Consider the following 72089-nt stretch of genomic DNA (forward strand, 5'->3'; position numbering starts at 1 on the left):
GGCCCATAGTGCGGGATGTTAGGTGCCTCAGGAAGGAGACTTGTTTCCTGAAATGTGTCTGCAGGAACCAGGTCTGGCAGGGGGAGGAAAGAAACAGGTAAGAGCTTGGCCTGGGCAGATGTAGCCTAGAGGTATGGAAGGTCCCTTTGTTGTCAAGGAATGCATTCCTGTTGCCATGGAAGGCTGAGATGTGGGGCACCCAGCAGAAAAGAGGCATCCTGCTTGCCCCTGACCCCTCCTTTTCTCTGTCTCTTGCCTCTGAGATGGTGCCTAGGAGAAGTCCCAGACCAGGCTTGGGAGGGGGTTCCTCAGTTTCCAGAGGCAGGGCAGAGCCCTCAAACTGGCAGACAGCTTCTCCTCACCATTGCAGCCTCCTAACTGTCTCTCTCTGCTATCCCTGCTCTCACATTGTGGTCATGTGTGACCCTTTGGAAAGACCCTTTCCCCAGTCTCTTTCTCTTTGCTCACACACGCATTTCCCCTAAACACCATTCCACTGTCCTCTCTTCCCACCTCACCTCTGTACCCCTCACCACTGCACATCTTTCCTCTCCGTCACCTCCCTCTTTCCTCCCTGCATTACCTTTCGGTTTGTCCTTCTGTTCCTCTTCACTTTCTCATTCTTGCTTTCCATTTCCACTTGGGTCCCTCCTCTTTCTCACCGTGACTTTTCTTCTCATCAACCTCCATTCCCTTTCCCTCCCCTGTTATGTATGGCGTGACTAATATCCCAGTCACTTGGTTATGATGGGCCTGATTTGGTCCAGGTTGTGTTCAGCCTACGAGGGTAGTGCATCATGAAATGAATCACAAGCATAACTCTCAGACTGCACATTACCATGAGACATAAGGGACTAAGTAACCGGAAGCTATGGGAGTAAGTAATGGGAGAACTAATTTTCATGTTGGGCCCAGTGAAGACAATGCCCCATGCTTTGGTTTTTCTCACACCCAGCATCCTCCCACGGCCACTGGGTAACCACCGCCCTCGTAAGTTGGGGCAAGGGTGTTCTTTCATCTTGGAAGAACGATGGACTCACTCAGGGCCGAGAAGGGGTGTGCTGCCCTCTGTTAGTCCAAGTGTGGACATAAAGTCCAACTGGGTGCCGACTTCATGCAATCTGACTAACTAACTGACCAAAATGGGCTGAGGAGCAGTTTCAAATTGTCAGTGAGCACCTTTGTGCTCTCCTCATTCATCTATTCTCATTCTCAACGCATTTTGTCTCTCCATTGCTCTCCATTGTCTCCACCCAGTCTTTTCTTAAAGGGCTGGCCCCACAAAGACAAGGAGGTTGAGACAGGCGACCCTAGAAATACTGTAGCGGGAGTCAAAAAGGTCACAGATGAGTGCTATCTGATTAGCTGGTGTAAAAGAGCCATATGTCAAGGCAGCAACAAGGAAACCTGACCAGCATCCATCTTGATGCTCGCTTCACTAGGCACCAGGCACCAGGCACAGCTGGCTCATACTCCTGCACGTTGGCGTTTGTGTTGTAAATCGCACAAATGTGCTATGAATCGCCCAGGCCCCTGGAACCCTTCTCAGCTCCCTGTAGCCTGGCAAATTGCTGTTTCGCAGCTCTGGGTGTTTGGGGACAGACTCACCCTCTGCAGAGCATGACACAGCAGATTCATGGACTCTGGAACCTGAGGCTCTGTTGAAGGCATAGCCACATATCTTCACCCTGCACAGGCCATCTAAGTCTCTGTCTGCACAGATTTTCGCTGTCTAGCCTCACTGGAAACTCTGAGTCCAGATTGCAGTTCCCATGTGTGATTTTTCATGAAGCCAATGGTTACATAGCAGTAGCTTTATGAATTTAAAACTTAAGGGAGGTCCTCTAATGATCTTTGCTGCTATTTTCTGGATTCCTGGCTCTGTGGTCAGAAAAGATACAATTTACCAAAGAATCAATTTTTATGATTCTATTTGTGTAAAAATCTTTTTTTGTAAGGTTGAACCCAATAAAAGACAGCCATGTTGTCATGGCAAACACATGAATCTCAGTACTCTGGAAGGCTGAGTTAAGAGGTTCACGAGTGTGAGCCCAGGCTATGCAATTTAGTGACTAAGCAAGACCCTGACTCAAAACGAAAAATAGAAAAGAGCTGATGATATAGTTTGGTGTGCAAGCCCTGCTTCAATCCCCAGTACTTCAAAGACAAAACACAAAACAAAACAAAACACGCATTTGTAGTAACCATGAATGCACCCCCGAGTAAAATGTTGCACCAGAGACATCTCGATAACTTCAGTCCAGCTTATGAAACCCAGTATTGCTGTCAATTTGAAAAGCAAGCTCATGCCTTTCTTTGGTATCACACCCACCGGTCCAGCAAATCTGGTCACCAATTTGACTTTTAACTCCTTAATTTCGCCTCTTGTGAACCTCAGTACACATAATCAGTAGGATCGTTACAGTACATATTCATACCATTTGGCTTTCTTTTAAGCAGTATCATGTTCCAATTTATTTCTATTCCTATTTGTTGTCCTGTGCAGCTGTAGTTCAATCCTCTTCATTACCGAAGAGAAGTCAGTCACAGAAACACGTGGCAATGTTTCAAAAGTTTCCATGTCCACCAGGCAGGGCATTTCAGTAGTTCCCAGAGTTCGGCCTTGCTGTTACTACTGTGTGAGTATTCAGACACATGCCCTTCGGTGAGTAGAATTATGCTTTTACGGCTGTACTCCCTGGACCTCTTTCATTAGTTTTCTTCCCTTATTTCACCTTAAGCTGCAAGCGGTGACAGCAGATATACCTAAGTCTTTTTCCTTGCTCTCACAAAGAAGGCTTTCCACATTTCAGCATTAACTGCCATGGACTCTGTTGGGTTTTGGGATAGTCAGATTGGATGAAGAGAGTTCCCTCTTAGTCCTAGTTTACGCAGAGGTTTCCTCATAAGCAAACCTTCGCTTTTCAAAGTGAAGACTCTGCTTCCATAGGGAATATTATGTTTTTCTCCTTAGTGTATTACTTTTGTGACAAGATGGATTCTTTTAAAGGCTGAGAGGCTTCACTCATAGAGTGTTTTCGACTTGTCTGTGATATAATTTGCCTTAAGATGTATAACTGGCTTGCTGTGGTAACACTTAATTCAAGACTCTTCTCTGTGTTTATGTGAAAGACGGGCAGGCCTCTGCCTTTCACTTCTCACCATGCTCTTGTAACAGTTTTGATCTCATAACACCAGCTGGGAACTGCTTTAATATTGTGTGACACAACATGAGATTGACATCGTTTCTCCCTGAAATGTTTGCTGGGATTAAATTTTGGAGCTCTCGGGAAGTGGAAGCTGTTTCAGGTGGTGGTTGTACCTGCTGACTGCCCTGAAACTTCACTCATCCAGTATATAGAGCACTTTTGAAGTTCAGATTATCATCTTTGTTGTTTTCGTGGCATGTGCATATTGTATCTGGGTTTTAAAATTGGTTAGCGTAAAGTTTTTCATGATTAGGACTAATGATCATTTTAGTGTCTCATTGTTGATGGCCATGTCTCATCAAACCTTGCAGATGTTTCTGTTTTCTATTTTTAATTTTTTTCTATTTTGTTGGGGCCAGCACACGATGAATGTGATTTATACTGCTGTCTTTTTGAAGAGCCCATTTTTGCGATCTTGTTTTACTGTTAACTGGTTTAAACTTTTATATCATAGTTAATAAAATCAAATGAACAAGGACAAAATTGCTCTAGTTTCTTTAGGTTTCACCTGATTTTTCTTTTTTATTTATTTATTTATTTATTTTTACCGGTACCAGGGATCGAACTCACGACTGCCTGCTTGCAAGGCAGGTGCTTATGCTGCTGAACTAAATCCCCAGCCCCTCACCTGATTTTTCTACTTGATTTTGATTTAGGTCGCTAAATGTCTGTCTTTCTTTCCTACGTAGTATAGCAATTTAAAGTTGCCCTCTATGTTTTTATGATGATTCAGTTGAAAACATTTTGTAATCTACTCGATGAGTTGTTGTTAGAGCTGTGGGATATTTAGAAGGACATTTCTCAACTTAGGTAGACATAGAGTATTTTCTTTTTTATTTTAAAGAGATTTTAAAGAGATTAAGACTAAACAGGACATAACAAAGCAGATCAGAACAGTACAATGTAAGCAACACAGAATTCACTAGAAGACAGCCTGCAATTGACAGTAACTACCACTATGTCGCTTTCTTTGAAATAGCTGAGTATAACTTCATATACAAGAGTATCAAACGTAACAAAATAGTATAAAAATATTCAAGAGAATGAGGGTATCACAGGGCATTCAGAACCAAATAACAGAAAACAAACAATGGCTACTATATTATCTCATTTACTGTAGAAAATTTGTGTATACTTTCACACGTAATACAATCCAATGAGGTACAATGTGACAGAGCCAATAGAAACAGAAGAGTAAGAGGATGGTAGAGCTTCAGAGTAAGATGATATTATACCAGTACTGGCTATTATAATGACTTGTTTCCCTCAGAGTAGTTGTTCAGACCATCATAGTTAATAAAATCAAACGAACAAGGACAAACCCATTACAACTAACCAATGCAATCATCATAAGGTTTCAGAACAATAATGGGGAATCATGATTACCATAAACTCTTATGTACTCCTACTATTTCTTACACTAGGGAGACTATACGGTATTTATACATGTGAGTTTGATTTATTTCGCTTATGAGTATGGTCTCAAGTTGTGCACATTTATTAGTAATTATCTCAGTGTGATCATTCTTTATAACTGAGTAGTACTCCATTGTATAAAAACACCACAACCTTTTTATCCATCTCTCTCTCTCTCTCTCTCTCTCTCTCTCTCTCTCTCTCTCCTCTTTCTTCTGCAATTGCTTTGGTTGGAACTTTTAGGACAATGCAGAGGAGAAATGGGAAGTGCACATGTCCGTCCTTTGTCCTGATGGAGGAAAAGAGTCCAGCCCTTCACCTTTGAATGCGATTATTCACGGTGCATTTTTCATGAAAAACTGACCTTTTGTATTTTGAGATTGCTTCCTTGGCTTTCTAGTTTGTTGACTTTTTGGGGTTTTTTTCCTCTATTTTTTTAAACTTTATTTAAAAGTAAAAAGAGAAAAAACAAAACAAAACAAAGTGGTGTAAGGGTACAAGTAATACAGCATTACAGAAAAAAAAAACCAGTAAGAAATCACCAGTTAATAGATTACACATTATCATCTTAGAGATAGTTGCTCAAGTCACAGTGTCAAAGCATACAAAGTGGACATTCAAACAGTGAGACTGTAAACAGTTGTGTTCAATGATCCAACCAAAAACATTAATATGGTCAGCTATTTAACACCCCTAAACACACTTGCAGTTGCATCCTTTAGAGCACTCCTTTTCCTCTCTTTTTTACAACAAAATTTACACATTTTGGGTTTTATTATTCCTTAGTTCTTATTACTTTTTTTGGGAAGAGAATAAAGTCAAATATGGAAAACACAGCTGTCAGTCAAAACCAAGGATAGACATAGCACATGATGTAAAAACTGAGTACAAGGGTATCACAATGGTTACCATAATGCCTCTTGCTTCCTTAAAAAGAATGGTCTATCTCATTGGGCATTATAATATTGAATAAAACAGCACAGAACATGACCAATTAAAACCTAAACCTTGTAAACATTACAGGACTTCCAAAGGAGATAATAGTCAAACCAGAATGGGCATCATAGTGAATCTTCTTGCCTTCAAAGTAGTTGCCTATACCCTCAAACTTGATACTATCATACAGAACAGAACAACTTTTTGAATTTACATACAAAGTTGTTGAATTATTATTGACTGCAACATTGAGGGAGCCTTGTGGTTGTTTTCCTGCCTTTCGTTGATTTGTTGCATGGCATTTGATTGATTTTCAGTGGTTAATCTTCCTTATGTTCTCCAGGTAAATCTGAATTCGTCAAAGGCGTCTAATGTGCTACTGAACTCAGCTTGGTAGTGTTTTCTTGAGTACTTTTGGATCACGTTCTGCCAGCATTTTAGTTTGTGAGTGTTTTGTCTTGTTTGTTTGTTTGTTTGTTTCTTGTGAGCTGTCTGTCTGACTTTGGTGGTGGGGTGATACCGGTCTCTTAAAATGAATTAGAAGTATTTTCTCCTTTTTAGTTTTGGAAGCGACTGAGGAGGATCAGTGATCATTTGTTACATGCTTTGTAGCATTCTCCAGTGAAAACATCTGGCCCTGGGTGTCCTTATACGGAAGGTTGTGTTTACAACTTCAGTGACCTAACTAGTTATATGTTGGTTCAGATTTTTAATTTCTTCATGAATCAGTATGCACAGGTTATACGCTTCTCAAAATTTATCCATCTCACCCACTTTAAGTTGTTGATGTATAATTATTCTTAGTGCAGTATTCTCTTAAATCCCTACTTTTTTTTTTCTTAGAAATATCAGTGGGCAAGTCCCTTCTTTCATTCCTCATGCAATTATTTGTATCTTCTCCGGTACCTCCCCCCCCCACACACACACTGGTCTACTGGAGAGTTTGCCAGCATTGATTTTTCACAAAAAAACACGGATCTTTGTTTTTGCTGTTTCTATCATCTCTCATTCTCTCTTTCTTCTCTGTCTCTGTCTCTGTCTGTCTCTGTCTCTGTCTCTGTTGCTGTCTCTGTCTCTCTCTCTCTCTTTTTCCTCCACTCATTACTACTGCCTTCTTTGGCGTTGCCTAACTTTGGCTTAATTGCTTTTCCTTTTCTGCTGCTTGTAAGATAAAATTAATTTGTAGAATTGAGACCATTTTTCTTTTTAATGTGAATATTTATAGTTCTAAACACAACCCTTAACTGGACTTCCCTTGTATCTAATAAACTGAGGCAAGTTGTGTAGTGGCTTTCATTTGTCTCCAGATATTTTGGGTGTTTTTTTTTCTGTGATTTCTTTTTTCTTTTTCTTTTTATTGGTACTAAGAACTGTTTTTATTCTTTGATACCAGAGATTGAACTCATAACCTTGCACTTGTCAGGTAGGTGCTTGTTCTGCTGACCTTAATCCCTGGCCTTTATTTTTTATTTTAAAGAGGATAAAACAAAGGAAAACAAAACAGAGTAACACCAATCAAAAGTAAGCAGTGTAAGCGATACAGGACTTCAAAACAATAGGAAATCAACAATAGTTACCACAATGCCTCTTGTCTTCAAAATAGCTACAGATACCTTCAGACTTAGTAAAAGTCAAACAGAACAGAATAGATTAGAACCAATAAAGACAATATAATGAATGCAATAAAGGACTTCAAAGCAAGACAATAGGATCTGGGGATTTAGTTTAGTGGCATGAGCACCTGCCTCACAGTCATGAGATCGTGAGTTTGGTCCCCCGCACAGAAAAATGTAGGGAGCGGTGCGACCATCCCGCTGCTGTCTCCTGGCCTCTCCCTCATATGGGCACATAATGCGCCTACATTAACCATAATCTTCTCCTACTTATGTCACATACATGGACTGATGATGACCCATCAGAGATCACCCCGTTAGCCTCTTCCTATCCGGCCTGCCCCTGCCCTATAAAAGCAGCAACCACTTTATCAATAAGTGAGGCTTGATCAGATTCTCTCGACTTGTCTCCATCTCTCTGTCTCTGGCCCTGTCTGTGTTAATCCCCGTTCCTTCTCCAGGAAACTGCCCCACGGGTCCGGATTGACCCGCGGGCCGGGTCAAGGGGTGCCCGTCATGGGGCTCCTGGCACGAAGGTCTCAACGAGGGAGCTGTCCTGAGACACGCATGTAAAAGTGAAACTAAATTTTTGTGACCAACGCTACGTGGGAGCCTGCCGCGCCGCTAGAGTCATGGTAAATGGACGCGATCCGTTTCCTTTTCTGCGGCATGGGTCGGGCATTAAGTGACACTTGTGTCAGGTTTAAATAAAGTTTTAAAGACAAGAGGGATAAAGGCTAATAAAAAAGATTTATTGCAGTACTTTCAATTTATTCATAAGGTTTGCCCTTGGTTTCCGTTAGAGGGCTCTATTGATACAAAACAATGGGAAAGAGTAGGAGATGCATTGAAGGATTACTATCAGGGCTTTGGACCTGAAAAGGTCCTGGTTACGGCCTTTGCCTACTGGAACCTAATCTTGGAGCTACTTACACAGCACTGCTGAGACCTTCAAATTGATAAAACAATCACCCAAGGTGAAGCCACCCTGCACACTTCTGCCGCGCCAACACCACTTCCCTCAGGAGACAAATCTGAAGTCTCTTGCCCCTCAGACAAGGAGGAAAATGATATATTAAAAAAGCTCCAAGATGGCGGCTCACCACCACCTGAGCCCCTAACACCAGGTCCAATTAGAACAAGAAAAACCAAGATTCATTCTGCAACTCAAAACTTTATGGACGAGCCATTTAGAGGACACCCTATGATGGTGCCAGCTTCTAAAATGGCACCTGTGCCACATCAGGGTGGGTCCCTCCCCAAAATGACGTTTCCGGTGATGGAAACCAATGTACCTCCCCAAGATGGCGCCACAGAGCTGCAAGATGGAGCCATGCCACTAGCTCCACAGGTCATTAGGACCCATATGCCATTCACAGTGGCAGCTTTAAAAAAATTAAAGATAGCAGTTGCCAAATATGGCCCTACAGCTGCTTTCACTCTTGCTGTTTTAAATTCTTTGGCTGATGGCTGGCTCACACCTACAGATTGGCAAGGATTGGCTGGAGCAATTTTATAGGGTGAGGATGATTTTTGGTAAAAATCAAAATATACAAAAAATTGCAAAGAAACCACCAGGGGAAATACGCAAGCCTTCAATGGGTGGGACCTTGATATGTTAATAGGGGAGAATGCCTCTATGCTGACAGAGAGGCCCAAAAGCAATTTAAGGTGATATGAGTTCCTCTCTCAGGAGCATTAAGCAGGGGCTGGTGTTTTAGCTCAGTGATATAAGTGCCTGCCAGCCAGGCACAAGGTTGTGAGTTCAGTCCCCAGGGCTAGAGATTTAATTCAGTGGCACAGGTGCCTGCCTGACAAATAAAAAGCTGTGAGTTGCATCCCTGGTACCACTGACATTGAAACTGCTTGTCAGCAAGGCCATGCTATGCCTGCCACCTTGCAAGGGTTTACAGTTAAACAGTTCTTATCTCAAAAAAATAAACAAAACTTTTACCTGTGGAGAGACTGGTCGTTTTGCAAAAAACTGTAAAAAAGCCTCCAGAGATACAGATTCCAATGTCATTTACTTTGACTCATTTAACCGATCGGAGTGATATTGGTCTAATCTCTTAAGTTTCATTTCAGCATATGTAAGGATGGGAACAGCTGCTGAGAAGAAAATAAGAGACACTATGGTAGTTATTATTGTCTTCTCCATTGTCAGAACTTAAAGACCTGAGGAGCCTTCATCATCCTGTAATGATCTGATTAGTTCTATAATATGCAGTGTGTATTTAATGTGCGTGAAGATGGGGACAACTGTTTGGAGGAAATTAGAGACAATTAGATGAACAGTAAAGATCTCCAGGGGACTTGCTTTGAAATCTGTCTTTCTTGAAATTGTTTTTTTTAACTGTTTTGTTCTGTTTTGATATGTTTGGTCTTGCCCTCTTTGAGATAAAAAACAAGTGTGTAGGACTGATAAGCATATTACTAAGTTTTTGATGGATCATTGAGCAGAACTGTTGGCAGTGTCACTCTTTGAATGTCACTTTACATACTTTAATTTTACAACCTGAACAACTATTTCTAAGATGTCAATATGTAACTTATCAACTGGTGATTTCTTACCATGTATTTTTTTGTAATTCTATATTAAGATCACTAGAGAGCAAGTCAGACAGATTGTAAAAGACTGCCCATCCTGTGCTATCCACCTACCCGTGCAACACTTAGGGGTTAATCCAAGGGGCCTTGTTCCCAATGCCCTGTGGCAAATGGATGTCACCCATATCCCAGAGTTTGGCAACCTAAAATATGTCCATGTGAGCGTTAATACATGCAGTGGCTTTATCCTCACCACCCTCCAAACCGGAGAGGCTACTAAACATATCATTGCTCACATGCTGTCAGCTTTATCGGTGCTTGGAAACCCCCATCAACTTAAGACCGGCAATGGTCCTGGATATACTAGCACTTCCTTTGCCCACCTCTGCAAGTGCCTCAACATCCTCCATACAACAGGAATACATTACAATCCACAAGGCCAAGGCATTGTTGAACGTGCTCATCATTCTCTCAAACTCACTATTGATAAAGTCAAAGGGGGATCATGGTACCCTATCCAAGGATACCCCAGAAATATTCTATCTCATGCCTTATATATCCTTAATTTTTTAAATTTGGATGCTTCTGGACAGTCATCAGCCATGCGTTTTTGGCATACTGAAACACAAAAGCAATTTGCTTCTGTACTATGGAGAGACCTCCTGACTAACTCATGGCATGGCCCTGACCCCGTTCTCATATGGTCACATGGTTCAGTGTGCATATACTCCTGCCAAGACAAAGAGGCTAGATGGCTCCCCAAACGCCTCGTTAGGCAAATTAATGAGCCAAATAATAATAACCCCAAAAAGGCCCAGGAGTAAACACATACCCTGAGGCAACTTCTTGTGCTTCCTTACAGAAAATGCCAAACCGATGGATTACGTGGTGCCTTCTCGAGATCCTCCTTGGACCACCCTTGACCAATAGTGGATTTGGACCTCCTGTCACAAATGGCCTCTAACCCCTTCTCCATGCTCTGAGGAGGGCTCTTCCCCTACCTAGTGACCCTCCTGGAGCCCCTAGCTGCCTTGTTGCTTCTCCCCTCTGTGGGTCCTTGTATTTTTCAGAGGATTATTACGCTCATTAATAACTGGATAGACGCATTTATGGCAAAGCCCATTCAGGTACACTATCACCAGCTGGAGATGGCAGATCAACAAACCTACCAGGAAAGAATTCCCAGGAATGGCCCATATGACGATGTGGCCTAACCTCCCTGAGGCAATGGACAGGCAGGCAGAGACAGGCAACTAGGACATACATGCCACAACACCAACCAACTAAGACAGGCACAGGTCCGACTGCTGTCCTGCAAGGCCATGACGCATAAGCCCTGGTTGGGTTCATGTAATGAGGTCCTTGACCTAAGACAGGCGCTGTCCTCACAGGGCCTGCCATACTCCTGATTAAAAAATATAGAAAGGGAGGAGATGTAGGGAGCGGTGCCACCGCCCCACTGCTGTCTCCCGGCCTCTCCCTCATATGGGCACATAATGCGCCTGCCTACATTAACCATAATCCTCTCCTGCTTACATCATGTACACGGACGTGAAGATGACCCAGCAGAGATCACCCTGTAGCCTCTTCCTGTCCCACCGGCCCGCCCCTGCCCTATAAAAGCAGCAACCACTTTATCAATGAATGAGGCTTGATCGGATTCTCTCGACTTGTTTCCATCTCTCTGTCTCCAGCCCTGTCTGTGTTGATCCCCGTTCCTTCTCCAGGACACTGCTCCGTGGATCCAGACTGACCCGTGGGCCGGGTCAGAAAAATAAAGAAAAAAAGAACCAAAACAAGACAACAGTAAATCCAAAATGGCTACCATAATATATCTTGCTGTCTTTGAAACAGCTACTCATGCCACGGGACAGAACAAAGCAAAAGAGAGTAGAATCCAACCCAACAAAACAAAGAAAATGATACAGGACTTCAAAGCAAGACAATAGGAATTAACAATGGCTCCCACCTTCAGAAAGAGATCCCCCTTAGATGCCACACTGTGTACTGCTATCCTCTGAACAGTTGATCAGGCCACTGGCCCTATACCTGCAAGGTCAGTGAAGCACCAAAACATCACAAGTATCCAATTGCATTTCACTTCAGGGGCTATCATATTTCTCTGGATCAGCTGGTCGCTTACCTGGGGTTGGGGAGCAGGGTAGGTACTTCTTGTTTCCCAGCCTGGGCCCTGGGAGGGGCTAGGGTCTGGATGCCTCCTGTGGGCCGCAGCCCTCACATGGTGCTGCTTGGCAGGGAGGGCCTGCTCCCTGGTGAATCCTTGTTCTCTCCCCCTGCAGTCTGAAAATGGTGCTGACTCACAGGGAAAGGCTTGGGTCTGGCTATCTCCCAACCTGTGGCAGCCCACGCATGGCACTGGTTCTCTCCAGATATTTTCTAAGTTCCCTTGTGGTTTTGTTTTCTTTGACCCATTGGCTATTAGAAGGATATGGCTTAATTTCCACATTTTTGCTAATTTTCTGCTTACTCTTCTGGGATTGGTATCTCCAGCTTAATGCTATGGTGATCAGAAGTGATAACTTGCTATAATTTCTAACATCTTCAATTTATTCAGATCCTCAGTGTAAAGTACAAAAGCTAAAATTAAAACCTTCTGGTAATGAACGTGGGATTTATGTGCTGATGTACAAGTTGGAGTCAAAGGACTCACTTGTCTTACACCAAAAGCAATAGCCACACGCAAAGGAATGCTATCTGGATTTCATCAAGTTCAGCAATCCTACACTTCATCACAAGGAAAATGAAGTGGCAAATCATAGATGACGAGACTATCTCTCCAATACACATACTCAACTAATAAGAGACAAGGATGCAAGATGTAGAAACAACACTCCCTTCATTATCAGAAAGACAACCCAGTAGTCAGTGGGGGAAGTAGTACATTTGAATATACCTTTCTTTGCAAGAAAACTAGATATTCAAAAGGCCGAAAGAAGACGCTGGTCCAAGGTCACAAACTGAGGCATTGGCAGAGGTGGGTCAGAGGCCTCAGGAAAGTCACTTTCTTCTGGGAGTCTGTTTACTCATGTGGTTAATGAGGGTTGACAGGAACCCAAAGCATCATTGTGAGCGGAGTAGTGGGATGTGGTGTGCTCAGGATGGTGGGTGGGACAGTGGATATCAGGGGAGGGTGGGGGTGGGAGGAGGTGTTGTCCCAAAGATGCTGTGAGCTCCTCCGTAGGAGCCGCAATACACAGCAAGAGGCTGAGCAAACATCCTGCTCTCAGAGGGTCCTGGGTTTGAGTTCGCACACTGTCACTGTGGTCATGAGACTTCAGGCCAGTCCCTTCCCTTTGGGGACCTCAGGTCCCGCCTCCAGGCAGTGGACTCAGTCACCTACTCCTCTCAGGGCTGCCCAAAAGGGAAGCCACACTCAGAAAGAAGTGCATGAATATTCAGAACAGCTTTCTACATAATCATCAAAAACTGCAAATTAGGAGAATCAGCCATGTTCCAGCTTGTTGGAGGAGCCGACCAACAAGACAACTAGCTGGCCTTTCTGGTAAGCCAAGCAAGCTGTGCCTGGTCCAGGAAGTGAAAAGTCAGATAGAGCCTCCCATGGGCCTACCTGCGAACAGGCTGAGAATCACCGACTCCCACCCCCCAGCCCCCATAAACGACCAGCTGGTTTGGAGGACAGGCTGAGTTGACAGCAACTGAGGTACAAAAAGCAACAGAATGCTTGCATTGTTTGGTTGAATTTGAAGGCATGGGGCCAGTGGCCTGAGTAGCTGTTGAGAGGAGGATGGCAGTATGGAGTATAGCAAATATGGGGGATTTGCTTCTATCACGTTTTTGAGGTCCAATATTGTTCCCACTGTTTCATTTTGTTGGGATTACTTGCTTTGCTTTATTCAGTGTTCTGTTTTGATTGGTTTTATTCTGTTTTGTTTTGGTTTGATTTTGCTACAGCTGATGGGATGGGCAACTATTTTCAAGATAACAAGATATACTACGGTAGCTATTGTTGTTTTCCTATTATACTACTTCAAAGTTCTGTATCAATTGCACTGCTGTATTTTGATTGGATTTCTTGGGGGGTTTTGCTCGGTTTTATCATCTTTAAAAAAAACACACAACGCATTTGATTCCTGATACCAACAAAAGAAAACAAAACTGCTTGCATACTAGTGACGGGGCCACTGGTTGTCCATGAGCAAGTGAAGTAGGGGTGAGACAAGGTAGGCCTGCACTGAGGAGAAGGCTGTGTGCAGGCACACCACTGTCACACACTTGACACGTAGGAGAGTCTCAGAAAACACTGGCTAGCAGGAATCAAAGGCTTCTGTGTTGAGCGCCTGTGAAAGGTCAGGGTTGGGGTAGAGGGAGGCCTGACTTGGCCTTCCTTTGATGCAGAGAGTGAGGAGGTCAGCTGCTTTCCCAAGGCCATTGTCATCCTCCCTGCCCAGTGTACCTTCTCACTGCTCCCTGCCAAGGGTGGAGACCGGGCTCCTAGAGAAGCCTACCCTGGGAAGCAGAGATAGAAGGATGATGCCCTTGGGAGCACGCAGCCTTGGGAAATTGCGTCCTTCCCAGTGCTACATTGCTGCCTCTTTCTTTCTGGATGAGCTGCCTGTCTCCAGTGACCTCTGCACGCAGTACTCAAAACTCAGACCAGAGCCTGCCCCACCCTAGAGAAGGCACGTGCCTACCATACGCACAGGAGTGTCCTGAGAGGTCCCAGTCACACTGTGTGTAACTCATCATACCAGGCCTCCTGGGGTCCCAGGCGGCCCTTCGCTCTCCCACAGTCCCATCCATAGGCCTGTGCAGGTGAAGGGAAGGGAACTCCATGGCTGTCTGAGTGCGTGACAGTGTGTATGTGGGTATTGTGTGTTGTGATCCAATGAAAGGTTGGGACTCAGGGTTTGTCAGACTTCCAGAATGTCAGTGTGGCTGAGCCTGGAACTCAGCACCAGAGAGGTGAAATCCCTATACAGGCCACCGATGTGGAGACCAACCCCACAAGCCCATATGAAAAGCAGGGTGGTCAGGTTCTGCATATGCAATCTATCCAATCCCAAACTAGAAGGGGTTTCCTGCTCGGCTGTGGAGCTCTTACAATCCTTAGTCACTTTGGGACAATCAAACCTGAGCTTTCATTGGTAGCCAGGCCTCACAATTTCTGTGGAGAGTCTGTGTCAGGATTGGGACTAGCCGATATGGGAGACTCTTTTAGGAGCCACAGAAGGGACGGGGCATGGGACACGGGTCGCTGACACCACTGTCTCCCGCCCGGTCATCCAGTCGTCTCTCTTGCCAAGTTGTGGACATTACTGGAGAACCTGAGGCATTACCGGACGCCTTTCATGCCCGCTACTGAGCCCTTCACTGGAGAACCACCTGTCCATCCTCACCACCTTTCACCTGGAGGATCCGCAGCCTCCTGTGCCCCATGTTCTCTGGGTATCAGCCAACCCTGGAAGACACCAAGCTGTGGCTTGGCCACGGCATCCCCGGCATGGCCCTGGTTCCAGGGAAACGGAGCCTCAAAGCCCCAAACAGCCTTCCACTCCCTCGCTGGCAATGGGCTGTCTAGGTGTGTGTAAAGCTTTGTGCTGGAAACCTGCTCTTCTCTCAGCAGCGCTTGCTCCTGCTGCGCAGCACAAGGGTAAGGCCTTCGTTGTAAAGCCTGCCTCATTTTCCTCAAGACTCGGCCCCAGTCTTGGGGTGTGGGTGATGCACCAAGGGTTTTGGAACCTCATCTCCATGAAGATGGGGGTTGAGGTGTTGAGTGAGCCCTGCCAGTGGGTGCCTGTGGATCCTATTGCTCAAGAGGGAGGGAGACAATGAATGGCATAAACCTCCAGTCCTCCGTGCCATTCCTTCTCCCGTCCCCTCTTGGCATCTAGCTGGTGCTGCTGAGCTGCCCTGTGGGACATCCACATAACCACATGCACTGGGAAATCCCCTACATTCACGGCCTCTCCACCACCTGGAGTATGTACACTCCGAGCATCCCACCCAGACCCATGGGCCTTTTTCCGCAGAGGTGCCGCCCGCTGATTGCTGGCATCCTAAAGAGCCCAGCCACAGGCCATGTCTAGGACCCGCTTTGTACAAAAAGGAGGAGACATCCACATTGATTTGCAACTTTAATGTAACACTGATACCAAAACCATGAACACACAAGGAAAAGCACACAGCGAAAGCAGGAAGAGTAAAGGAAGCTCCATCTTCACAGCCCCTGTGACCCACAGGGAGAAGCGCCCGGAGTGCTGTGTGAGAGGGCCTCTGAGGAGGCTGTCTGGCTGGGTGAGGACAACCACAGCAGCTCCTCAGCGCTGTCTGCATCACAGGGAACGAAAGGGAACAGGTACACATCAGAGTCCACAGTAGCCAGTGAGGGGGACAAACAGTGACACAAGTGTGTTTCCACGGGTTCACTCTTGCCCTACCACAGCCCTCCACAGGCCTCCCCCTGACATCACCCAGCTCATCTATCACCCTCCCAGAGGGTCTCAGGTCCCCATGACAATCTTACTGGATCCAGGAGAAGAAGCTGGCACCAGCTCTAGCGGCATTTCTGGTACGGATGGTGGAACTGGTGCTGGGGCCATCTAGGATGCTGGTGCTGGCCCCACCATTGGTACCACTGCTGACGCCAGCTCTCCATGTGGCTCTCCTGTTGGCACGGCTGCTATTCAGGATGTACTGATGGTACCTGGCCCAGAAAGCAAAGGGGATCCTGGCCCAGGCATCGCCAAAATCCCCGTCTTCATCCCAGGTCAGCAGTTCGGCCTGTATGTCATCCCAGCTCCACCGTCCAATCAGAGCTTCGTCTCCGATGTTCATCCGGGCCCTCATTTGGGCCCTGGCATGTTCCTCGGCCATATCCATGTCCATCGTCTTGAAAGCATCATCCACAGCCTCCAGAAAATGAGCCTTCCATTCCCGGGGGTCTCGGTTCTGGTTCTGAGGGTGGTGAACAGCAGCCAGCCATAATGACAGGGTTACTTCACATTCAAGGAACACCTCCTGCTAGCCATCCCTTCCCATGCTCACTCTTATGCCCAACAGTGTGCCTGCTCCCACGTTCTCCATGGACAAAGGACAGGTGGGGCCCTGGCCTGAAAAGCCCAGGTTCCTATTGTTCTGGGCTAGAGCTGGGAATACGCCCCATTCCCCCCGCTGCGACCTCTGGGAATCTGCCCAAGAAACTCAAGAACCTTTCAGAACCTCCAGAGAGGAAAGTTGGTGACCAAGAAACACACAAATCAGGGCAAGTGCCACCCTGCTGCTGGCACCTGACAGGCCCTCTCCGGTACCTGGGCAATGAATCTCAGGACTCTCATCTTGCTGGTCTCGTGACAGGCTCGCAGGCCCCAGAGGAACTCATACTCTGGCGGGCTGCTGTTGGGGACCTTCTTGTATTCCAGGTACCTGAGTGTGACAGGGAATCACCCTTTGCTGCTAGCCAAGCTGACCTGTGGTTGAACTGATGTGTTCGAGGCAGCTCCTCCTCAGGCAGAGTGCTGGAGCCCACCTCCTGGAAGAGGACCATCTGGGTCCCCAGCCCTGGGCTCACGCACAACCTCACTCCCAGGACCTCAGAATCCCTGTCTAGGTGCAAAGGCGACACATGTAGGGCATTTGCTCATAGGGAGGCCACAAGTGTTGTGGCCCTCTTCACAATGGCCCTGGATTCCTGTTGGGTGTGTTGTAAACAGAGGAGCCATTCTTCAGGGCCCCTGCTCTGAGCACACCCCACGGCAAAGGTCCCCAAGGAGGGCTAGCTAAGCCTGGGCAAGATCCACTACAGAAAACAAGAAACATTCAGTCAAGGGTAGCCACACACACACACTCTAAAACGTCTCAGTTTCTGCCTCTATCTCCTTCTCCATCTCTGTCTCTCACTCTTCCCCTCTCCCACCCCCCACCCCCCACCCCGCTGCTGGGGGTGACAGTGTATATATACACTGGGCCTTGGGATGAAAACCAAGAGAACTGGGCTCCTGGCCCTGCCAGCCCGCCAGCTGTGGACTAGGTTCGGAAACCGCCACCTCACTGAGCCCTAGGCCGCTTGGGTGCAAAACAAGGGAAACTATGGTGCTGGGCCGCAGGGTAGATGGTGCTCCTATCATAGGCTACACCGGTGATGATGAACCTTTCAGAGTTTTCAATGTTAACTAACAGCTGGCTGCGGCACCAGTGCCATAGGTTCACCGCCACTCCCCTATACCACGTTCTTGGTGGTTTGGGGGTTGCTCCCTTTCCCCAAGACAACCCCAGAATTCTACTCCCTCAGCACTCCCACATCCTGACCCCACTCATGCCTCTAGTTTAAAATTTGAGGCTGGGAATGGTTTTCTTTACTAGACTGGCACCCGGGAATACCGAGAGTGAGACAAGGTGAGCTCAGTCACTACTACTTACTTTTGCTTCACAAAGTCATCTGTGATGAGCTTCCTCAGGTCACCAAGGAAAGGGTGCCTTACCCTGAGGGCAAACAAAGGAATCCAGGATTACCGAACAGGGTAGTGGTGTATGCGGGCAGGAATGCTCCCCAGCTCCATTTCGAGCTCTCCAGTCCATGGGGCATCCCCAGGGAGCAGAGGCCAAAAGACAGTTGTTCAAGGATACCCGAGGGAAGGGCTTGATGGAGGACCACATTCTGCTTTGCCTCTCTGAGATCTCCTCTGGGAATAGTGAGGCGAGAGGGGCTGAGAGTTAGCCATGGATACCCCTACCCATCCCGGTGAGACCCTCTCCTCTCTATGGAGCCTAGGGCACCAGACCCCAGACCACCGCAATCCCGGGAGGAGCCGTGCATACCCAGGACGAAGTCCCATCTTGCGGAGTGCCTCCCAGAGGACAGCTGCGAGGGGAGACGGGGTACAAGAGTTTGGCACGAAAAGATGGGACCGTGGGCCAATCCCCAGCTGCAGAGCCCATACTCACCCTCACTGGCACGGTTGCCATTCATGAAAATGACACCCAGAATCACCAAGAGCAGACTCAGCCGGGGAGTGTCCTTGGTCCTAAGGGTGGACAAAGAGGGATGCTGTCAGAGGCCACCTCCCCTACACTGCAGGAAAGTCTCCCCAGAGGTCTACCTTGCCAAGCCCAAGCCAGGCACGTGGTAGCCAGAGACAAGCTGCATTCCACTGAATCTTCAGGGAGGCCAGCAAAATCCCACAGCACCACAGCTTTGCCCCGGATGCCAGTTCTTTTCTCCAGCAGTCACTAGGTGCAGTGATCAGAGAGGAAGAGCCCTGGTGGACCCCTGAGCGCAGTGGTCCTACTCCCCGCCCCCCGCAAGATGCTGGGGGGCGGGGATGGGGCATCACCCAGGAGGTCACTGCCCTCTTTCCCTTCCTTACTTCCCGAGGAGGCGAGCAGAAGAATCCTGCGTGCAGACGAGAATGTATAAGTGTTCCTCCTTGTCGATTTCCTTTAGGTGGATCCCAAACTTCTACAAGGCAAGAGAAGTGAGATCAAACCCCGTGCCGGAGGCATCGTGCCTTCGGTCAGGCTCTGCTCTGAATGCTTCCCTCATCTGGGAGTCCAAACCACTGGACAAGAGCAGGAGAAGACAGGGCAGCAAAGGCTGCCCCGTGGGGGCTCTGGTGGCTGCAGAGGCAGTGGGACCCACGGCAGGGGACCCACTCAGAGAGCAGCACGGAGAGGTACCAGGAAAAGGGCATGTGTCACAGTGCCACGGGTAACTGGAAGCTCAGAGGTGGAGGACCACGGGAGGCTTCCAGAGCACACAGGGCAGGAACTGAGCCTGGAAGGGCTGCAGGCTGCCCTACTCCTCCCATCCCCCCACTCACTTTTTCCAGAGTGTATGTGGCTCGTTCAATGATCTCAGGGAAATGTTCATCGTATTCTCGGATGACGTCTTTCACCATGTCTGTGGGAGGGGGAGGGTCAGGGATGGGACCCGGGCTGAGCAGGGGCTTGAGGGCTGCAGCCCCAAGGCCAGTTGTGCTGCAGGCACCTGGCCAGCACTCTGTGCTGCAGAAATGGAGCAACGGGACCCTGCCTGGAGGGTGTGGGCACATACGCAAAGTGAGGCTAGCAGAACAGGCTAGCAGGGGATCATGGGTGCTTACCCGAGCGCTTGATGGGGATCTTCTTGTAGTCCTTGATCATGAGGTATTTCACCAACTTATTTGCCTGGAGAAGGAGGAATGTGTGGGCAGATCAAGGCCCGGGAGACCTCAGAGTGAGCGCTGGACCACGGGGGGAAGAAAGGAGGCAGATGGGGAAAGCAGACTACTTACCCTCTCTTGCAGCAGGGTCACGTTGCGGGGGGGCAAGCACAGTATGTGCCTCGAGGGTGTCTGGGGCCTTGGGGCCATGATGGGCCGAGGGCCCACCTGAGCCCGCGCTGTCACTGGGGTCTGCGATGCTCTCCAGGTTGCCGGGACTGGAGGAGGCTCTCTCTCCTCCTCGCTGCTCTCACATTCGTCATCCAGGTGTTTGGACTGTAATACATCATCAGAGAGAGGAGCAACCCAGGGCTTCCGGACTCCCCGTGCAGAAGCACGCACCACACACCTTGCCCCACAGCAGGCACTTGGCAGCGAAAGTAGTATGAGCAGTGGCTGGCACTTGCCGAGAGCTTGCTAAGTGCCAGGCTCCGAGCCAACCTCTTCTCCCACCAGCGCTGAGAGCAGGAACTACGTGGAGTCAAAACATGCTCAACAAACATGTGCTGGAGAAACATGGACAAGCTGACAGGACAGGAGGGACAGGCTGGGGAGGAGAGGCGGGCAGAGGAGAAAGGAGCAGGGAGAGCAGCAGGAAAGGAGGGGAGCCAGGGGCTGTTTAGGTGGCGGGGTGCTCACCTTCTTTGTCCTTTTGCCTCCCATCCTGGCCCAGGGCTCACCACTCTGCTGAGCAGTTGCAGCTGCCCCCTCGGGCTCAGGGGTGCTTGTGGCCATCTTGGTGTTGGTAGCAGCTGTGGCTGCAACATTCTGAGGCTCCACCCACCGAGTCTTGGCCACAGCCTTCCCAGACTTGGTGGTCTTGGGTCGTGTGGCTGCCACTTCCTTGGCAGATGCCGCCTGAGGCACACCAGAGGCAGTGCTAGGGTCCTCTGTGGCGGCCTCTTGGGATGGGGCAGGTCTCTTGGGGCGCGTGAAGGCCATGCCACTGACACCCGCTGGCTGAGTGAAATCAAAGACATCCTTCTGGCCCAGGAAGGCTGCCTGGGGCCAGGTGGCATCCGTCTCACTGGCACTTGGAGCCTGAGAGAATACACAGGCAGTACTAGGAATCTCAGCACGGGCAGTACCAGGGCCCTCGGCAGCAGCCTGATGGTCCAGGGAGGCCGTCTGGGACTGTGTGGAGATTGTTGGAGCCCCAGGAGCAGCCATCTCACTGATGACTGACATCTGAGACATCTGGGACTTCGGTGGTGAGGCCAGGATTGCCTCAGGGGTGGGCCCCTGAGCCTCAGAATATGTCATAGGCTGGGCACTGTCTCCTGTGGCCAGTTGTGTGGGCACCAGGTGGTTAGCCACCACCTGAGTGAAGGACCTACGGGCAGCAGTGGCAGCGGCCCGAGCAGCTCGGTTGGAGGCGGCAGAGCGGGCCACATTGGCGGCACGGGCCTCAGTCTCATTGGCAAGGGTTTCTGGATCCAGCTGCAATGCCTCCACCAGGGTCTGAGCCAGCACAGGATTTTCCAGTTCCCAGGGCTCATTCTGTCAGGCCAGAGGGCAGGGGAGAGGAGGACAGACAACTCTACACACTGTCATGGTGCTTCGCCTGTTTCCTCCCACCAGGCAGCACTGGCCACCCCAAGGACTTCCAGAAATCCCTCCTTCAGAAAGCCAGGGAAGGTTCGGGAAAGCCGGCATGCCTTCCCCACTCAGGTCCCTCCTCCCTCCCTGCACAGACACAGAGGATAAGGCCCAGATGGAGCAGGTGGCCAAGAAGGAGCCTCACCGCTAAGATGTGAAAGCCGGAACCCAAGGTGCCAAAGGCTCTCAGCAGATGGATGTCAAAGCTGGTGAGTGTGCCATAACCACCAAAAGCACCAAACTCTTCATAGTCGTTGCCTCCAACCATCTCTTCCTCCCTAACTTGGTGGCTCCCCTCATCCATATCTTCGACATTGGAGTTTCCAGATTGCACACTGTAGGTTCCCTCAGCCATGCTGCGGCTCCCAAGGAGCTGAGAGCTCTGTCTCAGGGAGAGGGGGGCAGGAACCAGTAGCAGGCTGTATCTGTGGAGACATGAGGGGCAGCATTGTCAGGTTATAGGCAGTACTACACAACAGCAGTGAGGGTTGCAGGGTGTATAGGGGCAGACCAGTGGCCTCCAGAAGGATGGAGGAAATCTCAGAGCGACCCCCCGAACCCCCGCCACTGTAAGGGGAGCTTAGGATGGGCAGGTTCCCCCACTCTGGTGACTAGGTTTGAATAAAGGCTGTATCTGAGGGTTCAGGTCCCAAGAGTCCCAGTGGAGATGCACTGAAACCTGGAGAAACAAAGGGCTTGAACTCAAGGGCCAGAGCAGGGGACCATGATCACGGGGTGGATGGGTGGCAGGGACTGGTGAAGAGGGCAGCAAATAGGAGGGCTCAGACAACAGGGACAGCAGAAAGCTCTAGGAAAAGGAGGTGCAGGAAGGGGGGCGGGGGCTGGGTCAGGGGAGGGAGCGTTCACCTGACTGTGGGTATAGGTTGAGCTCAGAGGATGGGAGCCTTGGACCTAGGCAGGGCTTGAACTGGATCGCGGGACCGCTCAAGGTCCAAGGCCTGGGACTCCAGGAAGGCGCAAGTGTTCAGCTCAGTTGGAGTAATCTAGGAGTGGAGGCGGTGGGGGTGGGGCCTCGCGTCTAAGGAAGCTCAGCTCGGGGTCTGTCACAAGGGTTGGGATTGCAGGCTCCCACACAAGTAGGCTCGGATCGGGGCGCTTGGGTCTGATGGTCATGGTAGTGAGGGTCCTATTTAGACGTTGGGTCTAATCAGGTTCCCGCTCTGAGTGTTAGGGCTTTGTTCAGATCTAGAGGGCAGGGAGAGGGCGCAGCGCGTCGGCTTGCACTAGTCCTCGCCAGGTCCTGTCTGGGCTGGATCCTTACCTTCCCCGGTGCTCCAATGGCGTCCGTGCTCAGCACCAGGAACCCAGCAGCCGCGCCCTCGCCTACTGCTTGCTGCCAGCACAGCAGCTCGGACCACCCCGCCCCTTTTCTCCGCCAGCCCGCTTCCCCCGCGGCTGGGGAGCCCGCGCATGCGTGGACCCCTCCAGAGGGCCCGCTTTCTCAACAAAAGCCCTTTCCTCCTAGTCCCCAGTGCGCATGCGATTCGCGGGTGGGTGGGCTGTGGCGACCATAGGGGCTGGAGGGGGGAGTGCTGCTCTTCCCGCCATATTTCCTTCAGCCCTGCTTTTCAAAGAGCCAGCTAGCACACTCATACCCTGCAGTGCAGCAAGCCCACTCGATCATCTGCTCTCAGTAGCCCAGTCTCTTGCACAATGCTCCTCAGCTCTGCCCTTTCACCTGAGCTCTTCCAGCCTGCTTCTGGATACTTTTTATGTCCCACTTGCCCAGCATGACCCCTTAGGCCTCATGAAAGAGGTCTCCAGCTGAGTCCGTGACGGGCAACAAGTGGAAACCTCCATCCTGAGGGGCCAGAAAACGGAAATGGACAGTGGGCAGATGCTGCCCTTGTGTCGGCCTCCACTACCCATCTGCAGGTCTCGGAGACAGGCTGGGAGCATCTGCTTCCCATGCTGCCTCTTATGCAGCTTTGTGGGTCTCAATGGGGCAAGGTCACTGACCTGGGCTTGTTTGCCCTTTCACAGAACCTCTGGGAGGTAGATGTCAGCGTCCTGATTTTACAAACCAGGAAACTGAGGCACACACACAGCCAGCCTATGAACCAGAAAATGCCGCCGGGCTAGCAAACAGAAAATGCGAAATTTAGATCTGAGTCAGCTCTCTGACTGCAAAGCCCATGTTCTTCTAGTGCAGGCATCCTCTCTCCATCTCCTTGTGAGTGACAGGCCTCACCTACCCAACATCTCCCAAACAAGCAACTTCTGGGGTAAAATGTCCTCAGTCCTATTGGTCATCCTGTCTGAAACCTCTCTAAGAAGTTTCACAGTCCATAAACTTAACAGGTGAGCTGTCCTTTGATGTCAGTTCCTCCTGACATCAAGGTCACTCCAATTAAACAGTCAACAGTGCCTCTGTTTGAAGGAAGTGTTATTGCAGGTGGCCTTCGGCTGCAGTCAGGCCTCTGTGTACACTGATCCACCAGGTACTTGACAAGAGGCACTTGTATGGGAACTAGAGACACAAAGGTTAATGCTTTAGAACAAACTCAGGGTTTGAGTCCAGAGTGCTGCTGGTCAAGATTTCCAGATTTGAGTCTGAATCCTCTTCAAATGATGTGAGAGCAGCCTGACAGACTTTCTTGATTTCCAGTTTGTGTCAGGAGTTCCAACCATCCTTCTGAGTAGCTCATTCCTCAGCAGATACAAAGGTTGTCGGTGCATCAACTTTTGTGGTGGTTCCTCTGGACTCTACCATGAGAATTTATTTTGTGCTTCCTGGGTCCTAGGTACTATTACAAATGCCTTATACCGCACTATTTCCCTATAGTAACCCACTGGATCCTCACAAGAGTCTTTCATGATAAGGCAACTATTTTTCCTTATTTTGTAGATGAGCACACTGAGGAACATGGTGACTTGCCCAAGGATCCAGGGTAGTGAGTCATGGAGGTCTTGTTTGTCTATACAAAATACTATGGGAAAATAGTTAAAGTTTTTCTAGTACAGAGCCGGGTATGGCGGTACATGACTGTAATCCCAGCGTTCAGGAGATTGAGGCAGGAGGATCACTGTGAGTTTGAGGCCGGCCCAGGCTGCACAGTGATTTCAAGGTCAGCCTGAACTGTACAGTGAGATCCTGTCTCAAGAACAAAGCAAAACAAACAAAACCCAGAAACAACAACAACAAGAAAGTATTCTTAGTACAGTATTACCTCTAAATAGTTCTAGTTTTGCAAACTGGTTACATTATTTATAAAGTCAGTTTGTTTTTAACTGATGCGTTAAAACAGAAATGGTATACATGTTTGTAGGATATCGTGTGATGTTTTGATTACAGTGTAATGCTTATATTTCTGTTTTCTGTTTTCAACTGATTTATAAAAGCATAAAAGTGTACTTTAATGGAGTGCCATGTAAGGGTCCAGATACTAAATGACCTTCAAATCAATTGAACACTTATCTCCTCAAACACTTTGCATGTCCTCTTATTGAGTACATTCAAAATCCTTTCTTGTATGTTTTTGAAATATACTGTATGCAAATACTTCCCGTAGTTACCCTAGTGTGCAGTAGCACACCAGCACTTGTTGCTGCTAACTGTAATGTAATATCCTTTGATCAACTTTTTCTCATCCCTATTCCCCTGGCCTCTTCCAGTCATCATTCTGCTCTCTTCCTGTATGGGGTCACGGTTCCCCCCCCCCCGGAATGGCATAGTAGTGAGGTCATGGGTACTTGTGCTTGTGTGCTTGGCTAATTTCCCTTAATATATCAATGTCTGGTTCCACCCATGTTTTGCCCAGTGACAATATTTTATTCTTTTTGAAGGCTGGATGGTATTCCATTATCTAATTCATCTGTTTTTGGACCCTTGTCTTGATTCTTGTTCTTGGTTATTGTCAGTTGTGGTGGAGTGAATTTAGGAGTACAAATACATCTGCATCATTCTGAATTTGCTTTTAATGATTATATGCCCAATACTGGAGTTTCTGGTTCGCTAATTGTACTGGTTTAAAAATACTCAGAACAGTGGCATTGAAAAGAATTCCAATTAATGAGTGAAAACTTTATAAGGCTTCAAAGCCACATAATGGGGAATCATGATTACCACACACTTTTACATATTTGAATCACTTCTTACAATAGGGAAACTATTCGGTATTCATATATGTGAATTTGATTCATTTCACTTATGATTATGGTCTCAAGCTGCGTCCATTTATTTATAAATATCTCAATGTGATCCTTGTTTATAACTGAGTAGTATTCCATTGTATAAAAATACCACAACTTTTTATCCATTCGTCAGTTTATGGACACTTAGGTTGTTTCCAAGATCTGGCAATTACAAATTGTGCTGCTATCAACACGGGTACACATATATCACTGTGGTATGATGCTTTTCTGGGAATATGCCTAGAAGTGAGATAGCTGGAACAGTTGGGACTTCCAGCTTTTTGACAAATCTCCAGACTGACCTCCACAATGGCTGCACCAGTCTACGCTCCCACCAACAGTGCAGGAGAGTGCCCTTTTCCCCACAGCCTCTCCAGCATTTGTTGTTGATGGTTTTCTTGTTCCTTTCCACTCTTTCAGGAGTGAGATGGAATCTCAGTGTGGTTTTAATTAGCATTTCTCTAATGACTAATGATGCTCAACATTTTTTCATGTATTTATTCGCCATTTGTATTTCTTTATCTGCGAAGTGTGTATTTATCTCAGATGCCCATTTTTGGATTGGCTTTATTCTGGGATGTTTGATATTATTGTCTGTGATGATACAAACAGCTATTTTGATGAAAACGAGGCACCATAAGAGTTAGTGGTGATTTAATATCATCTTGTTTTGAAGTCCCACCAAACTGCTGTTATTCTGTCTCCATTGGTTCTATCATGTTGTATCTTCCTGGATTTTATTATATGTGATATTATATGTGTACAAACCAAATTTTTATAGGCCAAGAGATAAAACAGAAACCATTGTTCATTTTCTGTTAGCTGGTTCTAAATACCCTGTGATACTTTCATCCCTTGAATGGTTTCACACTGCCTCGATAAGTTTGAAGCCATAGTATACAGAGTTATACGCAAATATTTCAAGGAAAGAGACACTATGATAACTACTATTAAGTCAGGTTATGTTGTGGTGAAGCACTAGTTGTTGAAATTGTTATGCTTTGACTGTATTGTTATGTTGTTATGTGCTCTTTTATTTCAATCTCCCCCTTTTTATTAAAAAATTATTTATTTATTTGTGTTATTTTTTTTTATTAAGGGAAAAATCAAAAAAATTAGCAGGGTATATTATAGTAACTTTTTTGATTTCCTATTAACTTGATTTGAAGTCCTATATTGCTCCCACCATCTTGTTTTGACTGCTTTTACTCTGTTCTGTTCGGTTTGATAGTAACAAGTTTGAGGGTATAGGCAACTACTTTGAAGGCAGTAAGATTCACTACGATGCCCATTCAGGTTTGACTATTATCTTCTTTGAAGTCCTGTAATATCTCCAGTGTTTAGGTTTTATTGGTCTTGTTCTGTACTGTTTTGTTCGATTTTATTATACCTAATGGTACGGGCAATTCTTTATAAGGTAGCAAGAGGCATTACGGTAACCATTGTTGATGACCTTGTATTCTGTTTTTACATCATGTGCTATGTCCATCCTTTGCTTTGGCTGACTGCTTTGTTTTGCCATACTTGGTTTTATTCTCTTCCAAAAAAAATGTAATAAGAACTATGGGAGTAATAAAACCCCAAATGTGTAAATGTTGTTGTAAAAAAGAGAGGGAAAAAAAGTGCTCTAAAGGGTACAACTGCAAGTGTGTTTAGGTGTGTTAAGATAGATAACCATATTACTGAGGTTTTGTTGGATCATTGCACACAACTGTCTGCAATCTCACTGTTTGAATGTCCACTTTGTGTGCTTTAATCCTGTACCTTGAACAACTATTTCTATGATGACAATACGTAATCTGTTAACTAGTGATTTCTTACTGTTTTGTTGGAAATTCTGTATTACTTGTACCCTTATACTGTTTTGTTTTTTTGTTCCTTTAAATAAAAAAAGAAAAGAATTGCAACAAATAAAATTATGTGTATTCAGTAATTTTCATACAAGGCATGAGGCATATATGTTAGGGATAAAGAATATTTCTTATTGAATTGTGCAGTGAAAGTGGGGGTCCCCTCGCAAAGGATTTAAATTGAATCTTTTTTCTTAACTAATACACAGAAATCAACTTTAAATAGATGAGAGAACTAGACATAAAACCTGAAAGTATAAAACTCTTCAACGAAAACTTTTGGAGCAAACTCCTTGACACTGGTCTTGTCAGTCATGTTTTGGCTTTGATACCAAAATCACAGGCCACATATGTTAAAATAAACAAGTGAATCTACATCAAACTATAAAATTCCAGCCAAGAAATTATGAAAAAATGGGAAATCCATCTACAAAGTGGGAAGTATGTTTCCACATTATGCATCTCATAAAAAGTCTGACTTCCAAATGAAATATATATAAGTACCTCTTACCTCTCATTAGCAAAGAAACAATCCAGTTTTCACGACTGGACAGAGAACTCAAGTACACGTTGCTTCAAAACAGACATAAAAATGGCTAACAGAGATGTGGGAATATATTTACCAGCACTAGGCATCAAGGAAATGCAAATTAAAACCAGAGTAGCTATCATCTGACACCTGGGATGATGATTATTAAGAAGATAGGGAGTCATGGTGATGGAAAGCGCATAGGGAAAAGCGAATCCCTGTATATTGCTAATGGTAGTACAAAGTAGTACAGCTGTTATGGAACACGGTACGGAAATACTTTAAGAAACAAAAATAGACTTACCCTATGACCTTATGGTTCAGCAGTTTCTCTCTGAGTATATACCCAAATGCAATGAGGTCAGTATGTCGGTGATATTGTATTGTAAATTATTCTTAATAGTGATGACATGGAAAGAACCTAACCTGTGTTCAGCAGCTGATGAATGGATAATGAATCTGTGATATAGATATCATATACATTATTATCTATAATGATATGATATATGTAACTATTAACATGTTAACCATCAAAGGAAAAAATCCCACTTGTTACAACATATATCAAACTAGAAGACAGCATGCTAAGTGAAATAATCCAGACACAGGAAGACAAATATATATTAAATCACTTATAAGTAGCATCTAAAACAATTGAACATGTAGAAACTGAGAGTAAATCAAAGTTGTTAGGGCCTGTTGGGGTGGGGATTCAGAGATGCTGGAAAAGTGGTACAATCTTTCTGTTTCAACATGAATGAGTTCTGGGGATCCAATCTACAGCACGATAACTAGAGTTAACAAAATTGTATTGTATAGTTGAAATTTCTAAAGGAACGTATTTTAGTGCTCTCACTACATCGAAGAAGTGATAACTTTATAGGATGATGCAAGTGGTAGTGGACTAGATTTTGGTGACATTTCTCGACATATACATACATCAAATTATCATGTTATACAAGTTAAAAAACATTAAATATTTTTTGTTACTTATACCTCAATAATGCTGGGGGAGAGGATGTAGAAATTCAGAGCATGTTTGTTAAAGCCCCTAGGAAGACTGGTCTTGTCTATTCAGGGGAAACAATGAAATGTTGCATATTATTCATGCAACCTGAAACTTAATCAATATAGTGGGTGTGTGCGCGCGCGTGCACGTGTGTGCATGTGCATGTGCGTGAGTGTGTGTGTATGTGTGTACATGAACATGTGCATGGGGGAGACAGGAGCTACAGGGGAGAGTCTGTTTTAGTCCTATTTTTGTTGTTATAACGAAGTACCTCAGAGATCAGGGAATTTATCAATAACAGAAGTTTAGCTCATGGTTCTGAATGTGGGTAAATCTAAGAGCATGTTACTGACATTTGCTTGACATCTCATAAAGGTCATTTTGCTGCATGATAAAACTGCAGAGGGCATCACGTGGTTACAGTTTTTATTATAAAGTCACTAATACTGTCATGGGGACACACCCACATGACCTCATCTAATCTGCTTATGCCCCCAAAGACTCCACCTCCAGATTCTAACACCATGTGAATTTGAGAATTGAGTTTCCAACACATGAGCTTTGGGGGAGACATCAAACCATAGCATAGATCATTTTTTTCTTATATTTGCTCATTCAACCTGAGGACTTTTGTGCCCAAATGAAAACCTCTACACCTGTAGAAGCTGATGAACTAAAACCCTGACAGTCCAATATTATGTGACTATTGGGAATTCAGCAATGATTTGAGGACATACAAGTAAAATACTTCACCTGATTGTGAAGGTAACATCAGAATGAATGTGTATCACCTAAAGCGTAGACATGTAAAGGGAGTAGTTTGTGTATCTCGTTATGGGGGATATTAGGGTTAAAGTTAGGTTTAGGATTTTATGCAATTAAATAGATGTGAAATATGGAGTGAACATAAAAGCATTTAAGGTGTAGTATATCCAATATCTTCTCAGTGCCTCATTAACTGCATTTTATTGTGCTTAAAGTAATTCTAACTGGTCTATATAAACACATAAAATTGTATATATTAATAGAGTGTTGTGTGATATTTTAATACATATATATAGGATAGCGTTTAATTCAGGATATAATATCTACTTCCTGAACTATGTTTCATTTTTATCATGAAATCTTTCAAAATCCTTTCTTCTAACTTTCTAAAATATCTAATACATTATTGTTATCTCTAGTCAACCTACTATGCCAGAGTATACTGAAACTTCTTAGTCTTATCTGACTATAATTTACTACCATTGGTCAACCTCTCTCCATCACTCTAATCTCCTCAAGTTATATGAGAGCAAATTTTGTAGATTCCTAGTAAGAATGAGATCATACATTATCTGGTGTGTGTGTGTGTGTGTGTGTGTGTGTGTGTGTGTGTGTGCGCGCGCGCGCGCGCGTGTGTGTGTGCCTGGTTAAATTTATTCTTAGGTAGTCTTAAACAGAGTTGCTTTCCTTGTTTCTATTTAAGGTATTTCAACATTGGCATATAGCAACACTGTTGATTTTTGTTTCATTCAACTTTGTTGAATTTGTATATTAGTTCAAATATTTTCAGTGGAGTGTTTGGTGTATTCCGAGGCCAACTGATTGATGATGATGCATGGATGCTCATCATCTGCAGTCATCTACAAGCTGCCAATTTGACTTCCTTTTATCCAATTTGAATGCCCTTTATTTATTTGTCTTGCTAGTTTTCTCTACTTAGGACTTTTAGTATTAACCATGTTGTGTTCCGGAAAGCATTCAGCTTTTCTTCTTTCAGTATGATGGTAGCTAGCTGTCTGTTTATTATATATAATTTTTATTTTGTGGAAGAGAATTTCTCTCTAGCTACTTGTTCAGTGTTGTTTTATCACGAAGGGATGCTGAACTTTATCAAATTCCTTTTCTGAATCTGTTGGGATGATGAAATGATACTTGTTCTTCATCCCATTGATGGACTGTATCATTCATTGATTTGTGTATATTTAACCATTCGCGCATCCGTAGAATGAATCCCACTTGATGAGGCAAATAATGTGTTTATTGTACAGTCATATTTGATCTGTTAACATTTTCTTAAGGATTTTTGCATCCATGCTCATCAAATATACTGACATGCAGATTTTTTTGGTTGTAGACTTGTCTAGCTAAAGTATTAGGGTAATCTTGTTTTAATAGGATGAATTTGGAAGAATTTCCTATGCTTCATATTCTTGGAGCAATTTAAGAATTCTTTTAAATTAATCTTTAAATGTGTTATACACTTCAGCAGCGAAGTCATCTGGTCCTGGACTTTTCTTTAATTAGCTAGCTATCATTATGAATGCATTCTCATTTCTCACTAATATTCAAGAATTGTATTTATCCCTGCTTCAATGTTGGCAAGGAAGATGTCAAAGAGTTTGCTCATTTCTTCTAGATTATCAATTTTTGGTGCCTAATTGTGCATAATAATCTCTCATGGTATTTTGTATTTCTGCGGTGTCTATCGTAACGTATCCTTCCTGTCTCTGATTTTGATTTCTGTATTTCTTAATCTGTGTGCTTTGTTTATCTTTTCAGAGAACCAGTTCCTTGTTTAGGTGAGCTTTTGTACTTTAAAACTCTATTTTATTTCTGCACTGATGTTTACTATTTATGCTAGTTTTGGATTTGATACCCTCTTTCTCTGGTTCATTGAGGTGTAGTAATTGGTTGTTTGAGGTATTTTTCCTCCTCCTCCTCCTTCTCTTTCTTCTTCTTCCTCTTCCTCTTTCCCTTCTTCTTCTTCCTCTGCCTCCTCCTCCGCCTCCTCCAGCTCCTCCTCCTCCTCTTCTTCTTCTTCTTTTCCCCCTCCTCTTTTTCCTCCTCCTCTTCTTCTTTATCCTCTACTTCTTTCTCCTCCTCCTCCTCTTCTTCTTCTGCTTGTTCTTCATTTCTCCTCTTCTTCCTCATCTTCCTCCTCCTCTCCTTCTTCTTCTTCCACTCCTGCTCCTGCTCCCGCTCCTGCTCCTGCTGCTTCTCCTTTATTTTTTACACTGATATTAATGCTCTCAACTTCACTCTTAGTTATTCTGCTGTATTCTGCATATTTTGGTACTTTATGATTGCATTTTCATTTGTTTGAAGGACTGTAAATGTTTTCTTCTTGACTTTTTCCTTGATCAGTTAGTTGCTTAAGAGAATATTCTTTAATTTGTATGTATTTTATAGTCTGTAAAGGTTTTATTCTTGATTTCTAGTTTTGTTACATTGTGGTCAGTATAAGTATACTTGATATTGCAATTTTTAAAAATTTGAGATTTGTTTTGTGACTTGTCTTATGATGTATCCTGGAAAATGCTCCATGTGATGATAAGCAGAATATGTATTCTGCAGCTATTGTTTCCGTAGATATAATGTTCCGTCCGTCTGGGTAAGGGCGCAATTTAACTTGATGTTTATTTATTGATTTTCTGTCTGGATGACCTAATCTATTTCTGAAGGCGAGACGTTAAACTTCCTTATTATTATTGGGGAAAGTTAGGTGCTAATATTACTATATCACTACTTGATTTATACATTTGAATGCTCCAATATTGGGTTATGTACATGTTTATAATCGTTTTTTTTTCTGTCTTGACCCCCTTAATCATTATCTGAACCTTTCTCATCTCTTTTCATTGCTTTTGAATTAAAGTTTATTTTTATCTGATACAAGTATAAGCTATTCCTGTTCTCCTTTGGATTCTATTTGTTTGGAATGTCTAATTCTTTTCTTTTGCTTTCAGTGTATGCGTGTCCTTAGAGGTAAAGTGAATTTCTTTTAAATATTTTTCATGAAAAAAAATAAAATTTCATAATCAAATATTGAGAGTGACAATAGTCATTACACTGTGCATCTTTATCTCAAAGTAGTTAGAGTAGAAGACGTAAACCAAAAAGATTCTTATAAAAAAGAAGCAAACAGATAGAAACACTAATCTTTCATAAGCAGCGTGTAGTTTCTCTTCGGTCCATTCAGTAACTGTATGTCTTTTAGTTGGGGAATTTAGGGCACTTGGTTACCTCAAATTAAGACAATTGTCAATAGGTAAGGTCTCACCACAGACTTCATTAAACTTGTTTCATAATTTATTGTAGTTACTTTTGCTCTTCGTTTGAACCACTGTTCTTTGTATCTAAGCAGTTTTCTGTAGTGGTGTGTTTTGACTTATTGCTTATGATTTTGGGTTTATCTATTATAGATTTTTGCTTTGCGGTTCTGCAAAGCTTACAAAAACTATCTTTTGATTATAATATTCTGATTGGTAGCAATATAACATGACAGTGAAGATAAGAAAAGAAGCACAAAGGAGAGAGAAATATGCTTATTGACGTTCTAAACTTGTGCTCCAGTTATCCCCACATTTTGAACTTTTGGTCTCCCCATTCTACATCTTCTTCTGTTATTCATCTCTTTGTACATCAATGTAGTTACTCTTTCTTGTTTTGGTTCTTAATCTTCATGGTAACGATACAAATGATTTATATGTGTCTATCATATTAGAGCATTCAGAGTTCATCTGTATACTCGTCCTAATGTTTTCTTTTTTCTCATTAGCATCTCTCTTTTCCATCTGAGGGACTCCGTCTATGATCTCTTGTAAGGTAGGGCTGATGGAGATGTTTCCTCAGCTTTTGTGTGTTGGGGAATGTCTTCATCTGTCCTTCATTTGAATGGCCAGCTCTGCTGGGTGCAGTATTCTCAGTTGACAAGTTTTTTCCACTTTAATGCTATTAAGATCTCATGCTACTGTTTCCTGGCCTGTAAGATTTCTGCGAGAAATATGTTTGCTTTCTTAAGACTCTTTTCTTTGAACTAGGGGAATATGCAACCACCAATTCAACTCAACAGAGAATACTGCAGGATATTCTAAAAAAGAAAAATACGAAGAATCCAGAAATAGTGGCAGAGAGGCCACAATGAATGGAGCAGAAAACAAAATGAAGAAGACAAGCTGACAACTAATGACAGAAAAAGACCTCAAGAGAAATGAGGCAGAGAAGATTGGATGATAGGAACAGTTATCTTGGAGAAAACGACGTCATAATAGGTAGTGCTGATTTGGTATCATCTTATTTTGAAGTCTCATCAAGCTTTTGTTCTTCCGTCTCCTTAGGTCTTAACATGCTGTATCTTATTGGATTTTTTATATGTGATAGTATAAACAAAAGCTTTTATAGACAAGGAGATTATACAGAAACCATTGTTCATTTTCCGGTAGTTGATTCTAAATACCCTGTAATACTGTCATTCTCTTGAATGGTTATACATTGTGTTGATATATTTGATGCTACAGTATACGAAGTTATACTCAAAGATCTCAAGGAAAGAGACAATATGGTAACTACTTTTATGTCGGGATTATCTTGTGGTGAAACACTAATTTGCTTAAATGGTTATGTATTGATCTGCGCTGTTTAGTTGTTATGCCCTCTTTTATCTCAATCTCCACTTTATTATTTACTTTTTTATTTTTATCCTTTTAATTAAAGGAAAAACAAATTAGAAAAAAGCAGGATATATTATAGTAACCCACTTTGATTTTCTATTAACTTGATTTGAAGCCCAGTATTGCTCTCACCATCTTGTTTTGACTTATGTCCCTCTATTCTGCTTTGCTTGATAGTACCAGGTTTGAAAGTTTAGGCAACAGCTGTAAAGATAGTGGGATTCATTATGACGCCCATACTGGGTGACTATTATCTACTTTTGAAGACCTGTAATGTCTCCAATGTTTTGGTTTTGTCGGTTTCGTTCTTTACTGTTTTGTTCAATTTTATTATAACTGATGATATAGGCAATTCTATTTGAGATAGCGGGAGGCATTATGGTAACCATTGTTGATCACCTTATATTATGTTTTTACATTATCTATTTTGTCCACCCTTTTGATTTAACCAATTCTGTTCTGTTAAGTCACATTTGGTTTTACTCTCTTCCAAAAAAAGTGATAAGAAGTGTGGGAGCAATAAAACCCAAAATATGTAATAGTCATTGTACAAAAGAGAGGAAAAGAAAGTGCTCTCAATGGTATAAGTACATGTAAATTTAAGTGTATAAGATAGACAATGATATTACTGAGTTTTGTTGGACCATTGAACAGAACTGTTTGCAGTCTTGCTGTTTGAATGTCCACTTTATATGCTTTAATCTTGTAACTTGAACAAATACTTCTAAGATGACAATATGTAATCTATTAACTAGTGATTTCCTACTGTTTATTTTTTTCTGAAATTCTGTATAACTTGTACCCTTTTTCTGATTTTTTTCCCTTTTTCTCCTTAAATAAAAAAAAGACTCTTCTCTTTTTCTTTCACCTGTGAGAGCACTCGATTATAAGGTGTCTCAGAGTACACCTGGTTGTGTTAAATTTAACCGGTGACTTTTGATCTTTCTTTCCTGGATATTTACATCTTTGTCTGGGCTTGGGAAGTTTTTGTTATTAATTATACGAATAATTTCTATATCCCTTTAGAATTCTCAAGTCGCACTTGATCCTTAATTGCCTGAAATATTTGTCCTTTAAATACTGTCGCAAAATTCTCATAAGCTTCTTCCCTTTCTCTTCAGTCTTTTTCTTTTTTCTCCTTTATGTGTTTTCAAGCAAGTGGCATTTGAATTCACTGATTCTTTTTTTCTGTCTGACCTATATTGTTCTTGATGCCTTCTGTCATACTTTTAAATTTTCTTAATTTTCAGCTCAAAAATTTTAATTTTGAAAAATTGCTTCCATCTCTTTAAGGTTCTGTTAATATAGTCAACCATTTCCCTGATTTTGGAAGCTCACTGTTTCGTAGAAAAAGGCTATTATAATTCTCCTTCCACGTGTTCTCCCACAGGTGTTTCTGTATAGGCGGCTTCTGGCATCAATTACATGGGGTCATGTTTCCTTGGAAGTTCTTGATATTTGTTCTTGTATGACATTTAACTGAATATTGAAGCATTGAGTATGTATTCCAGTCTTCCTAATCTGGCTTTGTTTATACCTGTCTTTGCAGAAATTCACAGCATATCACTTTCTTTTTTCTGAGCTGTGGACACTCGCCACTATTTCATAAATCGATAGTGCCGTGTGTTGTCACTGTTTCAGTACTAGAGAGCAATGCAAGCCCAAGGTTACCCCAAATCCAAAGTTGCTTTTTGGAATGAACTGGGGAAGTACATAAAAATTGCACAAGTATCTACACAAGTATCCTACTGGGGCTGAGTTATGCCCAGGCACCTTGTCCAGAGTAGCTAGCCTGTTGTCAGGCACTGGAGAATTCTGCACAGCTCTGGTAAGAATCAACATGAAGGAGCCAGTACTGGACTCCTAAGCTAAACCTAGGTGGCCATATTCCTTTTCCTACCCCAAGCACTTACTCTTGCCATGTTGTGCTGCCTGGAGTTGGGAGAGGAATGAGGCGATCGGTTATGTGAACCACCAGTGCCACAATTCTGTATCATAACCCAGGTTTAAAGCCCACTGAGATTAGTACAACACTGAGTTAGGGCCAAGGCCCCCACTGCTATGGACTGCCTGATACTGAATCAAACTTGTGACCCAAGATCACTGCAATCAGCACAGGCAATGCTGGCTTGCACAGAAATCCAGTAGACTGGGATCAAATATGTTCCCTGGTACTGTGGTTGTTTTAGAAGGTCCACTCATGGACACTGGCCTTGGAATAGTGGCTGTTAGGGTCCGTCCAGTGTTAAATGTCACTAACCCAGCGTGGGATTCCAAGGCAAAGTTCTGTGTTTCTTACCCTGTCCTAATTTCAGCAGGTGCAGTCTTATTCCACCCTTTGCTGGCCAATGTAGGCATCGTTTTGGTAAAGCCAGTCGCTGGACTACTAAGCCTGATACTAAACTGATGCACTTATGTTTCACATCTACAAGTACCTGCACAGTACAGGAAGGCACACAGGCCCACCCCACAAGTGGCAGCAAAGCGGGCCAAACTACGGGTCTGATCTGTCCTCCCAGGATGCAGATTTAAAGGTTCTGTCTCAAAACACTGACCTGGGGATAGCTGTGCTGCAAGAATTTATGGGGCAAGTAGTAGAGACCATCCCTTGGCCTCCGAGTCTGGTACTAAGCTGGATCACACCTAAGTGTCACAGTCACAGGGACTTGCATAATCCTGGCAAGAGGTGGGATGCTTTGGATCCTCTCCAGCCTGACAGTGATGCATGTTCACACTGGACTGTCCCACTAAGGTGCAGTTCTCTGATGCTGAGGCAGGTCTAGAGGCTTCATCAGTGAACTGTGACCTGAGTATAGGAGCCTTTGGTTTTTACCTGGAACTAGGTCTCACCAAAAATGTGGCCTGTATCATACTCCAAGGCAAAAAGAAATCTCAGGATAGTTTGCATGTTCTACTCTCCAGTAGGTGAAGTCTTGCTCCTCGTGCAGCTCAAGGTTGGGGGAAAGACGGTAGAGGCGGTCCTTTGACTGCTTGGGTAATTAGAGTTCAGAAGCTCAGTCTGTATTTGGCTTGGGGTCGGGGGCCACGGGGCTCTGCTAAACACTGCCTTGCAGTACAGTGCGCCTCATTTCAAGTCTAAGGCATAGCCTTAATCCTCCTCTTTTCTCCCAGTGATGGCTGTCTCTCTGCAAGATATGTTGCTTGGATTTGGGGGAGATGTAACGTGGACAAGTCTATCCTTCCTGCCTTCTTCAGAGTATCATGGCTTACTATACTGAAACCAGGCACTAATGTCTATCTCCTGCTGTGCTTAGCTGCCATTCAGGAAATTTGGTGCATGAGTAGCTGTTCTAATTAGTGTCTTTGGGGAGATGGTACCTGGCGTAACTTAGCTGCTATCTTGCTCCACCTGCTAAATGGATTTTAATTTGAGAAGTGGGTATAGCATCTGATGAGGTAAGTATATTCCATTTTACTAAGTTTGATTAACTATTGGGGAGCTGGCCTAGATCCCCAATCTCCCAAACGATTGTATGGTGAAGGCTTAAATAAATGAGAGAAGTGCTATGATTTTGGGGCTCCAGGAGGACCAAGACCCCCTGCAGAGTTTGGGGACTCTGCTGGCTAACACAATGGATGCCTCTGGACAGCCTGTATTTACTACTATTTTTTAAAACAATGCAGGAAACTGTGTTGGAGACCACTACGAAGTGATTCTGAGCAGGATTTAAATTTGACTACTTGGCTTTCTATGTTTATCTGTGAGTCTGTCCTAGGCCTTGGCCCCTTGCCGGGTAACGGGAGGTGATTCATAGTAAGTGAACCTCTATGAGTCACTGGTGTTGGGAGCCGTGGCACTGTCAAGCCATCAGACGCGGTGATTGCGAGGCCTGTGGGAAAGTACAAAAGCCTGAGCTAGATTACCCCTCTCATCGAGCCCGCCTGTGTGGCACCTGTTTCTTATCACCCCACTAAGTTCCCGCCTCACAGGGTAGTCTGCCTAGCTATTAATCCTATATATAGCCAGTGCCTCCACCCCCGAGAGAGAGACTGAAGCACGGAAGGAGCCGCGGGGAGCGGACCGGTAGAGGCTTCGGGAGAGACTGAAGCACGGAGGGAGCCGCGGGGAGCGGACCGGTAGAGGCTTCGGGACAGACTGTAGAGAGACTGAAGCACGGAAGGAGCCGCGGAGAGCGGACCGGTAGAGGCTTCGGGGCAGACTGTATAAGGAGAGAATAAAGAAAAGCCTGACCACCGCCAGACCTTGTCGTGTGTCTTTCCTGCCGGCCGGGAGCGACATCGACATTTGGTGGCCCGCACGGGGATTGATCAACCCCGAGACGCGGCGGTGGACTGCATTCTCCTACACAGTGCTGCAGCTGCAGGACAGGTGAGTAGAGGATAAGCCTGGGCCCTGGGTGGCGCGCACCTACAGGGTTTGTAGACTCCTCTCAACCTCACGCGTAAGTGGCGGGTTTCTTGGGCCTCACGCGGTGAGTATGAAACATAACACTAGAACTTAAGGTAATAAAAGAGTGTAAAACATAAACATAGAAGTAAAAATAACAGAAGATATATTAAAAATGGGAAACATGCCAAGTAAAGATACACAGCCTTGGTGTTGGTCCTTCGGAGACTCCTAAAGTCCAAGGACCTCAAGGTGGGGCGTAAGACTTTAGAAAATTTCCTTGCAGAGATTGACAGCTTTGCTCCCTGGTTTCTGCCTACAGGGCATGTAAACCTGCCCTCCTGGGAAAAGTTGGGCAGAGACCTTTCCCTAGCAGAACGGGAGGGTAGAGCTTCAGTCTCTGCTCGTCCATTGTGGGAAATGATACACGCGTGCCTAAAGAGTGAGGGTAGTTACGGGGGGAGCTCTCAAGAACTTGTAGAAGTACGCGAGGTGTTTGAACAGGCACAGTCAGGAAGCTCCCGAGAAGGGTCCGTCAAGGAGGGCAGAGATACAAAAGAGGAAGCCGAGGCGCGGTTTGTGTCTTTCCGCAGGAATCGGGACGAGAGCCAATGTGGGTCCCAGAGAGGTTGACGCGACAAGTCCCTCGACTGAAGATCAGGCCTGTTCCACCAGAGGCCAACCGCAGACCCAACAACAAGAGGAGCCCTAAAAGAACTGCAGGACAATCCCTTTTTGGGGGCCTGGAACGGCTTGCTCCCCTATGTGCTACCCTTGTATACGCATGGCTCGCTCGCATGGCCTACGACCGCGTTTAAAAGTGACAGGCTTCCCACATTCTCCTCCCTAGACAACAACATGTAGCATGGTGGGTGAGTCAATGACGGGTAAGAGCGTGCCTCCCCAGCACGACTCAACCTAAGCCAGGCCCTACCCCGTTCCGCTCGAAAGCCGCTGGATTGTTAGATAAATTTCTCTCCGAGGGGATTCGTGGAGAGAAATGAGTGCATGCCTATGTGCAACCAGGTTCCGTCCGGTTCATTCCTGGCCCTAGAAAAAAGGACGAGGGCCTCAGGGCCTTGGTGGACCCTGGGACGGCCGACCAGGGTCTACGCTAAGGGCCTACGGTGGGCCTCAGTTCGGGGCATAGGCCTCTGCACTCTATCCAGGACGGGCTGCGATGCGCGTAGCCATCATTTAAAATAAAATAGGGGGAGATGTTGGGAGCCGTGGCACTGTCAAGTCATCAGACGCGGTGATTGCGAGGCCTGTGGGAAAGTACAAAAGCCTGAGCTAGATTACCCCTCTCATCGAGCCCGCCTGTGTGGCACCTGTTTCTTATCACCCCACTAAGTTCCCGCCTCACAGGGTAGTCTGCCTAGCTATTAATCCTATATATAGCCAGTGCCTCCACCCCCGAGAGAGAGACTGAAGCACGGAAGGAGCCGCGGGGAGCGGACCGGTAGAGGCTTCGGGACAGACTGTAGAGAGACTGAAGCACGGAAGGAGCCACGGAGAGCGGACCGGTAGAGGCTTCGGGGCAGACTGTATAAGGAGAGAATAAAGAAAAGCCTGACCACCGCCAGACCTTGTCGTGTGTCTTTCCTGCCGGCCGGGAGCGACATCGACACACTGGTCCTGGTTGAGGCCTGCAGTGGCCTGGGTGTCCATAGATCCCTCAAAGGGCAAGATAAGGCCACAGCTGAAGACACCTTGGCCCCAACACTAATTAAGTAAACAGAGACTGCAGCTGAAGGAATTTCACTCCTACAGTCACACTCCTACCATAAATGTCCACTTGGAGATAGGACTCTTCTCCCAAATTGGCATAATTTACTAGTTGGAGAAGTCTTTGAAATGACTCCCAGGGTCCTGCTCATTTCCTGTGCTTTGCTCAGTTTCCCCGCCTTTTGTCCTTGGTCTTAATAAAAGTGGGCTGATCCAGAGAAGTCTTGGTCTTAGCCCTTGGATTCTCGAGCTCAACTAAAGGGGGTTGACCCTCCCGGCACCCTAAAATCATATCACTTGTCTCAATGTATTTAAACCTCTGCCGTACACTCGTTTGGGAGATTGGGGATCTAGGTCAGGGCCAGATAAATTGAACAGACCTTGGGAGTGGTTCAAGGACTTTGCCAGTAACAAATTATGTTAACAAAGAGAAGTAGCTTAGGAGAAGATCTCCATGCAGCATTTGACTACAGGGGTGAAATGGCTGTGGCTACAGTCTTTATGTAGTTAACTGGAGTTGGAGCCAGGTGTCCTCAACCTTTATATCATCTTCCCCCTGCCATGCAGCAGCCCTGTGTGTGTGCTCTATTTCCAGTTTCAATGGCTCCCAACAATTAATATTTCAAGTAGTATGAATATATGTCGTCTGAGTGGGACCTCTTAAATATGCAAGAGATACATGAATGTGTACAGTAAAGCTAAAAAATAGCTTGCGTCATCCAGATGAAATGTATAATGCTTTTCAGTGAGGAGTCTACATTTGAATAACTATAATGCCTGAAAATGTTATAAATTTTCAATGAGTACTTAGTATCTAAAAATATGTATTCAGTTTTGTTGAGTGTATGTGATATGATAAATGTGTGATAGTCAAGAATGACACGTGTGTGTAGCAGCTGAATATTACCTACTCTTCAGGCTAGCTTGTAATATTTAGTGGGTATACGGAAGCACCCATGTAAGAATGCCGATTATCTGAACTTGGTGTTAAACACCTGAATTCAGAGTATGTGTTTCCTGTGTATGTAAGCAATATCTAATGGAATGAATATAACAACTGCATACCTGTGACGACTGAGATACGATGCAGGACATGTGAAGGATTGAGTGTCACGTCTGAGAGATATAAGAAAATACCTCTGACTGTGCTTGACACCTGAAATAGAAAATGGCTTCTTTCTTACTTATTTTTCTCATTGCTGAGACAAAATGCCTGATATCCACAGTTAAGGGAGGCAAGGTTTATTGTAGCTCACAATTTGGAGAGGTTTCAATCCGGCTTCAGGCAGGGTGGCTTCAAGGCAGGGTGGGCATGGCCGATGGGCATCACAGAGGATAAATAGTCGATGGCAAAACAGGGCAGGCAGAAGGCAGGAAGCACCAAGCAAGTGACCACAGAAGCCCTCTTTCTGACCCTTACATTTCTATTCAGGTTACCTGCCCCTAGGGTGGGAAGCATGCACATCCTTCCCATTATCCACTCCCAGAACTATGCCAAACCAATCAGTGGACCAATTTAGTAATGACCCACCCTTAATCCCGGCATCGTACACTCTAGGTCCAGCCACCTCTGAAAAGTGTCAGATGTGACCACATGAGGCTTTGGGGTGGCGGGACACCTAGATACAAGCCATAATAGCTTCCAAATGAATGTAACAAAACAGCAAGTGGGTGTAACATCTGAATGTACCTGCCAGCTGAATGTGTGAAAAATACCCATTTAGCTCTTTCAAAAACGTTTGTTATCTACCTAATGTGTGTTAATCTTCACAAAGATGCTAGAAGTAGAGCAGTGGGCAAGAAAGACGTGATCAGCTTTAAATGAGTTCATGTCACATCTGAATGTGACATCTTAAGGAATAATTATGGCTACAGGGAAATAGCTTAAATGAATTTTTAAAATAAATGTTTTGTTTTAGAGTGGTTGAAGATTTAAAGAGAGCTTGAGAACTAGTACAGAAAGTTTCATGTGCCCTCTACCTGGCTAGCTCTAATGTTAGTATCACATAGCTGTAGCACACTTGTCAAAACTAAGCAATTAGCATTAGGATCTTGCTATTAACTAAATGACAGTTTCACAGGCATTTTTTCCACTAATTTTGCTTTACTCTTCAAGTGCTCAGTCCTAGATATTACATTTCAGTTAGACATCATTTCTGTTTTCTAGGATAACTCATTGAAAATAAAAGCTTTCGTTCATCGTATTTGATAATGCCATTTATTTTTTTATTTTGTGGAAATTTCGTAATAATAATAGGAGAATAACAAGAATATATTGCATCTTCAAAGTAGTTACTCAGAGAACAAGATATGGACATAAAATTTCTCCAATTGATATTAGCATGAGCCTTCCTTTTCAGTGAACTAAGAGACACTCATAGCACAGCTAACTTGGATTCTTATCCCCTTTCCCTCCCTTCCTTTCCCCTTTCCCCCACCCTAGCTCTTTTTTACTTTCAAACAATTTCTTCCCATTTCACAATATGTGTTGTACTTTCTAGACCTTATTTACTCTTTTAATTTCTCACACAATGAAGACAATGCGATTCTTACACATGTGAGTCTGATGTATTTCATGTAATAGTATGGTCTCAAGTTGTGTCCATTTACCTGTAAAAGTCTCAACTCTATCCTTCTTCGTGGCCAAGTAGTATTCCATCGCATAAAATATCGCATTTTAAAATCCATTCCTCGGTTGATGGGCATTTGGGTTGTTTCCAAGGTGTAGCTATTACCAATTGCGCTACTATACACACCTGTGCACATATTTTGCTGTGGTATGATGTTTTTAATTCTTCTAGGAAGATACCCAGAAGAGAAATAGTGAGGTCGAATGGGACTTGTAATCCTGGCTTTCTGAGAAGTATCCATACCGATTTCCACAGTGGTTGCATCAGTCTGCATTCCAACCAACAGTGGAGAATGGTTCTTTTTTTCCCCATGGCCCTGCCAGCATTTGTTGTTGTTTGATTTCTTGATGATAGCCATTTTTTCTGGACTGAAATTAAATCCCAATATGTTTTTTTAAAATTTGTGTCTCTCAGATGACCAAGTACGTGGGACATTTTTTCGTGTGTTTACTTTCTGCTTGTATTTCTTCATCTGAGAAGTGTATATTCATTTCAGAGGCCAATTTTTGGTGTTGTTTGTTTGTTTTGGTGCTGGGACTCAAATTCAGGATCTTGTGCTTGCCAAGCAGGCACCAGTGAGCTATATTTCTGGCCCCTTGATTCCCACTTTTGGGTTGGATCTTTGAACTTGGGGAGGTGGGGTCTGAAAGTTTTTTTTACAACTCTTTAGATGGGCTAGATAGAAGTCCTTTGTCTCAGCGACAATTGGCTAAAAAAAAAAACAGTAACAAATGCTGGCGGGGCTGTGGGTACAAATGTACCCTTCTCCACTCATGGTGAGCATGCAGACTCGTGCAATCCCTGTGGAAATCAGTGTGGAGATCCTTCAAAAACCTAGTATTGGAGGTCCTATTTAATCCAGCTATTCCCCTTCTGGGTATTGTCTCGGAAGAATTAAAACATCATACCACAGCAAGATATATGCACCTATGTTTATAGCAGAATAATTCATGATAGCTAAATCTTGGAAATAACTTAAATCCCCATCAACAAAGGAATGGATATAAAAAGACATGGTATTTTTATGCAATGAAGTACTATTAAGCTATAAAGATAGACAAACTCTAGGTTTCGATAGGTAAACAGATGCAACTACTGAAAGAGTTGCTGGCTCAGACCGGACACTTTAACCAGGAAAAGCCGCAGCCAAGTTACGGGGCTCCTGCCTCCCCCGCCCCTATAGATTTACCTGTAACCCTATACCCCCATCCCTAAGAACCTGTTTCTGGCGCCAAACGTGTGCCAATGAAATACCTGTGCATCTCTAATGGCCTTGGGGCACTGCCCTAAGCTTAGGCTATTTATATTCCCCCACGCCATGTGTCAGAGAGAGAGATCGCCAGATTCCAGCGGCCAGTGCGCCAGTCTTCTCTCCCCGTGTTCCCGGAATAAAGGCCTCTTTTGTCTTATACTCCTCAACTTTTGGAAGCATCTTTTATGCGTTGAAGACAATCCTATCATTTGGTGCCCTGTGACTCGATTGGCAGGCGATTGACTCGGGACACGCGCCCAATTGGGTCCCCCTGCCGATTCACGAACCGAAAACATCACGGCTTAACTCTGCGCTCCTCCTGCCAGGACGCGTTCCATCTCCTGCCAGCCACCTCCACTCACCGCCGCCCCGATTGATTTAAGGTGAGCACACTCCAAAAGACTCTTATCACTGGGCCCGGACCCAGTCGACTGGTCTCTCCCCCATTCGCATTAGCCTCGCCGCGTGGCACTATGGCTTGCTGATAGCTTTTCCTTTGTGCCACCAGATTTTTGCCTGCCTTATTCACCGATGGGTAATTTACTTCCTACATCCCAAAAAACGCCTCTACAATGTTTAATCTCCAATTTACGTACTTTAAAAATTAAAAATAGCACAAAAACTAAATTATTAACTTTTTACTGCCAGGAAGTTTGGCCTACCTGCCTGCTCCTTGACAAACGCTGGCCTCCAGCAGGGACATTCTATGTTTCAATTGTACAAACGCTCTATGATTTCTGTAAGGCCAGCGATAGAGTCATGGAACTCCAATACATAGAGGCATTTTTGGTTCTGAGGACACGCCAATCCCTCATTAAATCTTGTGCTCCCGCTGAGATCCTTTTGGCCACCTCTACCGCGGCTCAAACTTTTCCATCCTGCCCTCAAGATTCGCTTGAAGATGTTCCCCCGGTCTTTAGGTCATTGCACCTGCTTACACAGCTCGTTCTATCTCATTACCCCTCGCCGGCCTTCCCCCTGTGCCCGGTTCCCTCAGTTGTGCGGGTCACAATGTGTCACAGTTACCTTCCGCTGTGCGATCGTCTCCCCCTCCGCCTTCTGCGATGCAGGCTCCTCCTGGCGGCTCTGCTCCGCCTTCTGATACCTTCTCACCGCCTGCGTACCACACTAGGTCACGTTCCTTGTGCCCCGCCGGCACACAGCGTGATTTTTCTAGCTTGCGCGGACAGCCGCCATGCCCGCCGTGCTCTGGCTGCTATACTGGTAACAGGGTGTCGACGTGTTCCGGAAGTTCAGTTGGGTCATGTGGGCATGGAGCGCCGCCCGGTTTGCTTAGTTGCCATAGTGACGGGGCTCCGCCATGTTCCGGAAGTTCAGAGGGGCCGCGTGGCAACAGAGCACCACTGGGTTCAGATCGTTGTTATGGCGATGGGCCACCACCATGCTCAGAGGGGTCACAATGCAGTCTGCCTTTTGGTTACCATGGCGACAGCGTGCCACCATGTTCTTTCTGCTCTCACGATCAACAGGCGCCCTCTAGTGGCTCCCCTTGTAAGCATCAACAGCCGCCCTGTCACCCTCATTTTAAGCCACACAATACAATGTCATCTGCCTATACTTCCTCCTCACAGGGTAAACAGCAGCTGCTCTGTAGCCGCTCTTCAGATAACTACCCACACGCGTCTACCGGGCCGTTAGCCGCCCAGTGGCACTCTCCTCCGCGTCCATCTCCTCACGTTCTGCTGCCACTTCGGGAGCAAGCTGGCCCCGAAGGCCTTGTGAATATTCATGTGCCATTTTCTCTTTCTGATTTGTCTCAGATTACCCATAAATTGGGCAGCTTTTCTGTCGACCCACAAAATTATATGAGACAATTTGAATTTATTACCAATTGCTATGATTTAAACATTTTAAAGATGTTTATGTGATTTTAAATACCACCCTTAGCTCGCAAGAGCGAAATCAGCGGTGGCAAGCAGCTCGTGAGGAGGCTGACTGCAGACACAGGACAAATACGATTGACAATGACCCTGCCCTATAGCCGTGCCTGACCAAGACCCTAACTGGAACTATCAAAATGGTCAAGGTTCAAGAAAATTACATAAGATGATAGAGTGTCTGATTGTGGGCCTTAATAAGATTGCTCACAAACATACTAATTATAACGAGCTTTTAGAACAGGTCCAAGAGGCTAATGAAAACCCGGCTGTGTTTCTGAATCGACTTCGGGAAACCTTAATTAAATATACCAATGTAGACCCAGACTCTCATGAAGGGATGATTGTAGTTAATTCCTATTTTATTTCACAGTCTGCTCCTGATATTTGTGCAAAACTACAAAAGGTTGAACAAGGCCCTCAGACTCCACAAGGAGATCTACTTAAATTAGCCTTTCGTGTCTTCAACAACAGAGACAAGCTTCAAAAAGAGGAAAAGCAAGCTCAGAAATTAAGGCTTGCTAAATATCAGTGTGACCTCTTAGCAGTGGCACTCGGGGCTCCCAAAACAAGCAATCCACAACAAGGTGTGGCTGCCCAAGTCCCGCCCAGACCATGCTTCAAATGCAACAAGCAAGGATACTGGGCACGAGACTGCCCCAACCCTGGCACTCCTCCTGGGCCCTGCCCAATCTGCAAAGATGAAGGGCATTGGAGGAGCGATTGTCCTAGGCGCCAGGGAGCGACTAGGCCATCCTCTAATCCCTTGCTCTCACAGGAGGCTTTGTCAATGCCAGATTCGTTGCTGACTGACCTGCTCGGACTTGCTACAGAAGAATGATGGGGCTCGGGGCTCACAGCCCCCACTCCAGTCACCTTGACGGAACCCCGAGTCTCACTGGAGGTCTCAGGCAAAATAATATCTCTGCTTGTAGATACAGGGGCCACCTATAGTGTGCTTCCTGAATTTTCAGGACATTGTACTAAGTCTCTGATTTCTGTTGTGGGCGTTGACGGCCAGCCAAATCAACCTTTACAGACTGGGCCTATCCCATGCAGATTGCAGACCCTTTTCTTTACCCATAGCTTCCTAGTAATCCCAACATGTCCCACGGCCCTTTTAGGTAGAGACCTCCTTCAGAAGCTTAATTTTTCCTTCACTTTCTCTCTCCCCACAGCTCTAATCCTCCAAACTGCCTCACAATGCGTCACAAAGCCATTCCCCCTCTTCCTCCTTCTTTGGTTGACCCCACGGTCTGGGACACATCCAATCCCACTCTGGCTACACATGCCACGCCTGTTTTAATCCGTCTCAAGGATCCCTCAATTTTTCCCTGTGTTCCCCAATACCCCATAGCCCCCCAACTTTCAAGGGGACTTAAACCCTTTTAGGGTTTTAGACAATGCATTTCTTAAACCTACCCATACACCCTACAATACTCCCATTCTCCCGGTGCTCAAGGCTGATGGGTCCTATCGCCTGGTACAGGACCTTAGGGTGATCAACAGTGCCATTACCCCAACTTACCCAGTGGTGCCAAATCCTTATACCATGCTCTCTCATATCCCTCACTCCACTACTCACTTTACAGTTATAGATCTTAAAGATGCCTTCTTCACTATCCCCCTACACCCTGATTGCCAGAACCTCTTTGCGTTTACATGGACTGACCCAGACACTCTCAGGTCTCAACAACTTACTTGGACAGTACTCCCCCAGGGGTTCAGGGATAGTCCCCACTTCTTTAGTCAGGCTCTTGCTACTGACCTCACAGAACTCAATCTCAAACCTAGTGTTCTTCTCCAATACATAGACGGCCTCCTATTATGCTCTCCATCCCATATGTTGGCCATACGCCACTCAGCCAGTCTTCTTAATTTCCTTGCTAGCCGTGGATACAGGGTGTCTCCCACCAAAGCCCAGATAGCCCCCCCAAAAGTCAAATACCTAGGTCTCGCTCTCACCCCCACCACTCGCTCCATCACCTCAGATCGTAAGGCAATTCTTCGTGATCTCCAGGTGCCCACAGCTAAACGGCAGGTTACGTCTTTCCTAGGTTTAGCTAATTTCTTTCGTCTTTGGATTCCTAACTTTGCATCCCTAGCTCAACCCCTCTACAAGGCTGCTAAGGGTTCCTTATCAGAACCCCGGGACCCTACTAGGCCCATACATGCCTCCTTTCAAAAACTAAAAGAGGCTCTCCTAAAAGCTCTAGCTCTTAGGCTTCCTGATCCCACCCAACCTTTCATCCTATACACTACTTGTCAGGGCCACAACGCTATAGGTGTACTAGGACACAAAAAGGGACCTTCTTTTCAAGCAGTAGCTTACTTATCTAAACAGTTAGATCACACAGTAAAAGGATGGGCTCCTCATCTCCGAGCTCTTGCAGCTGCAGCCCTCCTGACACAGGAAGCTAAAAAGTTTACATTAGGACAATCTATTACAGTACACTCACCTCATCACCTACGTGACCTTATCTCACATAAGGTGCTCCCCGCCCTAATGACCCCTTCTCGCCTTCAACAGGTACACTTAGCTCTCTCTCAAGACCCTTGCATCTCTATTGCAACTAGTGGTCCTCTTAATATAGGGACCTTACTTCCCACCTCAGAAGGCCATCCTCACCATGACTGTATAGAGTTTTTACAGATGACTCCCACTTCTTTCCCTCACATCAGTAGCACACCTCTCTCCTTGGCCTTTGACACATGGTTCATAAATGGCAGTTCAACAAACACAGACAACCAAAAGAAGGCGGGATGCGCAATAGTTAACCAGTCAAAAGTTATAGAGGCAAATTCACTGCCACCTTGGACCTCTTCCCAGAGGGCAGAACTTATTGCCCTTACAAGGGCCCTTACACTAGCAAAAGACAAGATCATAAATATATACACTGACTCAAAGTATACATTTAGCATCTTACACTCTCATGCCTCTATCTTGCAAGAACGGGGTTTTATTTCCACTCAAGGGACCCCCATTATTAATGCCCCCCTTATCCTTAAGCTTCTAGAGGCAGCCCAACTTCCAAAGCAGGCAGCAGTCATCCATTGCAGAGGACACCAAAGCTCTACAGATCCTATTGCTCAAGGCAATGCCTTTGCAGACTCACAAGCCAAGTTAGCTCCACAAAGGCCCTGCCCTTCTCATCTTCTCCCATTAGTCCCAAGCAGTCTACCTCAGCCCAATTATTCACCAGAGCAGTTACAGCTACTTCATAAACCAGGTTACACGCAAAACACTCAGGGATGGATTTTTCAGGGATCTAAACTTGTTCTCCCACATCAACAGGCCTCGGACATCATCACTGACTTACACAACTGTTTTCATATAGGATCTCAGGCCCTATACAAACTTTTGGCCCCAATAGTCACACACCCTTCTCTAAAAGCCATCATTCTTAAAATGACTCACACCTGTGATCTCTGTGCCAGGACCTCTCCTCGGGGACACATGGCACCCCCTTCCTTTCCTACCCATCAATTTCGGGGACATACCCCTGGTCAGGACTGGCAGATAGATTTTACACACTTGCCCCGCCACAAGACTCTCAAATATCTTCTCACTTTTGTTTGCACCTTTTCAGGATGGATAGAAGCCTTTCCCACAACCAGTGAAACTGCTGATGTAGTTACCAAAGTCATTATTACAAGAAATCATTCCGAGATTTGGTCTACCTCAGAGTATTCAGTCAGATAACGGTCCTGCCTTCATTTCTCGGATCACTCAACAGGTATCCTCGAGCTTACACATCACCTGGCACCTACACACCCCATACCATCCACAATTTTCAGGAAAAGTAGAAAAGGCAAATGGCCTCATAAAGACACACCTTACAAAACTCACTTTAGAACTACACCAACCTTGGCCTCAACTTTTGCCCTTAGCCTTAGCCAAGCTCAGGGCACTTCCCCGGGCTCCTACTTTCTTAAGTCCTTTTGAACTTATGTATGGCAGGCCATTCTTAATCCACAATCTTCCTGCTCCCCAAAATCTCCCTCCCCTGGCTGACTATGTCCCAGTCCTCTCCTTCCTCTGACACCTGTTGCGACAACATGCTGATCTCTGCCTTCCACAGCCCTCTGGAGAGGCCAAACCAGGTCCTCCCATATCCCCAGGAGATCTAATTTATCTCAAATGTTCTAAATCCACAGGACTACAACCAAGGTGGAGTGGCCCTTACCTGGTCTACTTGGCTACCCCTACATCGGTCAAAGTTGCTGGACTCCCATCCTGGTTTTACATCACTCAGGCTAAAAGGTGCCCTCCCAGCACCAAATCTGATCATTCTGAGTGGTCATCTCATCTTCTGTCACCCATCCCTCTCCGTTTCACAAAGGCCTCACAGCCGCAGTTAACAGGCTAAGTCATGTTTTGTTATCCGATTTGGTTCCTAATTTCTTACGCTCTATTAATGATCATTTTTGCAGCAGGACTGTTGACAGTCTTTCCTAGAGACTCCCACATCATGCGTAAGATCATCTTTATAATGTTCTATGTGATACCTGTTGTGGTTCTTTCCACCCTCAACTGTCTGGTTAAACGTGACATCCCTGAAAGCCTAAGCTCTCACCTTCCCTATATTGGTACAGCCACCGTCTCCCATACTCCCCCTAATTTATCCGGCTCAACTCCTAGACCAGAGACAAGTTTTACACACCTACCCTCTTAACTTTTATACTTTCAGATGGGGGAGTAATCACCTCTCATAATTTCAATAACCTCACACTTATTTTTCAGAATTCTACCTCACCATGATGATGTTCCTACCTCAACATCACCCTGGTAAAATACCATCTCAAAATCAAAGGTACCTTCCTATCTACCTCACCTGGGTCCTTAAATATAATAGTGACATGTCTCCTAATGACATCATGTCTCTTTGTTTTTTCCAGTCTGACATACGTACATTCACCAGTCAAGTTGTCCTGGCTAAAACACCTGGCATCAGTGTCTACCTGGGCATCAACCTTGATCCCGTCGACTCCCCGAGGCTCCAATACTGCGCCCCCTACCAGCAGGAAGTAGTTACAGAGAGAAATCTTAGCCCCTTTTCCTAATAATCATAAGACGGGAGATGAAAGAGTTGCTGGCCCAGACCAGACACTTTACCCAGGAAAAGCCGCAGCCAAGATAGGTGGCTCCTGCCTCCCCCGCCCCTATAGATTTACCTGTAACCCTATACCCCCATCCCTAAGAACCTGTTTCTGGCGCCAAACGTGTGCCAATGAAATACCTGTGCATCTCTAATGGCCTTAGGGCACTGCCCTAAGCTTAGGCTGTTTATATTCCCCCACGCCACGTGTCAGAGAGAGAGATCGCCAGATTCCAGCGGCCAGTGCACCAGTCTTCTCTCCCCGCGTTCCTGGAATAAAGGCCTCTTTTGTCTTATACTCCTCAACTTTTGGAAGCATCCTTTATCCTTTGAAGATAATCCTATCAACTAGCAACAATACTCATAAGTATAATAAATCAGACTCACAGGTGTAAACATCATAATTATCTCCCTAGTGTGAAGAACTGAAAGACCAAATGCAATCCAAAATGTATAATCGATACTGTGAAATGGGAAGGAACTGCACAAAAGGAAAGAAAAACTGGGATTGGGGAAAAAGAAAAGAAGAAAGGTAAAATATATACATATACACATAGTATGTATATATAATTATACACAAATGTTGTATATATGTATATATTTTACATGCAATATATATGTACTATGTATATATTATACATATATACTATACACACACATATATATATATATATATATATATATATATATATATATGAGAGCTAAGATAATAATATTTCTAATTCCAGTAGTTCATAGGATCAGTGAGTGCTCATATTTTTTGATCAATTTTTCATGCCTATATCTGGTAATCTGAGCAACTATTTTGAAGTTAACAATATGTAATGTGATACCCATTGTTAATTTCCTAACATCTAGTTTTGAAGTTCTATACCATTTTTGTTGTTTTCTCTTCTTTAAAATAATTTTAGTACATATCTGCAGTGTTCAATAATTATGGTATTCATTTCAGAAAATTTGTACATATACATAGCATATCTACATTTTTTTGTCCTTTCTCCCCTCTTCACCATTTCTCTTCTTTTTTGGTCAGCATCAGATTTATTTCTTTACTTTGTAAGTCTTTATCAAGTTAATTTTAATGAACACAGAAGAGCAGCCAGATGAATTACCCAAGGTAATGTAAAATGTATAAAATAGATATACTAAATCAGATTGCAATTATATTGTTTTAACTTTGTCCACTTTAATTTTATTTTTCTTTCTTTTTCTTCCTTTCTTCCTTCCTTCCTTCCATCCTTCCTTCCTTTCTTCCTTGCTTCCTTCCTTCCTTCCTTCCTTCCTTTCTTTCTCTCTCTCTCTCTCTCTCTCTCTTTCTTTCTTTCTTTCTTTCTTTCTTTCTTTTCTGTTTGGTACCAGGGATCGCACTCATGGCCCTGGCTTTCAGGCTCTCACACCACTGAGCTAAATTCCCGCCCCATAAGTTTTATTTCCAGGAGAACAGAACCAAACAAAGTAAAACAGCATAAAGCCAGTCAAAACAAAACAAAACAAAACAGGGAAAGTGGTACAGGCTTTCAAAGCAGTATAATAGGATATCAAATATGGATACCATCATATCTCTTGTTATCTTCAAAATGACTGCTCATACCATCAGACATAATAAAATCAAAGAAAACAGAACAGAATAACATCAATCAAAACAGACTACTGAATAAAACAAAACAGTAAAATGGAGCAAAACAAAACAGAACCATGTTGGATTTCAAAAACAAGACAGAAGGAAATCCTCTATAGTTGCTATATTGCACTTTGTTATCCTCTAAATAGATGCTCAGACTACTGGATTTAGGCCTGCAAAATCAATTGAAAATACAAGCACTAAGTTGTTTTTATACCTCAGTTGCTGTCAACTCAGCCTGTGTTCCTCTGAATCAGCCATTGTTTATGGGGGAGGGGGGTTGCTTGTGCACTAGCCCAAGCCCATGCACTAGCTACCTCACAGGAAGGGCAAATGGCTCCTTGTTTCTCCTTCTGGGCCATGGATGGCTGCTTCTGGCTCATGGGAAGGGTGAAGTGGCTTCTTGTTCCTCTTCAAGTGTCCCACATGGCTGCCATTGGCTCATGGGAAGGATGAGTTGGTCTTTTGTTTCTCCTCCAGGGCCCTGCATGGCTGCTGCTGGCTCATGAGAAGGGTGAATTGGCTCCTTTTATCTCCTCCCAGGCCCTGTATACCTGCCACTGGCTCACAGGAAGGGCAAATTGGCTTCTTGTATCTCTACCCAGGCCCCACATGGCTGCTGCTGGCTTGCGCGAAGGGTGGATTGGCTTCTTGTTTCTCGTCCTTGGCTCTCTATGGCTGCCTCTGGCTCCTGGGGCAAAATGCCATTTTAAATACATTAGTCATGCTGGCTTATAAGACCTTCCTTCTTTCTTTTTTTTTTTCCTATGGTCTGTCCTTTATTTTGCATTTTATTTGTGTTAGGTTTCAATACATAATCTTGTATGTCAAATCTACTTCACTTAACATAGTCTCAAGTTGCACCATTTTCCTACAAATGTTTTTGTTTTTAATGCCAGACTAGTACTTATTGGTTTCTTAGTGGTTTTAAAAAAGTTAATGTGGACCACGTTTTCTTATGCATAATCTATTGATGGACATTATAGGCTGTTTCCAAGATTTAGCTATTATGAATTATACTTCTATAAACATGGATATACATGTGTCACTGTTACATGGTATTTTAAAACTCTTTTGGGAAGACAACTGAAAAGGGAATAGCTGGGTCAAAAGGAATTTGTGATTTTAGGTTTTTGCAAAATATTTGTGCTGATTTGCATAGTGGTAGCACAGTATACACCTCCACCGACAACGAAGAAGAGTTCCTTTCTCCCAGCAGCCTCTTCAGATTTGTTGATGTTTGATTCCTTACACTATTGTTGCTGGAGTGAAACTGAATCTCAGTGTTGTTTTAATTTCCATTTGTGAAATGGCCAGCAATGTTGAACATCTTTTCATGTGTTTATTGGCTGTTTGTACCTCTTCATCTGTGAAATGTCTATTCATTTCTGATACTCGTTTTTAATTGGGTCTTTAAATTCTCCAGTCTAATTTTTGAATTCTGAATAGTAATCCTTAGTCAGAGAAGTAGATGGCCAATTTTTCCATTCCATAGCAGATTGTCTCTCTGCTATGTTAGTTGTTTCCTTTGCTGTGCAGAAGATTTTTCGTTTAATGTGATTCCATTTCTTGACTCTTGGTATTATTCCTTCGGGAAATGGTGTTTCTGGTAGGAAGGTTTTATCTAAATCTGCCTTCAAGGGTTTTTGCTAATTTTACTTTTCAGCAGATTAAATGTTTCATTTTAGTATTTAGATCTTTGTTTGATTTTTATTTTAGGTTAGTGTGTGATAAGAGACACGAGTCTATGTTGAATCTTTGACATGTGTAATATAGTTTTCCCAGCACCATTTGTTGAAGAGGCTGTCTTTTCTCCAGCGAAGGTATCTTGTCTCTTTGTCAAAAGTAACATAGCTGAATGTGCCTGCAGTTGTTTCTGCATCCTCTATTCTGTTCCATCGATCCACAAGTCTCTTTTTGCCAATACCATTCTCTCTTCTTCATGCGGCTTTGTCACATAATTTGAAGTCTGGGATTGTGATGCTCCCTGCCTTGGCCCTGTTACCCAGGATTGATTTTGCTATTCTATGTCTCTTGTTTCCATATAAACTTCAGGACTGCTTTCTCTGGTTCTGTGAGGAATGTTATTGGTACTTAGATTGGATTGCCTTGAATCTTTATAGAACTTGGGAAGTACACCATTTTGATTGTATTGCTTCTGCCCATCCAGGCACAGGGCTATCGTTCCATTTTCTGACATCCTCTTCAATCTCCTCTTTCAGAGTACTGTGCTTTTGATCACTTCCTTGACTAGGTCAATTCCTGGGTGTTCCATCCTTCTAGATGCTTTTTGGAAGATACTGTTTCCCTAATATCGCTCTCTGGGAGTTTGTTATTGGTATACAGGAATGTTATTTACTATGCTATATCCTGTTATGCTACTGAATTTGGTCATTAATTTGAAGCATTTTTTGGTGCAGATTTTAGGGTCTTCTATGTAGAGCACCATATCATATGCAAATAATGATAGTCTAATTTTCATTTTCTATCTATGTACCTTTTATTTCTTTCTCTTGCCTAATAGCTCTGACTCATGTTTCAAGAACTGTGTTGAACAGTAGATGTGATAATGTATGTCTATGTCTTGTTCCTGACTTTAGAGGGAAAGCTTTCCACTTCTCTCCACTTAGTACGTTGTTGGCTGTTGGTTTGTCATAAATGGCTTTATCAGATTGAGATAAAACCTGTACCTATTTTGATCATGAATGGATGCTGTATTTTGTCAAATGTTTTTGCACGTCTGTTGAGGTGACCATGTGATTTTTGTCTTTGTTTCAGTGGTGTACTACATTTATTGATTTGCATATGTTGAACCATTCCTGCGTCCTTGAAATGAATCCTACTTGGACATCACTTACGATCTTTTTGATGATTTGCTGTATTTTGGCTTAGCATCATCGTGTTGAGGAGTTTTTGCACTTGTGTTCGTTAAAGAGGTTGGCCTGGAGTTCTCTCTTATGTTTGGGACCTTTTCTGGTTATGGAATCAGGATAATGCTTGCTTCCAGGAATGACTTTGGGAATACTACTTCTCTTGTATAGCATTAAAGAGTCCAGGGAATACTGGCATGACATCTTCTCTAAAGTTCTTGTAGAAGCTGGGTGTGGTGTCACACACCTGTAATTCCAGCTCTCAGCACCCGGAGACAGGAGGATTGCTAGGAGTTTGAGGCCAGACTAGCCAACATAGTGAGTCTAAAGCTAGCCTGAACTACACATCAAGAGCCACCCTAAAAAAATAGTTGTGTAATTCAGCGGTGACTAGGTCAGGGCTTGGGATTTTATTAGTTCCTGGTCTTTTAGTACTTGTTTAATTTTTTCCCCTTGTATCAGGGATTGAACTGCTGACTTTGCATTTGCCAGGAAGGTGCTGTGCCACTGAGCGATATGCCTGGCTCCTCTTTAATTTTTTTCACTGATACAAGATTTTTCAGCATTTTTATCCTTCTTGCTTCTGTCTCTAGTTCTTGCATATCCAGGAATCTATCCATTTTTTCTGAATTCTCTATTTTATTAGAATACAGTTTCTTAGTAGTTCCCAATCACTATCTGGGTTTTGGCAGAACTTCTGTTGATTTTGCCTTTTCCATTTTTAATTGCATGGATTTGAGCCTTTTCTTTCCTAATTTTAGTAAGATTGACTAAAGATTTGTCTATTTGTTTATTCTTTAAAGAACCATTGTTCAGATTCATTGATTTTTTAGATTGGTGTTTTAGTCTCAATTTCATCAATTTGTTCTCTGATTACTATAATTTCCTTCCTTGTACCAGTTTTGGGTTTGAATTATTCTCAAGTGTCTAAGACCTTGAGGTGCATCATTAGATTATTTATTATAGCTCATTTTGTTTTTTGGTGTGGGCATTCACAACTAAAAACTTACATTTTAAAACTGTTTGCATTGTGACTCTTAGGTTCTGGTATGTTCTATTGGCATTAGCATTTGATTATAGGAACCATCTTATTCTTCCTTAATTTTTTTCTGTCACTCATTGATTATTGAAGAGCGTGTTGTTTAATTTTCATGTGTTTGCATAGCTTCGGTGGTTGCTTTGCTCACTGATTCCTAGTTTCACTGTCCTATGATCTAATATTATGTGTGAGACAATTCTGATTATCTTGCATTTACGTAAGTGTGCTTTATGGTCTAGCATGTGGACTATTCTGGATAAAGTGCCATGTGTCACCAATAACAATGTATAATCTGTTGTTGGATTAATTGCTCTGCAGATATCTGTTAAGTCTTTCATTTCAAAATTTAGGTCTGAGATTTATCGATCTTTTTTTCCTAGATGATCTGTCCATTTCTGACAATGGAGTATTTAAATGTACTATTACAGTTGCACTGGTGCTTATCTGATTTTCCTTGTCTGGTAGTTTTGTTTTTAGATAAAGTTCGGTGTGCCGATATTTGGTGCATCTATGTGAATAATTGTTCTCTCTCTCTGTTGAATTTTTCCCATAACCAATAGGCATGACCTTCTTTATCTCTTCTGATCAGAATTGCCTTGAAATTCATTCACATTTTCTGAATTCAGGATAGCTACTCTTTTCTTTATCAGGATTCCCTTTGTATGGAATAATATTTTCTGTCCTTTGATCTTCTTATGGTTTGTATCTGGATGTTGCCCCCAAAGCCTCATGCAGTCATTCGGGGCAGGCTTTTAGAGTTTGTGACTGGTTCACGGTTCAGTGCTGGGATTGTGAATGTGAGTGCCACATCCATGCCAGGGTGGGTAGGCTACATACAACGTAAGGGACAGAAAGAGTCTTCTCTCGCTCTTCTCTCTTTTGGCTCTTGTTGCTTTTGCTGTTTTCTGTCATCATAAACTGTTGCCGTCTGCCATGTGCCCCTCTGCCCTGGAGCCAGCCAAGTATGGACTGAGCCCTCCACAAACTGTATGCTGGGTAAACTTTTCCTTCCCTAATTTTGGGCATCAGGTATTTTGTCTCAGTGATGAGAGAAAGGTAACCATGACAGATTTTTAATCTATGAGTATCTTTTCAAGTTAAATTTGTTTGTAGCATACTGCATATTCTTGGGTTTTGTTTATTGATCTATTCTGCCAGTCTGTTTCTCTTGATCGAGGCATTGAGTGAATAGTGAAACGTATTGACTTACTGCTGTCATTGCATTATTTTCCTGTTGGAGATTTCCCGAGTTTTGCCCCTTTTCCTTAGTTGCTAATCCCACAAAAAATATTGAGTATTTTTTGACATATTGTCATTGTTGGCTTCATTGCCTCTTCCTGGAATATCTCTGAGAATTTTTGCAGTGCTAGTTTGGTGGTGACGAATTTTTGAAATGCTCCTTGTCATAGAAATACCATACTTCTCAGTTATTTTTAAAGGAAAGTTTTTCAGAGTTTACATAAATCAGAGTTGGAAGTTGTTCTCTTTTGGGGCTTGAAACACTCACTCCAAGCCCTCCAGACAATTTTTGTGTTGAGAACTCTGCTGTAATTCTAAAGGGGTTACATTTTTATGTGATACATTGCCCTCTCTTACAGACTTTAATATTTTTGTCCCTGTGGAGGAATTCATATACTTTGAGTACAATGGGGCAGAAAGAGGTTCTCTTTTGGTTGTAGCCATTTGAGGTCTTATATTCCTCACTTAAGTTCATGTTTATTTCTTTTCCCATATTTGAGGACTTTTTTTTACCATTATTTCTGATAACGGGGGTTATTTTGTGCCATTTGTGTTGCCCTCTGATTTTTCACTTATTGTACTTATTCTGAGATTAGTCTTCTTTGCATTATCTGGAAGCTGTTGGAACCATTTTTTTCATGTTCGCTTGTTTCTTTTATGGTGTCTTTGACTAGGTGGTCTTTGAAAGCATCATTATCTTCTAGTTCTGCAATTCTGTCCTTGCTTTGGTTTTTTCTTCTGCCTGTCCTTTTAATACAATTTATACTCCCTTCATTTTCTGTTTTGTACTTTTTCGTGTCCTCACATTTTTACTAAACTGGTCATTCATGTGTTTTATGGTTCTGTTTAGCACATATATATTTTATTAATGACTCTGTGATCTCAATGACTATTTTGTACATTATCCATTTAGTTATATCTACTTTGAACTCACTAACCATGTCATAGATCTGCTTTTAACCTTCCTGATGTATCGTTTTCACCAGTTTCACTGTGTCTATTTGGATTTCATTTCCCTGAATTCGTAAGTCTTGGGAGAATTTGATGATTTGGGGAACATTTTCTTGCCATGTATTCTCAGGCTTCTCGTGTGTGTGTGCGTGTGTGTTTGCTCAGTTCTACTAGGGTGTTATAAAGTGGAAAGACTGTTGTTGTAAGGATATTTGTTTAATTTGTTTCCACTTTTCAGTGGTTTATTCTGGGCCTTGATATGTATAGGCTTTTGCCACTATCCAAATGTCTAAACACCTCCATTAATTTTGGAAGAGAGGATTCAGTGTAGTTTGCCTAGGTCCCTGTTCTCTTATAATGGGCCATGGTATGGTTAATCACATGAAGCAATCTGGACATTGGCATACAAGGCAAATTTTTTGATAGCAACATCTGTGCGGCCTTGGAATTAGCAACTAAATCTGCTACAATAATAACAGCAAGAAAAACTGGGTATTGACATAACTCAGGAACCCTAATGTACTGCACTTACATATACAAAATTGATTTATAATTATTGTGTAAACACTAAGGCACATCAAATATCGACCGTCAGTAAATGTCTACTAAATGCAAAAACTATACCTTCACTAACAGTGAACACAAACAGCATAGAGTTAACTAGTATTATGGTTTGTATTGAGATGCACTCCCCAAGTGTCATGTGGTCATAGCTGTAGCTTTCAAGAGCACACTGAATCTAGATTGTGTGATGTTGGGATTCAGGATGTGATTGTGGGATTGTTTTGTGATACATTGATAGGATGCTAGGTGTGAGTGCTACTCCATCTCAAGAGCTGCTATCTTGTGTAGAATATAAAGGACAGAAAGCAGGCTGCTGTGGTCACTGGTTTTTACTCGCTGCTTTTGGTGCCTTCTGCCTTCCATTAAGTTTTTCTCCTCTGTGATATTTTCTTTGCATGCTGCCCTGTCTTACAGAGAGCCGATTTTGGACTGAAATCTTGACACACTGTGAGCTGAAAAAAAAACTTTTTCCTCCTTCAACTTTGGGAGTCAGGTATTTTGTCTCAACAATGAGAAAGGAAACTAAGATAGATTTTTGGTACGAGAGAAGTGGGGTCACTGCTGTGGCTGTACCTGACCATGCGGTTCGGGAACCTTTGGAACTGGCATTTGGGAAGAGTTTGGAAAGGTTTGGATATGCCAGCTGAAGAAGCAGCCCTGGAATACCTTAAACTGTACTTTATGGGCGATTTTGTTTAGAGTTCCAAAGAGTAGAATGCTGACACAAATGATCAGACTCAGGAGATTTCTGCTGGGAAAAAAGGATTGCCTTGGCAGTTGTACTCCAGATTGGTGTGTGTTATGCTTCGGAAGAAAGCTTGTCTGTATTTTGCTCATGTCCAGATACTTTTTCTGAGATGCAGGTGAAGGGTGGCAGATCAATTAATCTTCCAGAAGAAGCTTCAAGACAGGCTGATTTTGAGGCAGTGGTATGGCTACTGTTAGCAGATTTTAGTCAGATCTCTGTTGAGGATTAAGAGCAAAGAGCCCAGTAGAATGATTCAAAATATTATGAGTTTGGCCAGAAAGGAAACTCCGTCCAGCAAAGCTGTGGACTGCAAAGACAGAGCAGAGGAGAACCTGATTGATGAAGAAGAATAGCACAGTGGAAAACATAGCCAGAAGACATAACAAGAGACAGCAGGACTCCAGCCTTTGCAGCCTCAACGTTGCAAAGGCGAAGGAATTTGTTTTGAGAAGACACCCTCAGAAAACCGTATTCCAGAATGGTCATGGCTTTGGGAATTTTGAGATTAGGCTCAGAGTGTTCAGTGATCTAGGCACTAAAGCACTACAGCCAAGAGACTAGAAAGACTGGCCACAAAGCCAGCTGGTGGTGAACTTAGTCATCATTCACAGGATGCTGGTTTTAGACCAGGCAGAGTGGAAGAGCTGTGGAGTAAGTAAGGTTCCCGCCTACATTCAAGAAGATGACCTGGGAGGCCAGGTAGTGTGCTCCTGGGAGAGTGGTTTTTGAAGCTGTGAGTGTGAAGCTGAAGGTGTAGTTGAGGACCCAGAAAGTTGGAGAAGCCAGGACCACGAGTCATCTGAGGAAAGCTGCAAGGGGCGAGGAAAGCTGACCCAAGAGAGAGAAACTGTGGGCGCTGTAACCATCTGCAGTGCCAAGATTTTGGGGTTGACTTCTTGCCTCCAATGCTAGACATAGAACTACAGGACTTAACGTTTGCCTTACTTGGTTTTGGACTTGCTTTGATTTCATTTATTTCTATTCACTATTTAGAATGACAGTGTTTATATTGTGCCACTGCATGTTGGAGGTATTTAACTTTCTTTGCATTTGTATAGGGGCTCGCAGCTACAAATTTGCCTTAAAACTCGGAGGAGACTTTGGGCTTGGACTTTTCAACAATCCTGAAACTGTCAGGACTTCTGGAAACTCTTAAGAATGGACTGAATACTTTATGGATAAAGGGATGCTCTGAGTCTTTTGGGGGTGAGGGGGAGAATGATATAGCTTATATTTACATTCCCCCTCCCCCAAAGTGTCATGTTAAGTCATAGGTGGAGCTTTTCAGAGGTGGCTGGAGCTAGGGTGTGTGATACTGGGATTAAGGATGTGATTCTGGAATTTATTCATGTTGGACAAGAGTGCCCCATGCTGGGTTGAGGTGCTACACAGCCTAAGGGCTAGTAGCCTGTGGAGAGGTTATAAGGCACAAAAAGAAGGATGCTGTGGTTGCTGCGTGTCACTTTTCTGCTTTCTGTCTTCTGCCTTCCATGAACTGTTTCTCTTCTGTGATGTCCCTCTGCCATGTGCCACCCTGCCTTTGAGAGCTGGGTGATTATGCACCGAACCCTCTAGAAACTGTGAACCAAAATGAGCATTTCCTCTTTTGACTTTGGCTCTTGGGTATTTTGTCTCAGCAATGAGGAAAATTAAGTAAGACAATTAGATATCTAAAGATTAATAAAGTTTATAGTTGCATTAGTAAATATAGAGGGCTGGGGAATGGAATAACAAAAGAAGAAAAATTTTGAATGGTTAATAGAGGATGAGGAGGAGAAAAAAGATAAAAGATCCTAAGGAATAAGAGGAAATCAGTAGAATTAGATGAATGGAAAACAAAAGAAGAACCAAAACAAAACAACAACAAAAAAAGAAATTCGTACAGTCAATGACAAAGGAGAGAAAATAGAGCTCCATGTGACAGGGAACCAGAAAAAAGCAAGGGGAACTTGCCCATCACCCCTAGAATGGATAATAAAGATTTGGCATGGAACGCTACTCAGCTGTAAGGTGGAAAGCTACTCAGCTATAAAGAAGGATAGTCTTGAAGCTCTTGTAGGTAAATAGATGCAACTTGAGATCCTGCTCAATGACGAGAGAGTTCAGACCCACGTGGGTGAACACCGTGCTGTCTCTCTGGTATAAAAAACTGAAGGAGGCAGTGGGATCCACAATGTACAATAGATATTGTGAAAATCAAAGGTATGGAAACATCTAAAAAGGGAAGGTGGTAGCCATTGTTAATTTCCTTTTATCATGTTTTGAATCCATTGAATTTGAATTCATTGAATTGAATCCATTTGAATTCATTGTTGTGTTTGGTTCGGTTTGGTATTATTCTGTTTTGTTTTGCCTGATTGTATTATAACTGATGGGATGGGCAGCTACTTTGAAGATAACAAGGATCATTATGGTAGCCATTGTTGATTTTCTGTTATCTGGTTTTGAAGCCTTGTGTTGCTTTCCTTGTTTCATTTTGATTGGCTCTATTCTGTTTATTTTGTTGGGTTTTATCATCCTTTTTAAAAAAGACAAAGCATTCAAATATGAAAGAAAGAAGACTATTCTTCTTAGCAGTTTACATAATTATCCACTTAGAAAATCTGATGGAATCTACTAAAGACTACTAGAACTAATGTGTAAGTTTGGAAGCTTGCAGGACATAAGATCATCATGTAATGAATTGTATTTCTAATCCTAGAGGTAATTTCTCTGCTCAGGTTAGATCAGTGAATTGGCAATGAATTAAACAACACATAAATAAATTGAAAAAATATTGGTAAGTCTTCATGCTGTACTACATACTGAGGAAAATATATCACTTAAATGAAGTAAAGAAGGTAGAAATGGATAGAGAAATTTTTTGTTTTCATAGATATATGGACTCAAAGTTGTTAAATTGTGTTATGGTTTAAATCAAGTGTCCCCCAAATGTTTCATGTGCTCATAACAAGTCTTGTGGAGATGACTGGATTATGAGGGCTGCACTTAGCAGTGGGAATCATCCACTGGTCAGTTCATTGACTGAGTGCCATGGGCTTGGCCAGAAGGTTCAGGTCCCTAGGGGTGGATGTACCTGCCTCCCTAGCTCATTCCTTCACTCTTTGTTTCCTGGTAACCATGAAGTGGGCAGCTTTTCTCCACATTGCACACCCCACTATGCCTTTCCTGCCTTGGAGCCCGCTGACTACAGAATGAAAATGAAAGCCAAAATAAATATCTCCTCCCTTTAATTACGGATGTTGAGTATTGTATCCCAGTGACAAGAACACAACTAGAATGAAATGTTGGTTTTCTGCCAATTGGTTTATTCCTTTAATGCCATCAGAGTTAAATTCCAGAAAGGATTCCTGTAGAACGTCATTCCATAACTTAAAAAGTAATACAAATGACTCACATTATGCCTAACGATTTTGACAAAGAAAAGTGAAAAACTCACATTATCCGACCTCAAGACTTACTATGGAAATTATAGCAATTAAGACTTCAAAATATTGAAGTAAAAATAGAGCTATCATTGGAATTGAAGAAAATCAATAAAGAAACTCACAAATTCAGTTAAATTGAGGGAAAATGAGAAGGCAATTCAGTGATATTTTCAATAAATAATATGAATATAATCTCGTTACTATAAGTAACAGTGAATTTCAATTTCTACTTCATACACTATGTAAAAACTGCAAATGATTCTAAATATAAATTTAAAATAATGTTATTAAACTCTTAGAAGAAAAAGTTGAGTGATCTTGGGTTCAGCAGTGTTTTCTTAAGTAACTAAACTGCACAAGCACCACTTAAATAAATTAATTACAAATAAAAATCAATTGACTTTCAAAATACACTTTTTGGAAAATTTTAAGAGTGTGAGACAGACTATTAGAAAATATTTTCAGAACATAGACACAATACTTGTACCCAGAATATATAACTCAAAGGGAAGAATACAAAATGTGCAATAATAAAATGGGAAGACTTGAAAAGATACTTCATAAAGCAGATAAGTGGATGGCAAATAGGACATGAAAACATTTTCAATATCTTTAGTTATTGGAAATAAGGCAGGAGATTAGGGTGTGGCCAACCAGTTGGCCAAAATGGTGTGACCTGTCAATCACAGAGGTTCTGGACATAAGCACAAAATGAGTTCCCAAACCCTGCAACTGGGACCCAATCAGAAAGTCCCGTCTTCAGTTCTTCTGGCGGGAACTCAAGCAGATTTTAGATAGGATTGCCTAGATTTGATGGCAGCCTAAAAGGATGGTTGTTGCAAGAGACATCTACCATGAACCTTGTGACCACTGTGATCTTTCTCAGTGGCCAGTTTTCACTCTGCAGAGCGTACTTCTTTATCTACCTTTAAATGTAAAACCTTGCTACTGTTTTCCTCTTGCTTTGTCCAGTTCATTTTCAGGCCTATAAGAACCAGGAAAGAATCCTGGGAAAGAACCTACAGCACCCTAGACACCAATAATAGGAAAATACAAGTAAAAGACACAACGGATACCCACCCATCACCACAAAAAGTATCTAAACTTAACACACTGACCATATTAAGTATTGTCGAGGATGTTAACAAGTTGGAGCACCCGAAGACAACTGAAGATAATGTAAAATAATATTACTACTTTGGAAAATGATTTTTTGGTTTCTTAAAGTCTTAAGACACTCATCTACCATGCAATGTAGCCACGGCATTTACTCCAGAGTAGAGAAAGAATATGTCGTGGTAGTTAATTTCATGTGTCAGTTTGACTGGGCTAAAGATTATCCAGATAGGTGTTGAAATACATCTAGGAGAGAGCATTTCTTGGAGAGACTAGAATTTGAGTCAGTAGACTGAGTAAAGTTTTCCCTCACCAGTGTAGGTGTGGACATCACCCATCTGTTGAGGTGCCAAATAGAACAAAATTGTGCATAGATGGAAGCTCAGGAAAAAGCAAGTATTCGGAAGGATAAAAAGTCATATCCGGAGTATGTATTTACTCCCAGATGGAAAAAAATGTTGGTCCTTATATGAGGAAAGTAATGTAGTGTAATCAACATACCAGCAAGTAGCTGGATGATAGCCTGAGAGAGTGTTGTCATATCAGAAGGTCAGTGATACTATTTGCAGCTGCCAGACTGGGAACTTTGATGTTGACTCAGGTCAACCTGGGTGAATGGAAGTCTATGTCGCTAAACTTTGCCCAACCTCCATCCCTGCCACTATGTCTATTTTTCTTTTCATGAGCCCCTTGGACAACTGCTTATTCTATCTTCTCGATTGTTAGTTAAATATAGATGATAGGAAACAAGAAGATAGACTTGGTGGACATGGGAAAGGAACCTTGGGGTGGAGGAGACTAGAGGGAGACTAGGGAAAGGGGAAGTAAAAAGGATCAAGATGCAAGAGGTATAGGTACCAGTAGCCCACGATGAGTATATTTACTATGTGTCACAAACATATACAAAATTAAAAAAATAAAAATAAAGTCCTCCTTTGTTGAAGTCATGCTTTGGCAAAGATTTAGTTGAGACAAAACATGTTCATATTTCCCCCATTTGAAAGGTCTATCTATGTATCTCTTTCCCCCAGAAAGAATTCTTACCAATTTTCCAGTCATGTTTCTTTCAAATTCCTGATAATGAAGCCACATCACTGGCTACATCCACGAATCGGCAGGTAATTACATGCCCAACCTTTACTCCTTCCAAGTAAAATGTACAACCAGGTATGTTTCCCAAAGTTGTGCACGATGAGAGGACTTTCCTATATCATTATCCTTCTGGAGTGTTCCAGAGTGAGACTGCAGAACTGTAACTGTCCACTTTTAGGCAGTGCCTCCATATCATGCAGAACTACCTGTAATTTGAACCAGACTCTTGTTTCTTAGTGAAGTGATTGCAGGGATTTCTCCAGTAAGTTACAGGCTAAGAGAGAGGAGGCAAAGTAGAAAGAGTGGGAGTCACTGGCACTTGGGGCTATGTTTTCAAATATATATATTTGAGCCCTATTGTTCACCTTCAATTGATGACTTGGTGGGTGAGACAGCACCCAGCTCATGACGTGCAGATCAAGTTGCATGGTAATTTGGTGTTCCCTGGTCAAGAATTGAGTTTCTTTAGATATTATAAAGTTGGACAAAACAGTGGAGAACAAGACCAATAAAACTTAGGCATTGTGAACATTACAGGACTTCCAAAGGAGACAATAGTCAAACCAGAATGGGCATCTTTGTGAATCTCTGTTCTACATCATGTGCTATGTCTTTCCTTGGTTTTGACTTACAGCTTTGTTTTACCATATTTGACTTTATTCTCTCCCCCCCCGAAAAAGTAATAAGAACTAAGGAGTAATAAAATCCAAAATGTGTAAATTTTGTTGTAAAAAAGAAAGGGAGGGAAAATAAAAGAGCTCTAACGGATATAACAGCAAGTGTGTTTAGGGATGTTAAATAGCTGACTATATTAATGTTTTTGGATCATTGAACACAGCTGTTTGCAGTCTCTCTGTTTGAATGTCTACTTTGTATTCTTTGATACTGTGATTGGAGCAACTAGTTCCAAGATGATAATATGTAATCTATTAAGAGGTGATTTCTTACTGTTATTTTTTTTTTTTGTAGTTCTGTATTATGTGTAACCTTACACTGCTTTGTTTTGTTTTGTGTTTTTCTCTTTTTCCTCTTAAATAAAAAAAAAAAAAAAACAAAAAAAGAATTGAGTTTCTACTAAGGTCCAGTATTAGGCTAAGAGCCGTTTCTTAAAAGAAAACAGTTATCTGAGGATAATGGCAGGGCGTTGTTGCAAAGCTCTGAAAAACTTTATTTGAACACAGTTCAACTCACAGGCTTTGTCAGAGGTTCCAAAGAGCATTTGTCAAAGTAATCCTGAATCTGCTAATCATGTAGTCCCAATATCATGCCAGTTTGTACAGAAATCTGGGCCTGTTTGTTATGACACTGAGTTCCTTGACATTTCATTGAGATAGAAGGCCTCTGAATTTTAGTCATGCTTATTTCACTGGTTAAATTTATGATTTACCGTCACTCTCCAATATACATCCCTCTTCTGCACAGATCAAGTAGGAGAACTGAATGGAGTTGTAGTGAGAAGCGTTACCTCTACATCTTTCAAGCTCTTAACACTAATCTCTGAAATACCTCCAGGACTATGGTGTTGCTTTGGATAACCTATTAACCAGACATAGACAGCTCTAATGAATTCCACATAGCATTTCCCACCATAATAACTCTCACTCCACAAGGAAGCCATGTAGGGATTCTGCCAGCTGCTAACTGTGTTTATTGCAACTTTACATTTTAGAATTGAGAGAATCACTCCAGAATGTCTTTGGGGACCCACCGGGTCCACAATGAGATGAACCTGAGCTAAAACTCCATTGATCACCTAACCTTGATAAGACTCTACTTTTAATGGATGGCTACAGTGATGTTTGGGAGTCAGTGACAGTTCAGAGACACCAGCCAGCAGCCCGGGAACCGATCTTATGATTTCCCTTTCCCTCTGTACCGTTACGCTTGTAAAAGGCTATATAGGTCCCTTTGGAAGTGACTAGGAAGAAAATTAGTATATATTCTCTGAGTATGCTGGGGTCTTTCCTTGAGGAGGTCCATCCTCCATTCAAGAGGTTCTGAATGTGTAAACTGGTTAACACTGGGGAGTTGACAGAAGAGACACGTAGTGATTTGGATCAAGAATGTTCCCCCAAGGCCTCATGTGCTCACAGGTGGGTCTTGTGGAAGGTGATTGGATCATGGGGTGCTGCACTCCTTAATGGAATCATAAACTGGTCAGTTGAGCAAGTGAGTGTGCCATTGAAAAGTGGGGCATGGCTGGAAGAGGGTGGTAACCTGGAAAGGGTAGATCTTACTCGGTGGCTTCTTCCTTCACTCTTTGCTTCCTGGGCACCATGAAGTGAGCTTATATTCTGTATGCTAGACCCTTCCACCACAACCTTCGTGCTCTAGAGCCAGCTGACTATGGACTGAGTATGGAAACCAAGATAGAGCTCTTGTTCCTTAAACTATGGATGTTGCATGTTGTGTCCCCATGACAAAAATATGAGCGAGATAGAATTTGGTACTGAGAATGGGTTGTTGCCATGAATATACCTGATTGTGTGGTTTTTAGAAGCCTTTGGATTGTCTCATAGAAGGAGTTTGGAAAGGTTTCGAATACCAGCTACTGAAGACCAAAATACTGCAGGCCAATTGATGGAAGACTGTGATTAAAGCGTACAAGAACAGAATGTTGATAGAAATGCAGACAGTAAAGATTAAGGTAAGGAGGTTTCACATGGGAACAAAGACTCCATGACAGTTGGACTGAATAACATATGTGTTGTATTTTGGCATAAAATTTGTCTACATTTTGCTCATGTTCTGAAACTTTGCAGGACACTTTCAGCTGACTACTTAATGTGGCAGAGGAAATTTAAGGCATCCCAAAGTTCACACTGTAGCATGAATGTTGCTTGCTTTATTTAGTGAGGTTTACTCTAAGAAACAGGGACAAAAGTCCATTTAAATAGTTCCTCAGAAAGGAAGCACCTGCAAAGTTGGAACACAAGAGTGCTTCACTGCTGGATATTTAGCATTAAAAAGAAGTCACAGTGATATACCTGGACCCATGTTTATAGCAGCACAATTTGCAAGAGTTAAATCTTGAAAACAATGCAAATTCCCATCATGGATTAAAAAGATGTGGTATTTTTATACAGTGAAGTATCAGCTATAAAGAAAGATGAGCTTGAAGCTTTTACAGGTGGATGAATGCAACTTGAGACTACACTCATAAGTGAAATAAGTCGGACTCGCATGTTTAAATATCATATTGTCACTCTAGTATAAAAAACTAAAAGAGTAAATAAGATCCAAAATGTACAGTATATGTTGTAACTGTAAACGTAAAAGAAATTGCTCAAAAGGATGTATCTATTTTTTTTTTTTTTTACTTTTTTTTTATCGGTACCGGGGATCGAACTCACAGCCGCCTGCTTGCAAGGCAGGTGCTTATGCCGTTGAGCTAAATCACCAGCCCAAAATTGCTCAAAAGGAAAAAACAACTGGGATAGGGTAAAGGAGAAGAGAAAGAAAGAGAAAGATTATGTATGATAGATAACTATACTACTAATCTCTGTTAGTTCATCAAAAACAACATTGTTCAATTGTTTGACCATTTTTTCCATGGTTATATCTTATAATCTGAAAAACTACTTTGAAGACAACTATATGCAATATATTTATCAATGTTAATCTCCTATTATTTTTCTTTGACATTCTATATCAATCTTATTTCTCTTTCATTTTAAAATAAAAAAGCTATGCATTTTCAATCAAGACATGAGGAAAGATGCCATGAGGGCAGCTTGGAAGTCTGTAATACTCTGTCCATCACTGGCTCAAGGGTGCAAAGTTCCAAAGTCTTCATTTGAGAAGAGAGCTCTAGGCCACTTTCCTTGCAAGGGACACATAGGATACGGGCTTTTGTTCACACCACTCAGCTATCCAGGCATTCATATGCCCCTGCAGCCATAATCCAAGGGGTCTCATCCACTGCTCAAGCTGGCAACAGATTTTGGAATTATTCATGTGGTGATGGTTTCCCAGGTACACAACATTCAAGAGTTGTGGGATAAGGGAGTCTTCCAAACAAATTTCAGAGGAAAAGCGAGCCAGTAAGCCCCTGAGGGGGCAGTGCATGAAGACACGAAAGAGAAGCCAAAGCACAGTGAAGACCCTAGGAGTTTGGAGATGCCAATAATATAGAGCATATGCTCATATGCACAGGCAGTGAGTCACATGCAAAGCCACCTCAAAAAAGAAGCCATGAAGGCTGCTACCAGCAATGATATAGGGTCATCCAAGTCACTGGAGTTTACATCTTTGCCTTCGGTGCTGGGACTGGAGCTATAGGATTTAAAGTCCACTTTGCTTCATTTCAGTCTTTCTTTGGCCCCATTCCTTTTTATCCCTCTAGTCCTCCATTTGGAAAGGGAATGCTTACTCTCTGCCACTGTGTGTTGGGGGTGTTTAATTTTCTCTTTGATTTTTACACAGTCTCATCCATAAGAGTTTTCTTGAGTCTCAGAGGAGACTTAATTATACAGCAATGCTGGAAATGTTATGATTCCACATTTTTTTCTTCTCAATATCTGACAAGCACAACATTTTACTTTTACTATGAGTTTAGGTATTTGAAGTATCTCCTCTAAGTGGCATCATAGAATACTCCCTTGCTGTGTGTAGTTTATTCCATTTACTATAATATACTCAAGTTCATTCATGCTATGGTATGTGTTTGTTAGAATTTCATTATTTTTAAAGGTTGACTGACAGGAGGTGTTGCACCAGAAAAATCTGAGAAAGGATGCACTGAGAAAGAAGGTATTTTGAAGATGGGAGGAGATTTCATGCTGAAACAGAAAATTATATATATATATATATATATATATATATATACATAGATGTACACACACATCCATATATATATATATATATATATATATATATATATACGTACATATCAAATCAAAGAAACAGACAACTGAAAAATGGAAGTGGCACTGCTGTGGTAGGTCTGCCCACCCCATGCCCACTCCTCCAGGAAGCAACTATTTTGAGACCAATGCAAAAAGTTAGAAGGCCCAGCTTATTGCTACAGAGTCCAGATTCCTGGGACAAATTCTGTGTTCTCTGACCCTACCATATATACCTCCTTTCCAAGCACTGGAGAAAACACCATTCCTGTATTCTTCACCCCGATGCAAATCGCAGGCAGGGGAGCCACTCTGCCCCACAGCTTCAGGCCAGAGAGAGGATATACAGATGAAAGGCATTCCGGCTGAACAAAAAACAGCCCAGACGCCTACTTGCTCAGATTACCAGCTGATTCACTGGCGTGCATGATCTAAGCCCTAACACTCCCCTAAAGACACTGCTTTTCCAGATCCCAGCCCCCAGGTCACAGGCAAGCACACACATACCACCAGGCTCTGCAAGTCCCTAGGTCAACTGAGTCATAAGCAGTGCATCAGAAGTAAACCTATGAGTCCTGAACATGCACAAGCTGAGTAGGGTTTGCTCTTGCCTTACATATCAGTGGACCACCATGATCACCAGAGCATACACCCAACTGTGGACAACAGAGGTACTCACCAGACTGCAGTGAAGATTAGTAGGGAATTGTACAGACTCAGTCTTTTCAACATAGTGGTTAAGAAGGAATTTCATTCAGTGAAGTCTCCCGCACCAGCGCTCATCGAGGGCTAGAGAACCCCACTCACATCCTGGGGAGAGTGGCAGGGACTGTGGACTCCCATGGATACACATGATTCAAAGAATTTGTGGACTCCTACCTGAGAATGAAGAGCCAAATGGTTCGTGCCAGTCACTACCTCTCCAGAAGAATCCCCACACACTATGTGAAAGCAATGACAGGCACCTGAGAAAATTTTCCATAGTATGTGCATGAGCATGCCCCCCTACTCAGTAGTCCCTTACTTGCCAGTGAACCTGTGGATTTCACCATCACACCTGAGAGAGGAGCAGGAAGAACTGCTAACCCCCAAACTGGGTCATTGTCAGACTGTGCCTGCATGCCT

General features: G+C 43.4%; 1 protein-coding gene and 1 non-coding gene across 4 annotated transcripts; both read right to left on the bottom strand.

Annotated features, from left to right (window-relative positions):
- Positions 1-15824: 15824 nt before the first annotated feature.
- Positions 15825-45667, bottom strand: LOC100720389 (melanoma-associated antigen D4-like). 3 transcript variants are annotated; one of them, XM_063245867.1, is made up of 13 exons: positions 45482-45667; positions 21644-21923; positions 20539-21399; positions 19972-20175; positions 19801-19864; positions 19519-19598; positions 19066-19157; positions 18644-18723; positions 18518-18560; positions 18119-18181; positions 17011-17125; positions 16227-16657; positions 15825-16030 (listed from the first exon to the last, which is right to left on the bottom strand). In XM_063245867.1, the coding sequence occupies exons 2-13, from the start codon at positions 21851-21853 to the stop codon at positions 16021-16023; spliced, it is 2253 nt and encodes a 750-aa protein (XP_063101937.1). In that variant the 5' UTR covers positions 21854-21923; positions 45482-45667; the 3' UTR covers positions 15825-16020. The 3 variants fall into 3 exon arrangements, with proteins under 3 accessions (XP_063101937.1, XP_005000211.1, XP_063101936.1); XM_005000154.4 differs by lacking the exon at positions 45482-45667 and adding an exon at positions 22781-22944; XM_063245866.1 differs by lacking the exons at positions 15825-16030; positions 45482-45667 and having other exon boundaries at positions 16223-16657.
- LOC111754300 (small nucleolar RNA SNORA11) lies at positions 17323-17451 on the bottom strand. The gene has a single exon (XR_002789008.1). It is a non-coding gene; the product is annotated as a small nucleolar RNA SNORA11 (small nucleolar RNA).
- Positions 45668-72089: the final 26422 nt, after the last annotated feature.

This window comes from Cavia porcellus, unplaced genomic scaffold (assembly GCF_034190915.1).
Source record: "Cavia porcellus strain 051 isolate PalLab524CR breed Dunkin Hartley unplaced genomic scaffold, mCavPor4.1 scaffold_3, whole genome shotgun sequence".
Taxonomy (NCBI): Eukaryota; Metazoa; Chordata; class Mammalia; order Rodentia; family Caviidae; genus Cavia; species Cavia porcellus.

What these genes read in the sequence shown, in the direction of transcription:
- LOC100720389 (XM_063245867.1), bottom strand. Translation starts at nt 21,853, where the DNA reads ATGGCTGAGGGAACCTACAGTGTGCAATCTGGAAACTCCAATGTCGAA. An exon ending in GATGACTTTGTGAAGCAAAA is followed by an intron (nt 17,126 to 18,118) that starts GTAAGTAGTAGT and finishes TGTCACACTCAG; the next exon opens with GTACCTGGAATACAAGAAGG. An exon ending in TCCTGAGATTCATTGCCCAG is followed by an intron (nt 16,658 to 17,010) that starts GTACCGGAGAGG and finishes CACCACCCTCAG; the next exon opens with AACCAGAACCGAGACCCCCG.